We start from the raw sequence: 72,089 nt of genomic DNA on the forward strand, positions 1-72,089 counted from the left end.
GGAAATCTGCGGTCAGATTCATTTTCAGCGTCAAAAAATTTATCAGATCCTCTAATTTTTGTAACTGATCCTCGCAAACCGTTATTAGACATGTTACCAAGCGAAAAGGACTTTATTTAAACAATGATATTGCTTACAGCGCGCTTATTGGTTATTGCCTCAACCTGGAAGGAAGAGAAGGAGACAGTCGTCGACCAATCACGATTGAGTAGTATTCCGATTGAGTAGGTTGATTTCTTTATTACTTTCGTAGTTCTGTAGGACAAGGTCAATCTCGTTTGAGCATTTGGGGACGACGGTCAGCTAGCTTCACTTGACAGTTCAAATCGGTCAGCTAGCTTCACTCGACACTTAAAATCGGTTTTGTGAGTTAACAGTGACACGCAAGTCGGACAGCCATCGGAAAAGCAACCTCGCAGAAGGGAAGACTTGTGGAATCGGTATGTACATTTTTTCATAAAATTATACCTTTTAATTAAATATTTTTTACTGAAAATGGGAAAGAGAATATTCACACTCTTGCAAATTTTTATCGCGAATCCTAAGCAGTTGCGGTGAAATTTTTCTAACGCGAGTTTTGTCCAGTGTCTCATCTGTTCTGATATTCTCCCAACATTGTTGGATGATCATATTTTCAAGAAAATATAAGATTCCAATTTCGATTCTTCAGGATTGCCTGAAACCGATTTGCTTCGTTTTGCTCTCGTTGGTCTTGGGATATTCGATTTATATTGCGAATCTAGCTTTACTTTCTGCTGGCATGCCCCGTAGCTTGGAAAATATTACGCAAGGGGTACTGTAAACTTTCATAGAGAAATACAGAAACGCATAAAACGCACAGTCCCTGTCCGACCATCAAAATATTATCATATACGTCGCCTAAAAATATACTTCTTCGTGTGTACGGTTTTGATCCAAACATAGAGATATAATATAATAAATTTTTAGTTCCGAAAAATAAATATACAAAAAAAATTAGAATCATTGCTACTTTTAAAAGTCATCACTTATTACCGATATTTAAAATCGTATGTATTAGTGATAGTGATGATTCGTAATAATATTAGGTGAACGAGTGAATTAAGAGGAAACTTTTATGATTTTATCCTTTACCATTATTATCGTATATTCATTAATGCATAATTAATATCGTATTTCCATGAAGCCATAAAAAGTTTCTCGTATTAAGACATATTTTAAAATTAGAAAAATCGTTTAAAAATTATCTTTAATCGCGACGGAAGCATTCAACGGGAAATTTAATTTACCCAATTATAATCGCACAAAGGATATGTCATATATCTCATTGAATGGAAAATACGACGATATTCGCAGATGAAACCACAAAGGCTGGTCAATGTTGCGCCGCAACATCGATATAGTAAAGGGTGATATTCCATGGAACGGAAACGATACATCACAGTTTTGCCTTATGCTATGAAAATCACACCAATTTCCAATATTGAATTTATTAGACCTTAATCTCCCTACGTTACATCTCTGAAATTTTTAAATAATATAAATATCTCACGATAAATTTAGAATAGAATCAAAATATTTATTTCAATAAAGTTTTAGATATGCGAATAGAGAAAATAGAATCTTGTTTTCCTTATTTAATTACGATTATTTTTATAGGATCTTATTTGAAAAAAAAAAAAGAAATTTCAAACTTAGGTATAAAAATTAAATTTTACCAAAAATTAGAGATTAAAAGATATTTATTTTGTTAACGAAAATAATAAATATTAGAAAATATTTTCTGTCAGTAAATACCCGTTCCGTTTCACGAGAATTCATCCTTTTCAAATGCACATGCGTATAAATGCGTCTGTCCTGTGCATCTTGCACCATCCTTTCTGCGATCGTGAAATCTAATATAGTCGCGACTTATAAATCAGAAACGACCATAATCTCTCGTTCAGCTTTATTTCCTTCCCACGTAAGACGTAGACTACGAGCCAATTTCTTATGCGACAATAGAGTAGCCGACATTTTGAAGAAAAGAAATATAAAAGCGGCGATGCGTAGCGAAAATATCAGCGAGCCAGAAATGCGAACCGAATCAGCGGCATGAATTATGAATTTCACTTTGGATTATTAAAAACCATTATTCAAAATATATTCACAGACAAAATGTGGCATCAGCCAGGTTTTCTTAAATTATGAACAATGTGCAATAGTAATATAGTTTATCTGACAACCAATAAATCTCTTGAAACTTTCTAAATGCAGAACATTTTTTACATATTGTAAAGGTATTTATGTGTATATACATATGCAGGGTCTGCCAAAAGTCTCGGAATGAGTAAATATTTAAAAAACGAAGCTTAAATCTTTTGAAAAAATATCTCAAACAAAAACCTTACGGTTTCGAAAGTTCTATTGAATGGTCACGTCTGTTTGACATTGAATGGAAGGATTAAGATATATGGAATTTCACTTCGTTTCTTTAAGTGGAATTTCTTATTTTTCATTGCATATTCTTGTAGCTTATCTCGAGAGTTTTTCAAAACACTATAATAAAATATATTTTTTTATTAAGCACTTTTCGAATTACGATGATGCTTGAAATAATTTCTTAATTTTATATAAATCATAAAATATTTCGTAAAATATTCATTTTGCAATGATATTATTTTAATATTTTTATACAAAATGATGTGAATCAATTGTTAAGAAAACACAGAGTTATTTTAAAGAAAAAAATATATAATTTGAAGTTAATTAACAGTTACAAATTTAAAAAAAAATCGACTTTATACTTTCTTTATATCAATTGATCCTCTCATTATTTTGTGTATAAAAGTATTAAAGTAACATCATCGAAAAATAAATATTTTACGAGATATTTTATAGTTCATGAAAAATTAAGAAATTATTTCAAGCCTCATAACCCGAAAAGTACTTAATAAAAAAATATTTTATTACGATTTGGAAAGTTTTCGAGATAAGCTACAAAAATGTATGACTAATGGTAGACAGTCCCATTGAAAAATACAAAAGTCAACTCCGTATAGACTTAAGGAGATTTGGTATGTACAATCCCAGCAAAAAGTAGCTAAAAATCAATATTGACGAATAGTCAATAGTCAATAGTCAATAGTCAATAGTGCACAGATGTATTTTTTAATATTTATTGTATTTTTACTGAAATATTCCAAATTTTGTTAATCGAAATGACTAACTTTTGGCAGAGAATTTTGCCTTGTGACAGATACATGGCTAACTTTATTGAATTATATTTAATATCTTTTTAACCAATTAGTACTTGTATAATATTATTTGACCAAATATTTCCTCTGTATTTAAACTTTTGCAAATTTTAAACAAATTATAAATATTATTTCCATGTGTTTTTGTCATTTGAATCGACGTGGTTATACGTTTCCCATGAGAATGCATGTTAATTCGGTGCAAATTAAAATCTTTATAACTTACGAACGCTTTAATGAATCGATTTAAAAATTGTATTGAAGATTCTAAACTATGTAAGGATATTCTGTACAATTTTCATTAAATTCTCAATATTTTGAAAATAGGTACAAAACATAACCATAAATTATTCAAAAACCTAACCTGACGTGCTGGAGAAATTCTACGGCCAGTTGTTTTCAACATCAAAAGATCTATTAGATTTACCTACTCTGCTTTTTGCAAACTAACCAAACCTAAAATTTCGCAGATCTGTGTAATCAGTCAATATTCGTTGTCCGATACCTAAGTAATAAAAAAGACAATAAGAAAACAATATTGAGTTCTAATACATACTGACAAGGGAAAGTCACAATGTGATACCAATCGATTTCGCCGAAACTCGGTGTATCGTTTGAGTAGCATATAAAATGAATATAATACCTATAAACGGATAAGACGCGCTTTTCAACCGTTTGCAAAATAATAAACATTAAAAAATTTCAGTTCGGTATAAGCAAAGTAGGACCTTAAATTGAAGAGCGCGTAGCAGAGTGCTAGTTTCAGTCCCAACGTTGCGGGTTCGAGTGTCGAAACAAAATTTTTTTTAAACTTTTTTTTTAATTATAACAACTTTCACAATATAAAAATGTATATTATATATATTTATGCGTTTTGTATATTTTTTTACATTTATTATTCAAGTGCACATTTATTTATCCATGCATTTTTTGTTTGCGTTCTCTGATTGTAATCCATTTGTTCACAATTAGATAAAATATTTTACTAAGCAGTTTAAAATAATATTTAAAATAATATTTAAACTACTCTACGTTATTTTAAACTACTCTATACCCTTCGAAGCAGGTAGAAAAAGATCGTTAAAAGGATCCACAAAAAAAAATAAAAGAAGGAGAAGATTGTATAACGGACAAACAAGATTTCGTCATTCGGTTGCTAGCAACCGGTAGAATGCAGAGTGTACAATTTGTGAATTAACAGTGAACAAAATGGAAAATTTACCTGATCCTTCGCAAACAGCGGAAGATGAATATGATGTAAATTCACTTTATAGTGATAAATTAAAATTGCGATTAAAAGATGCAATTATTCATCATCATATGGAACAATTGCTTCTCCAGAGCAATCTTGTGGATCAGAAGTCATCTGGAGTACTTTTGCTTAACAATTGATATTTACATTTATTTTTATCCCGTACTTTTATTCCATAAAAAAGTTTCTATCAGTGGACGCAAACAAAAAAATGCATGGATAAATAAATGTGCAATTGAATAATAAATGTAAAAAAAATATACAAAATGCATAAATATATATAATATACATTTTTATATTGTAAAAGTTGTTATAATTAAAAAAAAAATTTTTTTTAAATTTTGTTCCGAAACTCGAACCCGCAACGTTGGGACTATGAATATAGCACTCTGCGCTCTTCGATTTAAGATCTTACTTACTTTGCTTATACCGAACTACAATTTTTTAATGTTTATTATTTTACAAACGATTGAGAAGCGTCTTATTCGTTTACAGGTATTTATTTTATATGCTATCCAAACGATACACCGAGTTTCAGCGAAATCAATTGGTATCACACTGTGATTTCCCCTTGTGAGACAAATCATCAAAGAATGCGGGCGGCACAACTTAAAGAAAGAGACAAACATATTGTATCTATTCTTGCGATCTTCTGATTAACACAGAAAAGGTTGGTTCGCTTCGGTAAAACTCTTCTCAAAGACATTCTTCAAAAAATATTGTCGTCCGTTATCATGTCTAAACAAAGGGATGATTCACTCTAATATAGACTAGAGACCAGTATAGACTAGAGTCCAGCATAATACTAGAGTTTAATGTAACGATTTTTGTAATAAATAATTAATGTTTCAAAACTTTTCACAAGGGAAATAAGAAATCATTAACAAAACTAATCAATAACTTAATCAAAAAACATCTAAAATATAAGTCTTATTTAGAAATAGATCTTATTAAGATATATCCACTTTTGGTGTATTTTGAGTATGAGAAATTGTGTGGAATATTACAATTTGATCTTAGCTACAGTGTAGAGATGTATTTTTTAATATTTATTACGTTTTTACTGAAATATTTCGAATTTTGTTAATCGAAATGATTAACTTTTGGCAGAGAATTTTGCCTTGTGACAGATACATGGCTAACTTCATTGAATTATATTTAACATCTTTTTAACTAGTACTTGTATAATATTATTTGACCAAATATTTCCTCTGTATCTAAACTTTCGCAAATTTTAAACAAATTTTGAATATTATTTCCATGTGTTTTTGTCATTTGAATCGACGTGGTTATACGTTTCCCATAAGAGCACATGTTAATTCGGTGCAAATTAAAATCCTTATAACTTGTGGACGCTTTAGTGAATCAATTTAAAAATTATACTGAAGATTCTAAATATATGTAAGAACATTCTGTCGAATTTTCATTAAATTCTTAATATTTTGAAAATAGGTACAAAATATCCTTCCAAAAATCCATCCACTTCAAGTCAAATGGATATGACTAATCAATAAAACATTAAACCTTGAAATCTTGAAACTTTTGTCTAAAATATATTTATCAAAAATGCTTTGTTTTTTACCATTACGAGACTTTTGGACGACTGTATATACACATATTTTTTATTACATATTTTTTCATTCATAATCATAATTATTATCTAAAAATTGTTATCTTTTATAACAAATAAAATAATAAAATATTTCTACATATAATATTTCTATTAATAAAATAGTATAATATTTCTACATCCAACTTATTTAAGTATACTACAATATATTATAAATATATGCAATAAACGCATATTAATGAAATTATTACCTTATTAATTCGATTCTTAAAGAAAGATCAATATATATGTCGGTCTTTTTTTTAAAAGTGTATATAAAATATAAAAAAGAAAGAAATGAGGGGAGAAAGAAACTTTATTAAAAAGGTATACGGTTATCGGTTACAATCTTTTAATAACATTTTCAAGAACATCCGGAACTTACGAAACAAGGGATTCGACTCACAGAAGAGTGTTTCGGGAGCTCTCGACAATCACACAGTGCATCAACGCAAATAAATGAATATATCACGCTCGTAAACGGGCAGACCAATATACTGTAGGCGCTCTTACGGCATCGTATTTAATGCATACCAAGAACATACTGGCGGTTAACGCGAACAAAATTCTACCATTTATAATCATGACGCATGAACGAGCGCGCCACGTTTGTAACAGAGCTTCCATCGCGCGTGCTTTAATTAATTCGGGGTTTCGGCGAATCCCGCGAATACTCTATAATTTACATCGTCCAACGATCGTGTCCGTTTTTACGTCGAAACGTCCGTTGCTCGCGAAACTTTGTAACATGTTTATTATTATTATTATTACTTTGCATATATCAGTGGTCGCAATTATTCAGCATGCTATTATGATCAATAAAATGGCGAAAACTGACATAAATGTTTAAACTTGTAGTTAGAAGTATCAACCTTTACAAATTCGAGATTTAAGGATGTATTAGACGGACCGTGTCTGTCTCAGAAGTTAATCCAAAGTACCAAAAAATTAAAGTTGGGCAGAATACGAATTCTAATTGATGAAAAATTTTTTAAAAATCACGAAATCATACTTCAAAGTATTCTTTAATATAAATAGGTCTTAATTTTCAAGAAAATGTTGCCACGTTTTATCATCAATATTGCGTCAAACCGATAATCACAGTTATTTTTTAATAATAATTTCAAAACAAACAAGTAAATCGTTTTAAAACTTTGTGGGAACATTTTTACATGTATGAAGAATATAATATTACAAAATGAAATTTTTATCATTGTTTTTTTATAGCTTGTGAATAATTGATTACTTGTTTCTTGAACGTTTACATAAGATCCTATGTTAAAATCGCAAAATTCAAAAATAAATAACTTTTAAAGGAGCAAGTAAAAAAATTGGAAATAATTCATGACGATTTAAAATGTTATTAAGAATGTTAAATTAAAAATTCACGGCGATTGATTGTAATATATCTCCAATACATCCTTAATGCATCGATCCTCCTCTATCATCAGAGAATTTCAATCAAATAATAAAGCTAATAGTTATATATATTTATAAAAAATCTCTCTTGACATTTGCTAAGTGACCTTTTGTGTATCATCTGTATAATCCCTTTGATACACTTTTCCGCCGAAAAGAATTGCGAATGTTGGTCAATATCGTTTGCGGCGGTCATCTGCTCGGATAGACGTTTATCAATCTATAAAATCGATCGATGGACTCGTCAATGGTGAACGATAAATTCGGAAAGCTTAGGATGTACGTTTGACAATGACAAACCGTCCGAGGGAGATTAGAAAGCCTTTGTGCGTGCCAGGAAGCTGATCATTGTGTCGAAAGGGAGACCAGAGAAAGCTGTTCTTTTGTCGCGAATGACAGGGCCGATCTTCTTCTATCAGTGCAGATATTTGTAGCGGCGAAAGGCTGACCCGCGGCCTCGCCGCCGCCAATTTTACACCGATGTATTTTATTGCGCTTCTCTCTTCGAAAATGCCGACGTGTCGCCGACTTTCTTGCACGTGACGGAAAATCTGAAGTGTAAATCTCTTTTGTTAGAAGATAAGGTTGACGAGAAGACAGGGATCTTGAAAATGTTGCAATGTGTAATTTAAAAAAAAAAATGTTTAACATTATATACACACATACTTTTATATTGCATATTATACAAAGATTTTTTTATATTACATATACATATATACAGGGTGTACTAAGTGTCTGGAAACGGTCGAATATTTCAAACTATGCATTTTAGAACAAATATTTGAGACGAAAGTTGTAAAATGGGGCTCTAAAATAACTATTTACCTGTTTTGTCAACATGACCGCAGGTACCGTTGCCAAGGTAACGTGAAAGCCATCTTGAATTTTTTGAATAGAATGTCCCTTTCGTGTAGCTTATCTCAAGAACTTTTCAAAACACTATAATAAATATTTTTAGAGTTATGAGACTTGAAATAATTTCTTAATATCTTCACATAAACTATAAAATATCTTATAATATTCATTTTTCGATTATATTTCCTTAATATTTTTATGTACAAAATAATGAGAGGAATTAATTGGTGTAAAGAAAACACATAATTGTTTCGAAGAAAATATATGTAATTTGCAATTAACAATTACATATTTTTTCTTAAAAACAACTGTGCGTTTTTTTACTCCAATCTTCTCATTATTTTAAGCATAAAAGTATTGAAGTATTAACAGCATCGAAAAATGAATATTTTACAAGATATTTTATAGTTTATATAAAATTAAGAAATTATTTCAAGTCTCATAATTCGAAAAGTACTTAGTAAAAAAGTACTTTATTGTAGTGTTTTGAAAAATTCCCGAGATAAGCTACAAGAATATATAATAAAAAATGGGGCATTCTATTTAAAAAATCTAAAATGGCTTAGACATTTTAGAGTCCTACAATTTTTGTCTGAAACTTTTTTCCTAAAATGCATAGTTTGAAATATTCGACCATGTTCTTTTGATACAAACTTTTAGTACACCTTGTATATATATATATATATATATATATATATAAAATATTATAATATGTAATTATTTTATTCGAATATCTTAAAGCAAATACTAATAGAACAAATAAAAGTTTAGAGAAATTCAAAAAACAAATTTAACGAATAATATAAACACGATATATAATAAAAAAATAAATATCTAATTTTCTGATGAGTTAATAAAATTTCTTATCATTTCCCAGATATTTTAATTTGTTACTCTGCGGCTTTAAATTTCGAGATAGAATTGCGCACTCAAGAATTAGTAGAGAAACATATTGTACTTAGGATTCATTATAAATGACACATGGCAAACTACGTACAATATTTCCACTCAAAGAAGACTTACCTAGCCGAGTAAACTCGCTTTGAAACGTTGACAGAACCCCATGTCACGTTACGAATAATATATGAGTGGAATAAAACAAAAGCTGCGCGCTTTGTCGATACGGAAAGCTGATGAACACCTCTGTAATAATGATATCATTTAAAATTAATCAACACAGCAGTGGTTGCCAAAGTTACTTGCCGCTTGTGTAACATTTGGTAGCCTCGCGAAAAGGAAATGTCACGCGGAAATCGATCGGAATAAGAGAAATGAGACACGAATTACCTCTATAAACAGATTTACGCCGTTGAATGGGCAGAATGATGCCTCTATCGATTTTCAATCGGCCGCAGAAGATTTTTTATTTTACAAAAATCGCACCTTTTTTTACGATCCAACACTACTAAGTTTCCCCTCCATAAAACGACGCTGGCCGAATTTATGAGGATAGTAAAAAAACGGTCGATTTACTATAAAGGCGACAGTTCTCCGTCTCATACTGCATTTTATCACGCAAATAACCGGGATACGCATAAAATGAAAATTATATAATAAAGCAACAGAGTATTAAGAGATGCGAAGAGACGGCGGTTTGCTTTAGATTGTTGTTGATAACGATGATAAAGAGAGCTTTTATAAAGCTCGTTCAATCACTGTCGGAATTTTTTACATTTATTCCAATTATTCGCTCGCGCAGAGAAATCGGAAATCTGGGTATCGCAAATAGCAAATAATTTTTTTTCCATAATTGCAGAGATTTTTTTAAATTACAGATTCCAGTTTCCATATGTTGTAAATGTGAATCCGTTGTAACGACTGATTGCGTGCAAACATATCCGCGTGCTTTTTTTCCGCTGATTAACTTTCTGCCATGTCTCGTTAATACACGTTATAAACAGAAAGCAAGAACTGCAACATCCACGCATTTCGCTTCGATTTACGCAATTGTACAGTGACGTTCAACGAAATAAGCTTAGATAAGTTGCAAAAGAACGAAAGAGAGAATAAACGCAATTTTAAATTAAAGCGGTTAAAATTTCCCATCAAAGAAGCAATAGAGGCTAAATCTGCCCTGCACAAATACAAGTGCGTTTGATAATCGCGATATTCATAAATATTAGGTTTTGTGAGCACTTTACGTTTGTTTAAAGAATAAAAAGATGAAAATAACGCTGTAAACAAGATTATCAGATTTCGCAAACCTCTGTATGCGTATCCCGAAGAGTTGACAAGCCGAAATTTTGAGCCCGCTAACACAAATGCCATGAAAAAGCGTAATGAAATTTCACGGTTCGACGAGAAGCCGCGTTGCGTAATAGGATCAATATGTTATATTTATTTGGGGCGCGTATCTCTCTCTCTCTCTCTCTCTCTCTCCCTCCCTCTCTCTCTCTCTCTCTCTTTCTCTCTCTCTCTCTCGCGCGTGCCACGCTATAAAGCTGCCAATGTTGAGCTAGGGAATAGCTGAAAGTACCTACGAGTGACCTGTATACACTCGCCTGGCGTAATACGAAATGCTAATAATTAGCATGACACGTCGGTCGTGTAAATTACAACTCTGTTACAACGAGACATAATGGATGTTTACTGCCATCGCGGTTCTATTGCCCGTAAACTTTCCGCTAGATCATTGGATTTATCCCGCGCCGCGTTTAACTGGTCTGCCCGAAACGTGTCTAGTGTGCTGATACACACTGGCGGAGTAGCACGTTTCATCGTTGAAACTTGGGAATAATGAGCTTGGCTAAGGTTCTACGACCCACATTCTCGGAATTTTAGCGATAAATACAAGTGGTTCGATGTAGATGTTAAACGCAGTGAGAAAAAATGGTTTGATTGTATCAACAAGACGTATATGATTAAAGGTATTTTGATTAAATCTCAAACAAGAATTTCTAGTTTTCATGATAAGACTCGATTTTTTATAACTAGAAAAGTTTAATAGATTTTACTATAAGGATTTGATTAGTATTTTCTGGTTGGATCTATAAAATTTCTTGTTACAAAAAGAGTTCTTAAATATAAAATTTCTTGTTATCAAAAAGAGTTCTTAAAGCACTCAGATTCGAGTTAGACATCCGACAACTCTATCTAGATGATAACATTATGATATCAATAAGTCCTCTGATGCGTCGATTTTAGAGGAAAAAAAGACATCACATACAGGACATCTAAAAGAATACTTCAATCTGACTTATTATAGATGTTAAGGAAATGTTACCATTAAGACTTTCTTTATAAAATTATTTATTTTAAATTCAGTTTGTTAGAAATTAAACTGATAAACAGTAATGCAAGAAGAGGATGCAGCTCAAACACACACAATCGGAGAGCTAGCGTCCTCTTTCTGGCATTACTACTCGTAAAAGAAAAAAAATATACTTTGGATTTAATGTTAATACTAGTTCTTTATATACATTTCATGGCAAATATTGAATACGAGTTAAGTTAAGAAGCAAGCAAAGAAATTAATGTAACAAGAAATTTTATAGATCCAACCAGAAAATACTAACCAAATCCTTATAGTAAAATCTATTAAACGTTCTAGTTATAAAAAATCGAGTCTTATCATGAAAACTAGAAATTCTTGTTTGATTTAACCAAAATGCCTTCAATCATATACGTCTTGTTGATACAATCAAACGATTTTTCTCAGTGTATTTATTTTTATTTATCTATTTAATGTCTTAATAAAATATTCAATGAGCAATCCGTATTCTTTATTGTAATTTTTAGTGATAAAAAAAATTAAAATTTTACATAAGCAATAAATGCTTATTATATGAAAACTATTCAGTTTTTTTTTCAGTATATTTATAAATCTAGCATTTAAAGCTTTAAAGATTCTATTTTTTTCTTCATGTGAGTGAAAAGAATTAAGAAATGCAATGAAAAATTTTATTTAAAAAAATTGCATCAAAAATCTTTAAAATATTCTCTTGGAAGAATCGAAGAAATCTCATGGAATTTTATTGGGACTCAAAGAATATTTTTAAAAAAATTTTTACCTTGATAATTTTGCTCTCATATTATAATAAGATCTAATCAGAAAATACTAACCAAATCCTTATAGTAAAATCTATTAAACGTTTTAGTTATAAAAAATCGAGTCTTATCACGATAACTAGAAATTGTTTGATTTAACCAAAATGCCTTCAATTATATACGTCTTGTTGGTACAATCAAACGATTTTTCTCAGTGTAGATGTCTTTAAAGTTTTTAGTAAGCGAACTCTAAAGACATTTATAAGTAGACATCATAAAGAGCTTTTTTGAAAGACATCTTACAAAAAGATAACTTATTGATGTCATTTTAAAAAGAAATGAATGAAGTCTTCAAAAAGTCCTCTTAAAGATTACAAATTTGGAAAAAGGCAAGTCCTCTTAAAGACTTCTTCTTGCATCCTCTTCTTGCACTGTTTATCAGTTTAATTTCTAACAAACTGAATTTAAAATTATTTATTTAATAATCTGAATTGAATTTCCAATAATCTTGTTGGAATTCAAAATATTAAACAGACCTTTAAGATTAGATGGAAAAAATTTTAAACGACTTGGTACTGAGAAGTTTAATATTAATAAGAGGAAAATTAAACAATAATAACACTAATGCTCGTGTGTTGCAAAGCAATAATAAAAATTCTAGGGCCAATAATACGAGCTAATTACTAAGATCTAAAGAAAATGAAAACAAATATTAATAAGTTTGTTTAATTAAATCACAAACGTTTCGACTTTACTTAGTCTTTCTCAGTATAAAAAATAACAAAATCAACATATTAAAATCATCCGTATTCCTTTACCAATATTATTCGTATGTCGCAGAAAAATAAGTATAAATTTAATCAAAATGTAAAATGAGAAAAATCGTCAGAGCGCTATAGAATAAAATAAACAATAAGAAGCCCATAAACACTCATACAGAACCAAATGTTTCGACAGCCAAAAAATGAGAAGAGTTTAGTATTATTAACTAGAAAATCTGATAAATTTAACAAAACGAAATTAATCAGATTTATCGGTAATTCCTACAAGAATTCTGATTTCGTCCATTTTCCAACAGGACATACTGGTTGAATCTACCAGAATTCTAATTAATGCAACCAGATTTTTTTCTCAGTGCGCGATCTTTATTTGATTACGTGCAAACAAGTCGCTCGCGAATCGAACCTCGATCGATTTAGCGACAGATTTATCCGATTTATCGAAAAATAATTTTTCCCTGAAAATTGGACGGTTTCTTTCGTGGAGAGGACGATCGATCAACAGCGAGAGCATCGCAAATAGGTGCTTAGAAACGTAATTACAGCGTCGGCATGACTACGCTGCATTGTTGTACAATGCCATGATTAAATTCGCCCGCCTCTCGCACCGACAAGGATTTAGATCCTTGACCTAATCGCTGTTACGTCCACAGAGGCCCGATGGCCTACCGTTTCATAGGATTAGAGGAGGCGTACTCTATCTGTATATCAATATCGCTGTTATTATTATTATATACACGATTATATACGATCATAATTATATATTATTGTACGGTACAATAATATCCATATTATTATTATTATTTTATTTCAAGATAACGGTCTACGACGCAATCGTTATCGCGAAACGTGTCGAGAGCGCAACTTGCCGTCGAACACGAGCATCATCGATTTAATGCAAATTTACGGGGCATCTCTCGAACCGTATCTTAGACCAAAAAATCTTCAACGTCGTGTAATTCCTTGATTTTCTTTCGGTAAAGATGCGACGCGCAAAATTGCATTCGATAATCTCTAATAAAATTTCATCTCAAAAGTGTAGCCGCGTATTTTCTAAATTATAGGGATACATTAATCCTAATTGGATTAGAGAGAGGTAACTCGGCGAGCGGATGTCGAAACGATTACTCGCACCGTGATTGCTTACGCTATGTAATATTTGGGGAAGTAAAACGTGTAAGATTTCATCTTTGAGCACAATATATTCCATTCGGCGAGATCGCCGGCAACGATCGATTATGCCAGCCGTCGACCCCAAGTAATATCATAGATGCGATCGATTCTGGGAAAGGGTTGGTTGTACCACGCCTCAACAGCTCCTATGCGCACCAAAACTAAGCTCGTTATCTCGTAATACGCGCATTACCCCTCAAAATAGCAATTATATACTGACAGAATCGCTTCCTTTGAAACAGCTTTACGATACCTAATCGCAGCGTTCCTCCCCCTTGAGCAGAACATGCCGCAAATCCAGCAAAGGCATTTATTAACGTTATTATTAAACACACGCTTATTAAAACTGTATTTGCGTACGGTCAATATTTAGCCTGACTTTGGATAATTTTAACTGCCTCCCTTTCAAACTACGCACTCTCTTTGAATTGAAATTACTTTTTTTATCTAAAATCGAATAAATTGAGTTCTCAATAAAACAAGTTAAAAATAAATTTGAAATAATGAATATCCAATTAATAAGCGACAGTAATTGACAGCGCGAAAGTACATGTAATTTATTGGTCATTTTTATTTCAAGCTTTTTAATAATTAGTTTATACTCTTCGGCTATTTGTGCTATTTTTCATTACTTTAAAATAAACATTTCTATAGATTAAACAATTATATATAGATTTAAGAGATAAACTTATATATAATATGTACAATCTCCTCTCTCAATTAATTATTTTTATCTTTACGTGTTAAAACAGAAAATTATTGATATTCTTTTTTTGTTTCTCTGAAAATAACCACAATATTTTCCATTTGTAGATTAAATTTCAAGCGAGTTATTTTTTTTTCAATCATAAACAAATTGACACACACAAAATCCTGCTCTACAACATATTTTATTAATAATTAGGCAATCTGAAATCACATTGGCGGCATCTGTCACGTAACTTTCTCAAAATCTGTAGATATTTTGGGGTTGGATGAAAAATTATGTCATACGTGTGCGCCAACTTTGAAGCGAGATTGCGTCGAACGTCTTCCAGCTGGAAGCATAAAATAGCCGACAGACTCGGAACGAATTTGCGCCCAAAATTGAATTGCACCGGAATGCAACAAACAACCGCTGAATTGGCGCCGCGAGAAAAATCCCGTATCGAGCGGGCGAAATTTATTTCGAATTCGATAAATTAGATTTCCCGCAAAATCGATACGCGAGAACGCGAGGCAAAGCTTAATAATATTCGATTGTGAAACTCACTTCACATTTCACATGGAATTTCTCATTAACACGATTATTAATTTAATTATTTCGGTCGAGGAAATTTGTCACGCAAAAGAGCGTTAAGAATTATAAATATTTTTCGTATTTCTCTCTCTAAAAGTTGTTTCCCCGTCATTTAAAATATATGTAGCCTGCTTCAAAAGCAATATTTTAGAGCAGTGTTTTGTATAAAATTTTTTAAAGTTAATACAATATTCTCTCTAAAAGTAGCAGGGAAATGACTGCGGAATAAGTCGTATAATGATATTAAAAATACAGCTTGGTTTGAAATTTCAACGTGATTCGCATCAATTATATAGCAAAGAGGATCTTCTTTCGCGGAAGATATCTTGAGAGAGCTGAGAAAAAGAGGATTCTTCCGTTAGTTCTCGACATCTGCGACAGTGTAATCTTACACGGGAATTCTAAGAAAGATGAAATTAAAATGTTAGATAATGTAGAGTAGTTTTAATGCATTATAATCCGGCATTTATGGTAGCATGCGATGAATAATATCGACGTGGGTGTATTCGGTTATAATATCCAGTCTACTAAGTGTAATCGATAAAATAAATGTATATAAAATTCTGTAGTATATTATATTTTTTATTGTATTTGTTATTATATTTTTTGCAAAAATGCAAAAATATGCGCGTTTTTTGCATCATTACTTTAAAAAATTTATTAAAAACTCTCAGTACATGTCAAGTGTTTTATAAAAAATGAGAGTATTCTAGGACATAATTCTACATTTTATAAACATCACATTCATATAAAAAATTTATATAAACATGTGTTCTATTCTGGACAGTTATAAAAATACAGAGTATTCACTCTTAAAAATGAAAACATTTATTATTTTATGATTAATAGAATTACATTCTACGAAACAATTACATTAAATTTTAAATAAATTTTTAAATAAATATAATAACAAAATAAGAAAATGAATAAGATTTAATTTTTAATTTTCATCATAAATTTTTTTATATTTAAATTTTTTAAATTTATTATAGGCTTAAAATTTCAAGTACAATTGTTTCATAGAATTTGATTCTAAGATAATAAATGATTTTCGATTGAACATTTTCGTTGTATCTTTATAATCGCCCAGAATAGAATACATGTTTATATAATCTTTTTTGTTTAAAATGATATACTCTAAAAATATTGATCGTTCTTCCTGAAAGCCCTGTATATAAAGAAGAATTTGCGTATTCCCTCAATTATATTTCACAATATTTCCCTGTAAGGATATATTAAAGTGGTACATTTTATATTGACACGTATGTACGTCGCTATTGATCATTTCCGGTTAACCGAGAAAAAAGCAAAATAGAATAAATCATCTAAAGCACAACAGCTGATCGCGCGAAAACGGAAAAGGGAGACGAAGGGAGAAATGAACGCAGGGAAAAAATAGCGAGAAAAGTTGGATGGTAGTTCGAAATAATTTCTCTATCCTCCCTCCCCCTCTCCAAGTCTGTTTTCCGCTTCCGGGTAATAATACGAATCTATAGTTTCACGAGCGACATATAAGAACAAGGGAAACCGAATTGGCAACATATAAGTGACATACAAATAATATTTCGCCAGACAAGAGATAATGGAAGAAAAGATACTGGAATCGCAATAAAAGATAGTATTGGCTTTTTATTTTCAGACACGCATATATTTGTCTCTATTCTAGTAACGGTGATTGCGATAGTAATTTCAATCGAGCATGAAATGACAACAATTTTTGACAATAAAAATTAGAAGTGATATATATTATTAGAAACACAAAAATATAATTTATGTTTGCGTAAATGTAATGAACTAATATTTTCGTAAAAATTCCTCGCTATTAAAAAAACCAGCGAATCTAAGAACAAGTCCAGCACGATATATTGCTTTTCACGTTGCATCCAACTGATCAAACATAATAATTAACTAAGACGTATCAACAGCATGCTATAGTAACATAGTTGTTGCACAATAACACAGAACTGTAAAGATAGACAAAACTTTCCCAAAGATGAAATGTAAATTTAAACAATTTCTCTCTCCCAAGAGAGTAATCAACGTCATGGAAAATGCCCGTTTATTCAAATGCCCGATAGTTTGCATTTACCAGGTACTTGTAAGCAAATTTTCAGTTTGCGAACTTCGCTCGACAAGTAAAAGTAATCGATCGACATCCATTCGAGTCGACGTCCCTTCGAGGAGAAACAGAAATGTATTGCTGGGTGTGCAAGTCGTTGGCGGCGAATAAAAAAAAAAAAATTTGATCAATCGGGAATTCGCGTCCTCGTTTTTAAATATGCATCCAGAGACGCCTGCGTCGGTTTACTGGTAGCTATCCGTAGGAGAAAGGGGGAGGCGAGGGTGGATGAAGCACCACTTCCTCGGTGAAGAATCATGCATGTTTCGAAGATTCATGCATGTTGAGCGTATGTGTATGTATGTGGGAGAGGCTCTTCAGTCTGGAAATCTCCGTTTTTCCGCTGGATGTACGTCTATTTGCTTGTCGCTCTGCCGCAAGTACTTTCCGCGCGACATTTTGCATATATTCCCGATCCACTCGACGATAAGCTTTGAGCATTTTATCCACCGACTTTGCTACCAGACTACCTTCCCATTATTTATCGGTCCTAAGTTTTGTATTCTTTTAAATGTCATGCATCTCGCGAGATGAAATGAACGTCTAGACATCTAATCTGAAGCGTACTATGTCTTATTGTTATCATTAGACAGGAAAATTATATAGCAAGAAGCGAAAATTGTTAGTCACGAAGTTAATTAATTGCTACTTGAGTATTCGTTCACAGATAAAATAGAAAAATATGAAGTAAAGTGGACATTTAAATTTATTTTAATAAAACACATAAATGCAATTTTAGAATTAATCAGAATTGGAAACTATATAATTATTAGTAAAATATTAATTTTTAATATTCGTTCACAGATAAAATATAAAATTATAAATTTAAATGGATATTTAAATTTCAGAAATACATTCATACAAAAGTGCAATTTTATATTTGATCAGATTGATCAGTTTAAAAAGTAATACATAGTTATTAGTAAAATATTAATTTAATATTCATAGATAAAATATAAAAATATAAATTAAAGTAGATATTTAAATTTATTTTAAAAATATATATAAAAATGCAATTTTATGATAAATCAGAATTAAAAATTATATAGTTATTGATAAAAAAATATTAATTTAATATCCATTCACATATAAAATATAAGAATATAAATTAAAATGGACATTTTTAAATCTATATCTATATTTTAGAAAGACATTTAAAAATTCATATTTATAATGGGCCAAAATTAAGAATTATATATGATTATTAATAAAATAAAATATATTAAATAAAATAAAATAATTATTAATAAAATAAAATATTAATTTATTAAATTTTACTTTAATGCTCGGAAAATTGCAGTTGCTTTTTAATTAATTTTCTCAAAGTCCTGGAAGTAATATGATCTATTTTAGTACAAAGTTAGCTCTCTTCTAATACAATATGATCCGGTTTCACGGTTAATCGATACAGTGTAATCGTTAAAGTAAAACACTTATATTAATCTAATCTCTTATATGTCACTCGTCATTCGTCGTTTTTTAGTCACCGTCGTAAAAACCACCCCGATACTGAAAGATCTAGGAGCAACCATAATTGGTACTGCGGACTGGAGATCGAGCATCCGTCTTCGCTCTCAACTGAAACTAGATTAACGAGCTCGAGTCATATCTTGTCAGAAAAAAAGTGAGTTTGAGTAACGCTGCATCTGTTGCTCCCTTCAACGGTTATTATTTGCGGTCGCTGAAGGAATTATCGGTAGGTCTCGACGATGCAACTGCAACGTCATGGGAGTTAGACTATAAATTTATTTCGTTACTAACAACAATGCTGCATGCGAAATCCCGGCTTTATGTATTCACGACGGTACTTTACACAACAAGCAGTTGCATTAAAACTTACTTGCGGGATGTTATTCTGCCTTACGCCGCTCGCGCGGAATCGCAAGAACGCTTTTTCTTGGTCGAGAAGCACCTCGGCAAGTGCTCGATTCGCGTCAAATACTTGTCACGTAGCTTTAATGGCAAGAGCTAATCTCCGTTAAATCCCTTCCACCAGAAAATTCGCAGAGAATTTGAGAGACGTGTGTCCCTCACGCGTGTTTAATTAAATCCCATCGTTTTATTGACTTATCGCATGCTAAATGTTTAGCATAATTGGTCCGAAAAACGCTCGCATGTTTTTAATGAAGTAAAATTGTCTGACAATGGACGTTTCTTTTTTTAGAGGCGTTCAATTTCAAGTGCTATGGATTTTCCCATACGCATTATTATACGGCTTTATATAAGTATAAATCGTTTATAGCGCGATTCGACCACAGGCGCTGAATTTAGCTTTTGTAGAATTCTGCGCCCAACCGCTGAATTGATTTAAATGAACCAGATTTCGAATGTCGTTAATGAGGGCTGCGACAGAACGCAATTCGCAATAGGAAAGAAAGAGTAATGATTTCATTCATCGAATTCTGTTCGATATTAACAATAAGTTGTCTCGTTTTAATATACCTATGATATATAATTATTGAGGTCACCCAGCAAACACCAAATAACAGTTATATAACTGTTAGTTATAATTTCCCACTCAACAATATAACTGTTACATGTTATGCAACAGTTACATAACAACTAACAATTATATAAATGTTATTTGGTGTTTGCTAGGCATATTTATATAATATTTATATAATATTTATATAATATAATATTTAATATTTAATATAATATTTATATAATATTTATCTTATATAATATTTATATAATTATATAGGGGAGACCGGGGACAAAAGTAACAGCGTCATGAAAGTAACAAGCCTCCTACTAAACTACACAATATATTGAATAATTTGTACTATATAGTCAAATGCGTACGCCCCGATTCTCTTCCTTTTCAGCTAATTGTTGTAGAACGATCGCGCCGGTTGCACATGCAGGAGTAAAATTAGTGTGTTTGCATTATTCACCCAAGTATTTCTTGGTTTAGTTTTTTTGTATCTATGCTAATTAAAGTGTATATATTGACGTAATTATTTGCCGGTGTATTCTTCTAAAATGTATTCATAAATTTTTATAGTTGATTTGCCTAAGTCTTGTATCATATTTAGATTAAAATGCTTTTATTCTAAAAAAATGTGTTTGGGGACGAAAGTAACACGACACTCTGTGGACGAAAGTAACATGTTTCAATGCTTAAAGTATAAGGGCTGGTCCAATAATAACTGTATCAAAGGCGATTCTTATTACGTATGCCATAATTGTGATTCGGAATAGATACCAATCTCTTTTGTATAAGTAGTTATCATGTAATTTTTACGCTATTATTTAGAATTAAACTATTATTTAGATTTAAAAAAGTACAAGACTGGTGTGATATTAAGTATAATTATTTTATGATATTACTTATAATTATTTTGCTTAACAAAGATTATTTCCTTTAAGTGTTTTAAAGATGATAAAAATAAATATTTATTTTATCTTTTATTTTAATATAATATAATACAAATTTATATAAAAAAGTTATCTTGCTTAGTAAAAGATTATAATAAAAGTTGTCTTAAATTGAAAAAAGTCATATTTATTTTATTTTCCCGAAAATAAGAACTGTTACTTTCATTCCCAGACTGTTACTTTCGTCCCCGGCCCCCAGGACAAAAGTAACAATCAACGTACTTGCGAAAAGTTAATAATTCTTTAAATATTTATCATTTGAGATTGAAAATAGGTATAATAATAGAGCAATAAATGGAGTTTTTTAACGTATAATCTTTTTTTATATCTTTTTAAATCTTTTTTAATCTTTTTTTAAATCTCTAACGATAATTAATTAGACTTAAATTTAAAATTAATTAAGACTAAATAACTTAATTAGACTAAACTTAATTAGACTAAAATATAAAAAATGTTACTTTTGTCGCCGGTCTCCCCTACTAATGATACTGAAAGCATGATAAAAATTGCGTTATATCAGAATGATAGGATTCTTTCACGCACGCATACCTGACAAGTTTCCAATATACTATAATAATACTAACATTTTTATAGACAATGTAATCCAAAAATGATTGGATGTAAAGACCATCAAGATTGATCCATATTTTAATTTTTGCAAAGATGTTACATGGGATTTCCCTGTATTATATTACCACGGTTAGGCAAAGGATTTATCCTTACCTATAGCATCAAAAATTGAAGCCGCACATATACCTATTCGTATTAACTACGAATTGTTACGTCACGGAGGCTTTATATTCCTGATTTATTTAATAGATTCAACCAACTGCCTATCTACGGAGATAACGCGCACGTTGTCGACGAGATAAGGGAAAAGTTTAGAAACGCTATTAGAACCGCGTCGAGAGACATGGTCCCCCATGAAAAATTGGCGTCCACAGAAAATTAATTTCTCCTTATCTGCCCGCATGAAGGAACCGATAAATCTGGTCAACGCGAGGCCAGACTACGATTTACGGTGGCACGGCAACTTGGCATGGCCTGTATCATCGCGACTTTCTTTGAGCGCTGTCATCGATACGGATTTATTGCCCCTGTTCGAGATTTCGTTGTCCAACGGACGTTAATTCGAGTAAATTAATTATCGAAGATGCCAAGTAAAATCGTAATCTTGTTTAAGTCGAGGCACATGGTTAGTATTATTAATGTTAACAAGACCTCAAGTAATTTCATTTATAAATTTTCATGTAAGAAATTGTTATAAAAGTGATGCAATTTTTTCTTAAGTGTTTTATTACAAGACAAAATATAAACAATTTTCTAGTTTCTAAAAATAAGGATAAATTAATATATTAGAGTTTAAATTTTTAATAAAGCTGCAACTTATCAATTTATATTATGTTCCTCTGAAAGTGAATTATATTAACATCAAATTTAATTATTTTATACTTGTAAAGCTGCATCTCGAGAAGAAATTAACTTTTCTTAATTCATGAGATAAAAATAAGCTTCTAAAAGCAGCTGAGAAGACAGGGACTTCCGCGAAAATAATGTATAAATTTCAACCTCAAAGAAAACTCTTACATATTTATCATTTATATTATATATATATGAAATGTATATAGTTAACAAAATAATTTTTCTTAACTTCTGATATTTTTAAAGATATCTCGTGCACTTGTGTGACGGGGAAAATTTATGAAATTAAAGCACAATTGTGTACCGTAGAAAAATCGGATGTAAACAGGGAGAAAAAAATGGCGTGTCTATAAAAATGAAGTATTCGCACTCGCGACAAGACAGCGGCAATAAATATGATCGATGCTCTCAAGCCTGTGTATACAAGCGTATTCGCGATCGATCGATCAAACGCGACACTACGTGAAGCGCTAACGCGAGAATTTTCGCGTTTTCGCACCCTTTGACCCCGCAAAAGGGAGCGTTTCGCGGGATCCTGCAAGCCTCGGTACGCAATTGAGGAATGATCGGGGTGGGCGGTGAGGGATAAGAGGCGTTGAAAGGGAAAAACTGCCCCGCCACGGCAGATCGAGTATTGTAAGACTCAATTTCATGCTTGAATAAGAGCGACGCGGCGTCGACGACGCCCGGAGATTGCGCGCGACAGCTCGAGAAGGGGATAATGTGCCAATTCCCGATTTCTCCGCGGGATGTCAGTTCGATAAATTTTTCTTTTTTTTTTACCTCGCTGATTTATTAGGAACACCGACGAAAGCGGAAAATAACGGGCAGCTAGATTTTCTCCCACACACTTTGTAATATATATTCCCTCATCTTTTAAGCTTTTTACATTATAACTGGATGTAAAATATTATTTGTAACCTCTAAGTGTGTGTTTTGTAGAATTGTTATGTTTTTATTTTATTTAATATCAAATCATCAATTTCTTTTTCTTCTAATAAAAATATAAAAATACAAACTATATCACTAATTTTTACCTGGATTATTGAAATCAAATTTTAAACTTTGAAATCGTAAAAAATCGTACAAAATATTCTTAAACATAAATTTTTGCTCCTTATAAAGCAGCAAATATAATATAATTTACATTTTTTATCTTCTCGATAATTAATTATGCATTATTTAATTAGTACCGTTAATTAATTTATTTTGTCATTCAAACGAAAAACCGAGGGATAATGCGGGGGCATAACAATATCCTTCTGCGCTAATATCCGCCGTGCACTTTATTACAAATGCAGGATTTAGCGTGTGGCCGGATTATATGATATATGAAGGTAGAAAATGTATTTCAAACACGTGAGATGTAATGAAGAGCAGCAAAAAGATACATTCGCGATGCTACGATCTCATTACGAGCCGTCCATCCTCCGAAACGGTTCAGAGCTGAACACGAACTCCACTTTTTCACGCTGGAAAAGATCTATTAAATGGTAAAATTTCTCATGTTATGTTATTGATTATGTTAAATCTATTCAGACTTTCAGACAATAAAGTATCATATTAAAAGTGATGTATCAAAAAAAACAATATCGCATTCTTCAAAAAACAAACATGTGAATAAACAACAACAAACTCGTGAATAAAATATAATTGATTTAATATTTATATGTATTTACGTTTAAAATTAATTTGACATTAATTAATATATTATACATTATATTTTTTTTATAAATTATATGTATTTGTTTCCTTTCAAATTAATTTTACACTAATTAATTAATTAAATTAATTATAAATTTTATAAAGTGATTTTAAAATAATTTTCTTTCGAAATTAATTTTCTCTTTCGCTCTTTTTCTTTATTTAATTACTTTATTCTATAAATTATATGAGGAAAAATGATGAGATTTTATGTTTTTTCAAAAATTTTAGTAATCTCTTTCTTTGAATCTAAAAATAGATCCAATTACATTAATTAATATATAATTTGTTGATGTATAAATTAATTTCATTAGCTTGAATGGTTGATCACTCTACAAACATTATTTTGTCACTACAAACATTATTTTCTACGTATGCATGCATATAATTATCAATATGTGTAAGGAAATCAAAATGTTTCGAAAATTGCAGCTTAAATTTTCTGTTGCCACTTATGGCACAATAAGACGCACGATTTCCGCCGTCTTCTTTCTAGTAGTTCATTTCTCTCTTCTTTGTAAGTTGACGAAGTAATAAGTCATTATTAGGGGGGAAATAATATCACAGTCCGGTAAGTTGGAGATGAGAAAAGTTTCCTCTTCCAGGCGAGATATCATGTAATCGTACGAGGCAAACTCATAAAAATTGAAATAACATGTACATTATAAACAGCTAAATTTCTCGGAAAGAACAATTTTTAGAAACCATATCTCATCAACTAGCGAGATTGTGTTAAAAAATATCACCCAAATATATACTTAAAGTATCTGATTATGCACTTTCACTTACCGCAGTCTCGTTGCTGTAGAAATTGTCCGTAAAAAAAAAGAAGATAATAATATAATTTGGAAGAAATGAGGAAGAGACTGTTAAATTAAAGAAAAAGAAACGATAGCACGACTATTGTTATCCTCATTGTTTCATGATATTGTACAAATTATTACTCCCATGCAGTTCTTCTAGCAGGAAGATGCTGTTCAATGTGATAGTACACCGACAAGGAAACAATTACTGGAGTACTCCGAAATATCCATTTATCACGCGGCCGCCTCGTAGAACTTTATCCAGAGCAATCAATCAATGTTCCATTTAATGGAAAATCTTCGCGTCTAATTCTTAATGTCCTCCGAGGGATCCTTCTTTCTTCCGGATCTCGTTGGAAAAATGAAAACTTGAAAAGTGTCTGACGAGTCCCTTGAAAGCGCGATGAGACCCAGAGAGAAAGGGTTACGCCGAATTTTTTTTTTTTAATAAAAAAGCCGAGTTCGCGTATATTATATTAATCATATTATTTATCTGCATTTGACAATGCATGATAAATTCTATTATTCATCCTTTTTTTTTCTCTTCGTAAAAATATATATGTCTTTTGACCTCTTATCCCATAATTAATCTTAAAATGAAAAATCTTTAAATCTTGCAATAATGCGGTTGCGTAATCTGCGGGATATCTTTTCCATCTAAAGGCTAGTATTTAAAAGAAGATCCTGGAATTATTCACGAACGTCCGCTTTTCTTTATGCGCTCTTACTTCCTTTTGTAATCGTTGTATTACGATTTTACATTTCTAACTAGAGCGGAAATGGGAGAGTCTCTCGAAGCAGATATATGCGCCGCTTTAAAGAAAATGTCAGTGAAAAAGAACATCAAATGCAGACATTTGAAATTTTGCGTGTCCTTCTTATGTCACGGAGATGAAAAATATTGAAATGAAATTAATGTATGGAATATTAAAGTCAAAGCTATCGATCGTTCATTTTATTCCGTACAAAGGAATTATTTAAAGAGTTTGAACTTTGTTGAAAATTATATCGCAAATTTTAGATTAAAAAACGAGATGAGAAAAATTATCGTTCAATTTCCACGTGTTTGCATTAATGTATAAATAATTCGATAAATTTACATTAAAAAATTATTATAAACTAGAGAATTTTTTTTCAAGAAATTTTGTTCATTTCTATTTTTACGAGATAATTATGACAGAGGATACAAATTGTGGGAAAGGTTTTTTATTCGTCTCTTTTTACATGTAGAGAATTTTAAACTGCCCTCAGAGAGAGTTTATTTCCCCCAACAACACTTCACTCAACACACTGCGATCACATATCAATGCAACACGATATTTTTGGAGTTTACGAGCAAGAGTAATGCGTTGATCATCCCATTGGCGGCTGAGAGAATCTAAAATTTTCGGACTTTCTGTTTATTCTTAGAACATTGCAATAAGATAATTTCATTTGAATGCGTTTCAATCACGAGTGTATATTATACACGATTTAATTAGCAGAAAATTAATTTGGTTTAGAAAATTTAATCAAAGATTGGCAAAATTAATTATTTTAAAATATATAAATTTAAAAAGAAAAAAATATATATATATATGTATATAATATTAACAAATTACTAAAAAAATAAATATCGAAAAATGGCTACATTTTACACGCAATTTCTGAACAGTTTTTTTTATTAATTTACACATGAAAAATGTAAAAAATAATGCGAAATAAAAATAATGCGAAATAATAATGTGGAACAAGAATATATCGATAATGTGAAAAAATGGTTTATTGAGAATTATTTTTAAATATTTTCATTATTTATTATAAATAATGAAAATATTTTATGAAATAATAAAAATAATGAAAACTGCATGGTATCTTAACTAGTACACTGTGGAAATATATTCTAGAATACAGTAAAAGAACTAAGGGAAGCGTAAATGCGAAAGATTTCTCATAAAGAAGACCGGATCCATATTTGAGAGCAGTAATAATAATAAGCTTTTATGAAATTTAGGGAACGCTTTGGAGCGACGTAAATTCGTCCGAAAATTCATCTCAATGATATACCGCCCATCGTTGATTATTAAGTAGATTGCGACATCAAAGTGATCTTTCGATCATATATAAAATGAGACTTAATCTCCCAGATTTTCTTCTCTGAAATCTCTCTCTCTCTTTCTCTCTCCTCTCTCTTATGTTATATTCATATTCTATCGATCAATCTATCAGTAATGAAAGTAATATTAAATAATCGCTGCCATTTATTGGCTGCTTTGTTTGCAACAAATTAATGAACGATTGTGCCTTATAAAATAACGATGCAAATAAAGACAAGGAAATATGACGGGGAGAAAAAGAAAGCAAGATTGAGTGGGTGAAATCGATTTGAACACTCGACGGTGACCCAATAGAAAATGATATTAAAGCACATATATAATTTATATACACATCTGAATCATTTATGCAGTTTCGTGAAAAATTCAACTATTGAATTTTTCGCTCAGATTCCAACGGAATTTCAATGCAACGAGTTAATTTGCCCATCCACGGGCTTTTTCAATTAGTACAACAGGTATCTCAATTCGTTATCTCCGACCAGAGGCGTATAACTTAAATATTTATAAAAGTCCCGTAACAATTTGTAATCCACTTGTCCGGCGTTCGCGGTGGAAAAACTTTCGCCGAGCTTAGGAGGAATGAAACGCGTGCGCGCACGCAAAGAGCGAGGGAGTCAGGCACGATGGAAAGAGACGGGGCGGAGAAGATGAAGAGACCGCCTGGGCTGATGCATAATTTATCGCAATTGAAACAAGAAGATGTTTCGCAGCGCCAAGTGATCGCGATGAAGATGGTAATTGCGCGGCGAAATTTTATTCGTCGCATATATTTCCGCGGTTGAACCGGACATTGCTGGCATTCTGAAACTTCATTCTCTCTCTCTCTCTCTCTCTCTTGGCGACTTTAAATAAATTATCTCGATAACTTCCATCTTTTTGTTTAACTTTCGAATATAACTCTGGAAACGAGATTTTGAAATAATACATATCGCGCAAAATGAAATAGGAATAATAATGAAAGGATACGCGAAAAAGGACTGAGACCAAACTTTCGCGTGTCTCTGGTTTTCGCAAACTCTTTCTAACTCCGACAGACACTTGTAAACAGGATTCCTTCGGAAACGCGTGATGCGCGCAAGATGCTTGGGGGCGCGTATAATTTCGTTTGAAATGTTGGGTTGTTATCTTGTAATTGCAGTATTTCGAAACAACATCTAACTGCTCGGAAACAGGTGTTTTCCACATGACAGTGGCGTTCAGTCAAAATTATTCGTCTAGTTTGAACGAATGTACGCCAAATTACAAGTGTAGACTTTACCCGATTCTAATGATTTCATTAAGCAAGCTGATTCCGGATTAAAGAGAAGTTTAATCTAAGTTTTAATCTAAGAAATGTCTGTAATATTCTTGCGCATTGGACTTTAAATACGTCAATATGTTAGATAAATCAAGTAATTATATTATCGTCTTCCATTAATATTTTTTGTATCCATCTGCAACCCTGCAAATCTTTTTCATCGCGTGGAATCACATGATTAAGATTAATTGATTCGCTATAATGTAATATTTGCAGTAATCTCTACTGTAAGATCACATCCGATGAACAGCATCCAAAGGCCGCTTATGAATAGCGTTATATACTGAAAAAGGCCATGACGGAAACGGTGCCATAGAGAATTGAATCTCGAGGGAAATTGGAGCTAGTTCCTGGCGAATCGACTAATATGCATTATTCAGCCAATAACTTCGTACCGCACAGTACAAATGCCATATATCGCGTTAAGCATGCTCGCGTAGGCTTAAACTGCAATGCACAGCTTCGATTAAATCGTGAGAAGAATATACAGTTTGTGTTCTGCCGACTCTGTAATCATGACGTGATTCGTGATAATAATGAGATGGACAACATAGTATAAGAAATAGAAACTTCAAGACACTTGAAATAGTATCTAAAATAATACAAGAAATAATATATTTTAGATGGTCGATGCACAAACTCGAAAATTTCGAATATTGTTTCTCAAGCAAACACTTTAATTTTATCAAAGTTGTTATTTTCGTTTTTTAAATTATTTTTATTATTATTTAATTAAGTTAAAATTAAATTAAGAATTATATATATGTTTTAGATAAATTAGATAATGGATAAATATTTCTATATAGAAATATTTACCTAAATTTCTATAAATATAAATTTCTTATATCTTAATTTCTATAAATATTTAGCTAACAAAAGTATTTCTTATGCATTTGCATTTCTATTGCATATATATATTCTAACGTTGTATATATTCTCTTTAAAAGTAAAAATATTTTCAATTAATATTTGAGCAAAAAACAAAATTATGTAAAAACGATTATTTTCAATAGTCTCTCTGTACTTGAAATATGCTCACTATTGCTAGTAACGACGCTTTTACGTATTTTGCAGTAAATTTCTTTTCACATACAGATATATTTATGTATATGTGAGAGAGAAAAACATATTTTGACAGATTTTTCAAATATTTTTCTGTTTTGTAAATAATCTCGACTACGTATTAATTTTTAAAAAATGTGTCTTGTCTTGTTTATTTACAAAATCTGATATATCCTTTGAATTTGCCCCGTGAATCCTTTAACGATGAAATTATGTTTTGAAAGTGCGTATCTGCTTGCGTAATTAAAATCAACACAAAATAAATACTTAATGTAAATTTGAATTAATTATAACAAAATGCAAATACTACGAGTTAAATCATTTTTTGTTATTTAAAGTTTATTATTTAAAGATCAGTAATTTTATTATTTAAAAATTCATTAATATATAATAAATGTTATTAATGCAATTTTAAAAACAGGAAAAATCCAGATACATGGAAAACAAAAAAAATAGAAAAAAAATAAGAAATTTAATCTGTCCTTAGAATATGATATTTTTGAAAACAGGGTGCGACACATATAATGATACCTCACATGTAGGGCATCGATATTTTATCTCCTATCGAATTCCATATTTGAAAAAATTGTGCAATGTTAATTGTTTGCATCGAATATAACAATATTTTCTTAAACAATGCAAAAAGTTAATGATAAAAATTATTGTTATTTGACTCTTTTATTCCAATAAAAGAAATATATTTTTCATTTTTTGCAAAAATTTCAATTTTTACAGCAAATGGCATTTTATTTTTTCACATAACGAATATACTCGTCAAACACCATTAAAGGATTAATCGTAAATCTTGATCATCCGGAAAAATTGAAAAGTTGAAAACATAAAAAATGTATATATTTATATACGTGTGAAAATCTGCGTTTATTTCAATGATTATCCTGTATTGTTGTAGCGATGCAATATTAATCAGAAGTTCGGCTCGTCGTCATTACGGAACGACAAAGCCATTAACATGGTTGCAACCGCGAGTAGATCGGTATTAACGGTAGCGCGAGGATAAATGTATTTTGGGGAAAGTTAGAATCGGCCAATAATTTTGCATAAGCTATACATTTCGCCGGCTTTATTATAGTTGATACGCCCGTAATGCAGATATTCCGAAAGTTACCAGCCGGGGAATAACTAGAAAGTTATACTTCAATGAATTTACAGCGGCGGTATATGCGGAACTGACCTAGTCGCTGTTGGCGGAATCGATCGATGGGGGAAATAACCATCGCGACGATCTGCAAAATGCCTTTTTCACCCGAATTGCAGCGGACGTTTATCCGAGTGCATCTCTGCAGAGATAATTTCGCTCTGAGAATAGCAATATAATCTTTGAATTTTCATCGAGAAGGATGAAAGCGCGTAAAGTTCTCCGCCATTTTTCCTCGGAGAATTTCTTTCGCGATATAATTTCTCGTAGAGGGAAAAAAATTGAAATTTTTTTTTCTACCGAAGATAATTGAAAGCTGAAATTAATATAGTGCGCGAAACATTGTTCTATAAACAAACAAAAAATAAACGAAGATAAATCTTTATAACGCGATACGTTGAATCCCGATGAAAGAGAGTCGCCTTCAAATTCACGATGACATTTTACGCGATTTGTTAAATTGGAACAGCTCCCTCGATGCCTTCGCTCTTAATAGTTCCAATTTTTTCACGCTCGTCAACACATCTGCCTTTATCTACCTATCCGGTGCGGTGTTTGCTGCCGCTTCGGCTTGAAAGCCTCCTATCAACCGGGATTACCGAACTAAGTACTCACGGTGTATTTCGTTCTTTCACATTTGTGGCCGACGTGCCGCTTCGCCGCCGGGAAAAACTTTACGATCGACTCTTCGTCGAAATCCCTCGTTACGTTACGTTGCTCCTTAAACAGTAACAAATCCTAAAAGATGATGCGCATGGCAGACATTCTGATAAAACGCGCGAGGGATGGAGCTAAGGAGGGTAAACTGAAGATACGATTTACGTGAGAATCCAAGAAGCAATCGGTTGTCTATATCTTTGTTCCTTTGTTCGAAAAACACGCGTTATTCGCGGATTATTCGATTATTATTATTGGATTTTATATTGGAGCTATTAAATCATGCGTTAAATTCACATTAAACAGTTCGTGAAATCTTGAGATGTAAGCGTTCGTCCGTTTAAGGCTCTTCCAACGGCGCAGTCTTAGATTTTTAATGTATAAATGAAAGATAAAAAATGTGTAAGAAAAGTTATTTAACCGCAAACCAGGAATAACTAAAAAAGTTCAAGTTTGCAAAATATATAAATACATATTGAATTATCTTTTATTCAAGATTAATTAATTTTCTCGATTCTGTCGTAAAAAATTTACTCTTTTCCCTCGATATCTTACAATTTCGAGAATCTCGAGGAATTTATGATTTATCTGATCATAAATTAATAATTACATGAAAATAGGTCATGAAATGAGAGATGCGAATTTTCGTAATTATGCGTTGTGCATATCGTTAATTAGTTGCGAGCATATGTCTCTTCGCGTTTCATTATTCTGAATAATTTTTAGGCGTGAAACGGATTTATTTATTGCCGTTTCCCCTCCCTCCCTCCAGGGGAAAGCGCGATATAAATGATCGCTCACATATATAATCCTGGTGCGTGCAAATGATGCTCGATACAGTTTATGTGAATATCCTTTATAGCATAAATGTCACACCCGTTTTGACACTTTCTCGCGTGAAAATATAACATATGTTATATGTTCTAAATCTTTTTATTACTATTTATATTTCTATATAATTATTCCTGTACCATTGTTGATATAATGATAGCAACTTCTCACTTTTGAAAGAATTAAATTTAGAAAACGAAATAATTTAATTTGATCATCAAGTATAAGATATATTAAATCTAATATAATATATATACTATATTTTTCATATAACTTTCTCAAAATAGACTAAACACATATTATTATTAAAATTAAATAAAAAATAAAATAAAAAATTAACAAATTAAATAAAAAATTATTTTAATAATTAATTAAAGAATTAATATTATTAATTCTTTAATAATTACTTTATCAAGTTTTCTTAATCACAACAATATATTTATTTTTAGCAAAAAATTGTTGTCGAATGTATTTTCAAATATAATTCAATTTCAGTATAATAAGAGCTTTTTCCACATAAATTTACTTATATTAACATACTTTAATTAACATACTAATATTATGTGAAGTCAAATTGGCTACATTGAAAAGTCGTCTGAGTACAAATCTTAATTAGAATTTTTTTAAATTGTCGATGTTTTAATCAAATGTCCGATAGCGTCGAATAATATGCTTATTATGGTATAACACTGCGGACAAAGCACACGATTAGATTTGCGGGCGGATGATAGAGCTTGGCTTGTATGCACCACCACAGCGAACGTGTCTACATTAATTACTATCCAGACGATTGGATAGTAATTAATGCAGAAATTTGACAGAAATCTTCAGCATTCTCGATGTAACGCGCTTAGTTTTTGCAGCAACCACAAGTGAGATAGCTTTAAGCACGCATAATACATTTATATAAAATAACACGCGGCTATTTGTTAAAGAAATATAACTATAAAGAGAGAAAGTTGATGAAATTTTGTGAGCACAGACATTTTATGAAAAAAAAAACTTGTTTATTCCATATTTTTAAAAAGAATTTTCAGCATTTTCTTCCTCTTTAGCCATAATTTTCTCTTTAGCTTCCATAAACCCATATATCGAGGCTTAATTACGTCACGAAATTCTCTTTGCAACAGAGAAAATAATAATCGGACTCTGATTAACTGACGATTAGTATGATGTCAAGTGCACTGCCGCTCATCGAAATCGTTAATTCATCAAAGAGATCGAAGGAGAGAACAACGGGGAAAGTTTATACTTGGAACGACATCAATGTGACATCGACAGGGCTTCATCGCGCCGGAATTCATTACGAGACGTAATTAATTTGCAAGAATTAAACAATTTGCATCGTGCATTTACTATCGAGAAGTGTGAAATACGGCGAGACTCGACGCAGAAAGTGTTACAAGCTATTTTCTTGAAAGCTATTAAAGATAATGACAAAATTCTTTTTGCAATTTTAAGACTCATTAGGATCCTTTGTAAGAAAAAATAGGATAATTTAACAAAAAGAGAAATAAAAAATATCTTTTACTGAGAAAAAAGGGTGAGAGAATATTTAAGCAACGGTTTCGTACATTATTTTAACGAGCCTTGAGAGATATCGCGAAAAAAAAATTTCCTCGTTAGCCCTAACATTTTTCGAGAAGTTGTAATACTTTAAACGGGCCATTCTATACCATGAAATGACAAGCTTGCGTTTCACCAAAATCCGCTAGAGAAAAGCTCAAAATGTAATCTCGAGAAATCTCCACGAAATACCTTCGTAATCTCGTTTACTTAAATAATATGTAAAACAATGTTTCGTACTGACATCGTAACTACATGAATCGCGATGATGATGAATGATGGCTTTAAACATATCCACTTAGATCATAGTTTTAAACAAATTCTCCAAAGCTCTAGCAAAGCTTTCTATTAAAATATATACTTTTCATTTTTTCATTTACATGTATATATCAGTATAAAATTTTTTAAAAATATATACAAATTAAATTAAAATATATATAATTAAATTAAAATATATATAAATAAAAATATATATAAATATATATATTGTGTCTCAAACCACCCGTACACCCCTTTTAAAATGAAAATAAATGGCTTTTCTCAAAAATCGCGAACAATTTTTAAGTAAATCGGGTACGCTCTATTAAATGGTGATATTTTCAACTATTGATTCTGACCGGAAATACGTCATCCGGATCGGAAGTTGAATTTTTTTAGAGGAACATGGTACTTTTTATTATGATTAGGAGGTACTTTTTATTATTTATTTTATTTTATTCAGATTCGAATTATACGGGAAAAAATAAGAAACTTTTGTATCAAACATTTTTTCTGGAAGTACCTCTATCAATCTTAACATTTGAAGTTCATTATTTCATCACAGTTACTTTCAAGATTAATTTTAAGATCCGTATTTCCGGTCTGAATTAAAAGTTGAAAATATCACCATTCGATAGAGCGTACCCGATTTACATAAAAATTATTCGCGATTTGTGATAAAAGCCATTTATTTTCATTTTAAAAGGGGTGGTCTGTCTTGGGGGGGGCCATCTTGTATAAATTATATATACGAATAATTAAAATTTCGTCTCAACACACACACGTAATTGTTTAATTGTGAATTTCTTTTAAGGATGTTTTGTATGTACAATCCCAGCAAAAAGTAGCTGAAAATCAATATTGACGAATATATCCACTTTTGGTGTATTTTGAGTATGAGAAATTGTGTGGAATATTACAATTTGATCTTGAGCTACAGTGCAGAGATGTATTTTTTAATATTTATTGCGTTTTTACTGAAACATTCCGAATTTTGTTAATCGAAATGATTAACTTTTGGCAGAGAATTTCGCCTTGTGACAGATACATGGCTAACTTCATTGAATTATATTTAATATCTTTTTAACCAGTTAGTACTTATATAATATTATTTGATTAAATATTTCCTCTGTATCTAAACTTTTGCAAATTTTAAACAAATTCTGAATATTATTTCCATGTGTTTTTGTCATTTGAATCGACGTGGTTATACGTTTCCCATAAGAACACATGTCAATTCGGTGCAAATTAAAATCCTTATAATTTGCGAACGCTTTAGTGAATCGATTTAAAAATTGTATTGAAGATTCTAAACATATGTAAGGACATTCTGTACAATTTTCATTAAATTCTCAATATTTTGAAAATAGGTACAAAACATCCTTAACTTTTGACAGAGAACTTCGCCTTGTGACAGATACATGGCTAACTTCATTGAATTATACTTAATATCTTTTTAACCAGTTAGTACTTGTATAATATTATTTGATCAAATATTTCCTCTGTATCTAAACTTTTGCAAATTTTAAACAAATTCTGAATATTATTTCCATGTGTTTTTGTCATTTGAATCGACGTGATTATACGTTTCCCATAAGAACACATGTTAATTCGGTGCAAATTAAAATCCTTATAACTTGCGAACGCTTTGGTGAATCGATTTAAAAATTGTACTGAAAATTCTAAACATATGTAAGGACATTCTGTACAATTTTCTTAAAATTTCAATATTTTGAAAATAGGTACAAAACATCCTTAAACGACATTTTCAAATACTACGACGAAATTCATTTTGGGAGGATTTTAACAGATTTCTCGCCAAGAGAATTTATCCCATGACGGGATATATCACTCTATTAACATCCGAGTCATAACGGCGCGAGAGGCAGGTCGCCATTACGTCGGAAGACTGAAGAAATTCGATTCATTGCGCCGGGAAAACGGGTCGGGGAGCATCGCGCGTGATCCGAGAGCTGCGACGAAAGCAATCTCGTTTCGGGTCCACGAGCTCGTAATCGGATTTCTCGCGTTCCCCCGCTGGAACAGCCGTGGTTGAAGTTAACACGCATCTCCGCGAAGCCGAAGCCCCCGAACGAGAGACGACCGACCGGGAGAGAGAATGATGGATTTCCTAAATAGTGGGAGCTCGAAGCGCGCTGGCCATGCTCCAGAAACCACCGTCGTGGTTGACATTTATGCGTTATTAATGCATCGGAAACATTTCACTCCGATTACCGCGACAATGGATTTAATCCTATGTCGCGGGAGGGGCAATAGGGCGAAGGGGAAGGGGGCAGGGATGGACGTAACGTGCACACGTCGTGCGTTTCGGTGCGCTGGATCGAGCTCATCCGGCGTCCCGTAGAGAGGATGGTGGACACCTTTGTCAGCGCTTTTTCTTCGCGTATCCGTCGCTTCGCACCAAATTCCCCTCGAACGTCGTGTCGCTCGCAACAAATCGGTTTGGCGGTTTGGCTAAGGCCCAGAATGTTTATATTAACTGTCCATTTAATTCCAAAAATAGACGCTCCATTCGCGAATAACACTGCAAAATCTATCTGCCAATCTATCAGTTTATATTGATAATTTTGATTCTGCTGAAAGAATAGAAGGGAGGATTTTCTCTTGAGTTTTTCACATATATAAATAAAATATTAATGTAAAGAGAGAGAAGAAGATGTAAAAGTTATTAAATCTACATTTTTATCTAACTATAAGTAAATAAACTATGAGATATTATCTCCTTCTCTAGTAATATTGTAGGATTAATAAATGATGATTTTCTGATCATTGAGAGATATTAAGCTTAAAGAAATAAAATTATGTATCAAGTTTTATATAATTGTCTTTTTTTTAACTCAGAGTTAAAAATTTTAAAATCGTTCTTCATTTTTTAATTCTCCTATTTTTATCATATTTACATTGTTATTTAAATAAATAAAATATCTTCCTCCGATAATGTTATATTACAGAATTAATAAATGATGACTTTTTGATCATTGGAAAATATTAAGTCTGAAGAAGATAAATTAATTAAGTATCGAGTTTTATATAGTTTTCTCTCAACTCGGAATTAAGGATTTTGAAATCGTTTTTCATTCTTTAATTTTTCCATTTCATACATTTTTATCTACATTTTTGATCTAAGTAAATAAAATAAAAGTTCTTCCTCTCTGATAATATTATATTACAGAATTAATAAATGATTTTCTGATCAAAGATAAATTAATATATCAAAGTTTATACAGTTTTTTCAACTCAGAGTTAAGAATTTTGAAATCGTCCTTTGTTAATTTTTTCTTACCATATCTGCATTTTTATTTAAGGAAATAAAATAAGAAGTATTACCTTTCTCTGGTAAACTTATATTACAAGATTAATAAATGTCTTTCTGATCATTGGGAAATGTTAAGCTCTTAAAAAAATAAATTAATACATCGAGTTTTATGTAATTTTCCTTCAACTCGGAGCCAAGAATTCTGAATTCGTTCTTTGTTCTTCAATTTTTCCATTTCTAGAATTCGCGGAGAAAAAAAAAGCTAAGCCTCGAAGATATTGCGCTCGTGTACTTGAAATTAATCATCCTGTATTATTGCAATTTGCAAGGAGACACCGGCTCTTTAGCACAATTTATCGAATATATATTTTGAATTCCTATAACCCGAGGGAAATTTTTGATCCTTGGCACACGACTGGCCAGCTCGCTCGCATATTCCGACCGATTTATGCGGGATTTGCATAGCTGAGATTGCATTTTACTTTTAAATCCTACGCCACGGAACTGGCCGGCTCGTCGTCATTTCCTAAGTTATGGCGCCCGGCGATATTCAATTTTTCCGAATGGCACCTTCATCGTGGCCGTCCGCCGCTCGTATTCGCCGCCTTTTATCCCCCCAAAAGCGCTCGCGAGCCCCGCAATAATGATCCTTTGAGGGTAAACTCAGCCTTTCTGAATATCGATAGTGACACTCGATCGAGGGCGTCGGGGAAATTCAGATTGCGATATTCATTGACGGGCTCCGCCCGTCGAGGGATAATTAAACGCCGGAGCATGAATTTTGCAGAGTTGTCGGTGCGAATGATTGTGAATATAGTATTCGCGAGAATATCGCCGAGGGAATTTTAATGTATGCGGGACATCCCCCTCTCTCCTTCACACACACACACACACACACACACACACACACACACACACACACACACACACACACACACACACACACACACACACAGAAAAGTACGATTGCCGTGCGATCTATCATATAATAACATCCTTTACTTATTTCTTTCGCTGGATGAACAAGGCGCAATTTTCTAATAACGCACACTGAGAAAAATCGTTTGATTGTACCAACAAGACGTATATGATTGAAGGCATTTTGATTAAATCAAACAAGATTTTCTAGTTATCTTTAGATAAGACTCGATTTTTTATAACTAGAACGTTAGATTATAGATAATAGATTTTACTATAAGGATTTGGTTAGTATTTTGTGGTTGGATCTATAAAATTTCTTGTTACATTAATTTCTTTGCTTGCTTCTTAAATTAACTCGTATTCAATATTTGTCATAATATTTGTCATAATATGTATATAAAGAACTAGTATTAACGTTAAATCCAAAGTATATTTCTTTTCTCTTACGAGCAGTAGTGCCAGAAAGAGGACGCTCCCTGATTGTGTGAGCTGCATCCTCTTCTTGCATCACTGTTTATCAGTTTAATTTCTAACAAACTGAATTTAAAATAATTTATTCAATAATCTGGATTGAATTTATCCAATAATCTTGTTGGAATTCAAAATATTAAACAGACCTTTGAGATTAGATGGAAAAAATTTTAGACGACTTAGCGCTGGGAAGTTTAGTATTAATAAGACGAAAATTAAACAATAATAACACTAATGCTGCTCGTGTGTTGCAAAGCAATAATAAAAATTCTAGGGCCAATAATACGAGCTAATTACTAAGGTCTAAAGAAAATAAAAACAAATATTAACAAATTCGTTTAATTAAATCACAAACGTTTCGACTTTACTTAGTCTTCCTTAGTATGAAAAATAACAAAATCAACATATTAAAATTATCCGTATTCCTTTACCAATATTATTCGTATGTCGCAGAAAAATAAGTATAAATTTAATCAAAATGTAAAATAAGAAAAATCGTTAGAGCGCTTATAGAATAAAATAAACAATAAGAAAGCCATAAACACTCATACAGACCCAAATGTTTCGACAGCCAAAAAATGAGAAGAGTTTAGTATCATTAACCAGAAAATTTGATAAATTTGACAGGAAGAAATTAATCAGATTCACCTGATAATTTCTACGAGACTTCTGATTCGTCCAACATACATACTGATTGAATCTACCAGAATTCTAATTAATGCAACCAGATTTTTTTCTCAGTGCAATCTCGACGAGGCGAAATTATTATTATTATCGGCATGAAAATTTCTCGCGAATTCGTAATCGAAGGGACGTTCGATAATTTCGCGAATTCTCCGTAGGAACGCGGACAGCTGCTGTCCGAGTCGAGAAACTGGGGAAACGGACATCCGCTCGGAACGGATGCAAGGCATCTTGTGATTAACGCCTCGCAGATATTGCGCAATAACACCGCGACATCTGTTGCGCCCTCGGTATTAAGTTAGATCTCTCGCAGATCCGTAATATCGCACCTTGCAAATAACGCGACACGTGCCACAAATCTAAGTGCAAATCCGAGTCTTGAGTACTCTCGCATATATTCACTGGGAAACGTATGCGTTCGTTCATACACTTATGAATAAGTCAGTGTCGAGTAGTTATTGTAAGAAAGACGGAGGGCAAAATGTACAAGTATTCCTTAAGGAAGATGCGAGAGGTAAAAATATATTTGCTTTTATTCATGATTTACTCTGGCAAATACGAACAAAAATGTTGCACGCAAATTGAAAAAAAAAAAAGGAAAAACACGCTGTTTTTCTCATGTCGCGAATTCAACGGAAGAATATAAAAATTCTTTCGGCGAATTCCCCGCTTTTGTTTGATTGCCAAAATATTTGTTTCTCTATGCTCTTATAAACAATATGTATATTTAAAAAATATCTATACTTTTTATCCGAATGACGAGTTCGAGCATTCAAGCTTCTCTATCAAAATGGACAAAAGTTTTAAATTGACAAGTCAAACACACAATTCGTCATCATTATAATTCTTTCGGAGCAAACTGCATAATCATATGTATGTAAATTATAATAAAAAATTAAGTTATATAATTATATAATTATAAATTATAATTATAATATAAATTATAATATAAAAAAAATTAAAAATAAATTATAATATAAAAATGAAATTAAATTATAGTAAATTATATAAAAAATATGTAAAAAAAAATGCATAAAAATATGTAGAAATGTCGTGTACAGTAATTTTATCATATTTACGCAACATTTTTCAATCTTCTTGATATTGAGATAATTTAGCTCACAATAAATCCAATTTGCTTTTAACCAGTAACGAGAGCTGTAGTGCATTGAGGGTTCAGCTGCATCCCTAATTACGATTCATTTTCTCGGATGCCGCGCGACCAGTAACATAGCTTTCTCCACGGATAGAAAACAATTCCAATTACGCGGAAACTTGCGGAATCAAGTCGCACTTGATTTCTTTCCTCCATCGCTGGCTGTCACATTTCTCGTTCGCCCGAGGAAGAACGGGTGAGGGACGATTCAATGAAAAATGCCTTTCGTAAATTGTCCTTTAACGTTCGTCCTATATGTCCTGTGGCGAGAGAAAATAGACAAACACAGGAATCGCGAAATAGCTAACGAATGAAGACGGATGGACACAGAGTGGCGGTGTAGAAAACGATACGATGCGTCGAGGTCGCGCATACACAGCGTGTCCGGGGAAAATGGAAGAACTCATTTCGCCGCCGGCTAAAGCGCGCGAAAAAAATTTTCCAAGTGCAAAATATGATTAACGGATGAGCGCGTACTCGCGTACTTATCCGATGGAGTGTACAACGTGATTTTAGCGGATGCAGCATCGCGATGCTACAGTGTTCCGCGGAGAAAAACCTCGAGAAGTACATGTAAACCGCGTCGCAAAATTATGTGTTTCCAATATTTTGCCGGAAACGCGAGCGTCAGTTTGCGCTGAAATATTTTGTAACATAATTATGAGAATGTGCTCTCTTAAATGAAAACCGGAATATTATCAGAATATTATTAGAATATTATGATAAGAAGTGGTTTCAGTTATAATGCTGAAAACAGTGAGATCTCACTGACCAGAGAAACTTTCGATTTTGATGAAGCTTTATACATAAGGAGAGGAAGGGTAATGAATTTAGAAATTGTCAGTTGCAGCCCAAAAACGATTCTAAGGGGTTAAAACCACCCTCGTATGTAGAGCATTTTACTTTTTTCGATTTTTGATATCTCCGAAATTATTCGAAAAAAATGTTTTATACAAAAGTTTCATAGTAAAAATATCTTTATTTAATCACATTATTAAAATAATTTCTTACGTGGAAAATTTTTAATTTAAAAATTATTATTTTTTTAAATAAATTATTAATATGATTAAATTTTATATAAAAATATTTTTTCTGATATTTTGAATTTTCCAGATATATCGAGAAAAATAAAAAGTCTACATAAAAACTGGTTTTACTTTTTAGAATTGTTTTTTGTTATCGCAACTGAAAATTGTTAAATTCATCTGTTTATCTCTCTGTGACATGTGTGTAAAGTTTCATTAAAATCAGAATTTTTCAGTTCGTGAGATTCTCTTGTGACGAAAATCTGTTGGTAGCACAGTTGTTGGTTTTTCAGTAAAACCTTATTGCCATAACTAGTGAAATATAAGATGGAGGAGTAAATTGTAAGTTGTTGTTTCTGAAAAATTCATCGATCTTTGATGAAATCTGTTCATTATTTTAAATTTTTTACTGATTCAGTTTAAGAGAAAATATTTTATATGACATAATTCTGTAGACAAATTTTATTTCAACCCTTAAATATACAGCCAGTAGTGTAGTGATCTGTCAGATTGTACCAGCTTCACATTCTGTTTTTGTTTTGTTAGCGGTGAATCTTGATCCCTTTATCTCCGTTCTACTTTTATCTCCATGTTTGCTGACTTTGATAAACAACTTTCATTAACTATCGTGGAAGTAGGACGCATTGTATTTCTACTAAAATTCATGCTTGTGTTTGAAGGTTAAATAACTATGCGTATAACTCAGGAAGCGAGAGAAAGCATTTATAGTAAAATATAAAACATTTTAATAAAAATGTCGCGATTGAAATAATCTCTCATATTCGAAATTATGTCCGCAACATGCGTGGAACATTTTAATCTCGCATCAGAAAAGGAAGTTGTAATTTGCTACATTATATTTAAAACAGTTCGCACGCACACAAAGTCGCACAGAGATTTATATGAGGAATATTTTACTAGAAGACTGACCGAGAAAGGGATAATCCTCGTGTTCGCAGTAAGAAGCTTATGGCGATTGGTACTCTGACAAATCTTCCACAAAAGTTTGAAAAATCGTACGTAGTACGATACGAATGTGGGAAAGCATTTATAAAAGACGGCAGTTTATATACTATCGTTCAACAATCCCGGTAATCGAACGAGAATTCATCCCGGTGACGGAAACAGTAATAGAAGAGCAGCTGAAGGAGAAATTGAAAAATGGAGTCTTACCTGAATCCAGCTATATATCTGTTACCCACCTCAATATATTGCGTTAAAAAAAAGTTGACTATGTCATCTCTGTGAAGCGATGGGTAGAGTAGAGCAGTAAGAGAAAAGGACGAAGGTACGAATCGGTTGGAAGCTCCAATCCGATTTCGCCTTCACGTTCCATCTTTTTTCGCGCTAGTTTGCTACACCGAGCAGAAATGCTATATGATTACGTCGAAAAACGACAGGGTTTAAATTTTTTTTTTAAGCAGAAAATTGATTCCTATAGAAGAGCTTCAATATGCATTACTCGCGAAATGCTCATTTTTATGTCAATTATTTAATCAATAAATAAGCTGAGACTGAAAAGAATTGTCTGAAGGAGATAAATTTAAGGATGTTTTGTATGCAATCCCAGCAAAAAGTAGCTGAAAATCAATATTGACGAATATATCCACTTTTGGTGTATTTTGAGTATGAGAAATTGTGTGGAATAATACAATTTGATCTTAGCTACAGTGCAGAGATGTATTTTTTAATTTATTGCGTTTTTACTGAAACATTCCGAATTTTGTTAATCGAAATGATTAACTTTTGGCAGAGAATTTCGCCTTGTGACAGATACAAGTACATGGCTAACTTCATGAATTGTATATCTTTTTAACCAGTTAGTACTTGTATAATATTATTTGACCAAACATTTCCTCTGTATCTAAACTTTTGCAAATTTTAAACAAATTCTGAATATTATTTTCATGTGTTTTTTGTCATTTAAATCGACGTGGTTATACGTTTCCCATAAGAACACATGTTAATTCGGTGCAAATTAAAATCCTTATAACTTGCGAACGCTTTGGTGAATCCATTTAAAAATTGTACTGAAAATTCTAAACATATGTAAGGACATTCTGTACAATTTTCTTAAAATTTCAATATTTTGAAAATAGGTATAAAATATCCTTAAACTTACTTTCATGAGTTTTAAATATCGATATGCGCAGTTGGAGATATTCTTCTAATTAAAGGCTGAATCTATTGTAGATGGAAAAACTAATGATTTTTCAGAACTTTTTTGAATATATTAAATTTTTTAGCGTTCTTTATATGTTTTTGATGTTTAAACGTTAATATTTTTACATACATTAATATTTTTAAAAATCTTGAAGATTTCGTTTTTTTGTTCAATAAAGCCCCTTTGTGTGTTCAAAAAAAACATGGTTCGATAATATGACATGCTGCTCCTGATATAATTATCTGAAAAAAGAAAATTTGATCCAATTTTATTCTGTAGGATATTTTTGGGATACTGAATCTACTTTCATTAGAAAAAATTGAAGAATAACAAAATAGTGTCATTTTAAAATTAGATGTTTTAAGGATGTTTTGTATGTACAATCCCAGCAAAAAGTAGCTGAAAATCAATATTGAATATATCCACTTTTGCTGTATTTTAAGTAAGAGAAATTGCGTGGAATATTACAATTTGATTCTTAGCTACAGTACAGAAATGTAGTTTTTAATATTTATTGCGTTTTTACTGAAATATTCCGAATTTTGTTAATCGAAATGATTAACTTTTGGCAGAGAATTTCGCCTTGTGACAGATACGGCTAACTTCATTGAATTATATTTAATATCTTTTTAACCAGTTAGTACTTGTATAATATTATTTGACCAAATATTTCCTCTGTATCTAAACTTTCGCAACTTTTAAACAAATTCTGAATATTATTTCCATGTGTTTTTGTCATTTGAATTGACGTGGTTATACGTTTCCCATGAGAATGCATGTTAATTCGGTGCAAATTAAAATCTTTATAACTTGTGAACGCTTTAATGAATCGATTTAAAAATTGTACTGAAGATTCTAAACATATGTAAGGACATTCTGTACAATTTTCATTAAATTCTCAATATTTTGAAAATAGGTACAAAACATCCTTAAGAGAGAGAGAGAGAGAGAGAGAGAGAGAGAGAGAGAGAGAGAGAGAGAGAGAGAGAGTAAAAATTTTATCTTCTAGTTATTTCCGTTTAATATTTTTTCCTTTCATTCTTGAAGCTTTTTCTTACGTCAATTTATATAGTTGAAATTTAATTCGAGTTAACGGAACAAGGTAAAGAATAAGCAATAAATAAAAAACGGATTATCTCGAACATAAATTAATTAATTGGACGATTAAGAAAAAGTACCAACAAAAGTATTCTGTGCACGGGAAACGTGTCTATTTAGTATCGAAGCTAATTCTGACTTTGAAATTGAGCCTTTCATCTGAATAAAATACGATATTTTTTTCCGGATGAGATGTAACAAAACGAAGTGCAAGATGCAATATACAATATTCCATTGGAAATTATTGGATCTTGTCACATTTCATCCGTGCTTTTTGCAATCGTATCGAAGAGCGTATTTATTCACAGTTCGCGATACGCTATTGAATCACGCAGTAGCGCACAATTAAATCTGGTTATTTACGGAGCACGCAAAGTACATAGTACACACATACGCAGGCATGGAAAGAGATTGAAAAAAGCCCAATAATTCCTTGTTGACGCAAGAAGCAATCATCCGCGTCATGCCGCAGATATTAAATCCGCGATTTTAAGCTCCAAGCAATTCTATTTTATAACATGCGTAATAAATTAAAACGAAAATAGAGAGACAAGTATCGATATACTTTTTTTTAAGAGAATAACATCTAAGATTTACAATATTTTATATAGCTGATAGTTCGAATATCCTTGAAATAAATCTTCAACAATGCCTTTACATTCTGTGTTTTCATTTAAACTAGCATCTAATTAAATTTGTGCAGATATTATATCTGCGAAAGTAGATTTGCTTAAAGTAAATCTACTTTATAATATACATAATAAATTAAAATGAAAAAGGGAGAAGTATTAATATATATATATATATATATATATATTTTTTTTTTTTTTTAAGTGAAAAATATATAAATTAATAAATATTACTATTTAATTGAAAAATATATCTTATAATTTATATTTTATAATTGATAGTTGATATATCCTTAAAATATAAATTTTCAACAATGACTTTAAGATCTAAACTTTATATTCTTATTTAAAATAGCATATATTATATTAACATTTTTTGCATTAAAAAATTGTCACATAATTTAATATAATTTTTACTATCCCTAGTAATATTTAGATAATAACTATAAATGGAGTAACATAAATACACAATGATCGTGATCCAACTATAAAAAAATGGATTGAATCGTGACATAATCGTAAATAATAATCCAATTTCGAATAATCGAATTTCTAAAAAACGTTTTCGAAAAATTGCGTTATATCTTTGCCCTCAAGTTACATTTATTTTTCAACACGTCGACACATGGCATCTCGATTTGGTTTTGATCTAGAGGATGGCCTACGGAGAACCGTTAAGCCGTTTAGGATGAACAGTTACGACGGACTCCAATCACATTTCACGATCCCAAAGCGTACGGCTCAAGGACGTTTAATTTCGCAAGCCCCGTTATACCCGTGATTTCCCGGGTGATGTAGACAAAGGAAAAATCGTACAGAAAGTTGGTGCCGGTTAAAGAAAAATATGGGAAAACATAAACAAGAAAGAAGTATAAATATGTCTGCCTCATAAATTTTAGATTCGAAGTACAAATAATGTTTCAACGATCGCAATGTCTCAAGAGTAATTGTTGGATTTAATCTTTTGTTGATTCTTGAAAAAAATTTTTAAAAAGCCGATTTTAACATCCGAAACACAAATTCGACAAAATCATCAAATTATTGATCAAATTGTCAATAATCATCCAACTTATTTAGGAAATTTTCAAATTTGATAGAAAATTAACATAAAATTCATCATAATAGATAAAAATGATTGTTTGTCGTTTGCAAAATATCATTAAAAATTACGAAAGGGAATTTTCGATCACTCAAAAATTATTTTTCTAATTATTTAACTAAACTGTCCTCCATTCTCAGGTAGCAGAATGGCATCTTAATAACGCTTTAATGACGTTATAATACGTCATCTTGCTACCTAACTTACTATATTACCAGAGTATACTATCTGCTGTAGCAATATTATTATTAAATAATGTATTCATATGTCGATTACACACATTATTATGTTGCATTGTAACATACATGTATGACATGTATACCTGCATTGTGGCATACCTGCATTGTGGTATACCTGTATACGGCATGTACACCTGTACGGCATGCATATCTGTATGGCACATACTTGTATACGATGTTCGTCGAAGTCGCGCGTTTTGCCGGAGGCCACGCGGAATTAACAAGAGTGGATGGAGATTAATTCCGGCGCTAATTTAGTGGCAGGTAGCAAATGCCCCGGCCAAAGTGTTCCCCTGGGTAAGTTGCACCTAGACTTTCCAGCCGCAAATGAAACTCGAGCTTCACGTAGTTATCTCGTTTTCTTCATCCCCTTTCGGGCAGCAGTAGCCTTCTTGCCTCGAAGGCGCGAAAAAGTGTCGCGACCGAGCTCACCTAAGAAAATTTCCGACAAGATTATATCGCACCTTCATGGCGTTTGGCTGATGCATAGCATCTTGGCAAAGATTAAATCGATAAATAATATAAAATTAAATTAAATTCGACTTAAATTAAATTAAATTAAATTAAATTAAATTAAATTCGACTACAAAGCAAAGGCCGCGAAGACATTTGGATTTATGGAAATAAAAGTGTTTCATAAATATCTTAATTTTATTATTATTATAAACAGAGATAACTTCAAGACAATTTTAATATAATTCTAAATTCATTCTAGTCGACGATTCAATTTAGCATAATCAATAACAATCCCTCGTTCACTCTTGGAACATTTTCGAATAGAATCGATATATCTGCAAATTTATTTGACATTTTTAGATGTTCGAATTGAAGTAATAAATTATTAAAAATAAAAAAAGAGAATTAAATTAATTCAATCAATAAATAATATAGAATTAAATTAAATTCGATTTAAATTAAATTAAATTAAATTAAATTAAATTCGACTACAAAGCAAAGGCCGCGAAGACATTTGGATTTATGGAAATAAAAGTGTTTCATAAATATCTTAATTTTATTATAAACAGAGATAACATTAAGACAATTTTAATATAATTTTAAATTCATTTTAGTCGACGTTTCAATTTAGAATAATCAATAACAATCCCTCGTTCACTCTTGGAACATTTTCGAAGAAAGAATCGATATGTGTGCATTATCTGCAAATTTATTTGATGTTCAACATGATGTTTGACATTTTTAGATGTTCGAATTGAAGAATAAGTAATAAATTATTAAAAATGAAAAAGAGAATGTTAAAAGTATATTATTATATGAGAAAGATGAGAGAGAGAGAGAAAATTCACATATATTTTTTTATTTTTATATTAGATACATTCAACTGAAATATAGACCACAGATTGTTTCATAAAAGTCAATCTATGTTTCAGTTGAATGTATATCATATATACATTTCCTAGCAACGGATTATTTTATGATTTTATTTTTTGATGTGAAAGACTTTGCAATTCTGTGATATAAAAATGCGAAGCATAAAAGGACATATAAAACACTCTTCATATATGAAAATAAAAATGTGTAAAGTGACATCTTGTTTTTACAGTGAATATAAATAAAAAGTCACATCACTTTTATCGACGTCAAATGTCATTCTAATTTCTAATTTTTGACAGAAATTGATAAATGTGAAAGATAGGAGAATAAGTGACAAATTGTTAAGAATAAAAAAAATGTTAAATATATACCTACATGTGTTATTATATCAGAAAGAGAAAGAGAGAAGCTTGAACGCGTTTAAGGGCTTCCGCACAAGATGTTCCGTATCGCATTACGTTACGTTAAGCATCAATGATAAATTTAATTCGTAAGACATGTCTTTCCGTTACGATTTTTTCTGTGCGTTGACTGAAGTTTAAGTTTACGTACGGAATTAAATTTATCATTGATATTTAACGTAACGTAATGCGATACGGAACACCTTGTGCGGAGGCTCTAACTCGCTATTTTCTTCGCGAAGCATGCTTACCAACATTTTTTTTTAATTCATCGAGCAAGCCTGCCAATGGCGGTTTTTATAAACGTTTAAATTTTATTAAAAAACGTTTTATAAACGTTTTAATTTTATTATTATAAAAGAAGACAACGAGATTTTATATCATTTATTTTTAATCAATTTCAAAATCATTTATTTGAAGTCAATTTCAAATTAAGATTTTAATCAAAATTTTAATTTACCCTAATCATTCTAGATACACATGCATAATCTGCTTTCAAAACTGACATTTCTAAATGTTCAATAAACTGAAAAGAATAGGATTAAAAGGATAAACGATTAAAAATGAAAAAATTCAAATGACGTCATAGTGCGTCATTAAAACGTTATTAAGATATCATTTGACGTCATTCTACTGTCTGGATTCTTTCAATTTTAATCATTCACTCCTCTAATCTTCTACGTTATCAAAACGTACACAACATATGTCAAACAGTTTTGACAACAGATTATGCATATGTATTTAAAATATGTGAAAGCTAACCCAAGTAGAACATGAAACTCATAATGACATCATTACGTTATCATGATGTCATTATGAGTTTCATGTTCTACCTGGGCGATTTTTTCTCAGTGAAAATGTCGATGAAGGCTATCATTCTTTGTATGTTCCCGATTTTTGTCATCATATATCTTTGCAATTAAGTCTTAAATTAACTCAACTAAAGTAAACTCTATTTAAAATTAATCGAAGAATGTGGTTTTGTTAATATTTTATTTCTACAAAATTTTATTTCTACTTAGTTTACGAAAAACCCTTTATTTCCAATCACTTATAATTCGAAAATTATTAATTTCTCGACATTTTCGTTGAGAAAAAATCGTCTTCAGATGATCCCAGGAATCTGTCTTTGAAAGATTCATTATAAATTTTGAGACACCCTGTATATATTATTATTATTAATACATACATATTTTTTAATAATATAAAATATATATAATAATAATAATAATAATAATAATAATAATAATAATATATAATATTATTTATAACAATATTTGTATTATAATATTATATTAATTTCATTGTTATACTAATTTAACTTATATTATTTATATTATTTATTATATATTAGCATTATATAACATTTATATTATATAAAATAAAATACATATAATATTTTATATTACTATAAAAAGAAAAAAAGAAATGGAGGATTCACACTACGTTCAATTTCGATATCCAATAGGAGAATCTGTCTCATATAAAATAAATCGTACGTTGAAAATCGGACCCAACGAGAATCCTCCAAAAAAAAAGGGACGATTCGCCAAGTTTGAAAAATTCACCAAACAAGTCCACCAATCGCAAACGCTTTTCGAGCGTTTTAGTACGCGCGCCGGCCGCTCAGATGTCGCCTCTCCCGAGACGCGAGCCACTCTTGACGTTTCGCGTGCTTCCCGGCCGTACTCACAAAGCCAAACGAGCGGTCAGCCTCGGCCAGCCATGTTTGTATAGTGAATAGAGTTGTGGGTGGTACGCGTGGTGCCGTACGTACGTGTTGTCCATTATTTTTCGCGTGTGTGATAATGCTCGCTTATTTATTTACGTAGCGTAACACGAGAGCGAAGGGAATAGGATCCTCGCGATTGATGCGACGACGAGGAGCGAAAATCCTGCACGAGGCTCTCGCCCGAGGATCGCGCATCGTCTCCCCCCGAGACATCGGCTCTAAATGTTCCCCCTTGTTTCCGCGAAAATTCTTGTTTACGTTTACGCGATCCGTAGAGGCGCGTCGACTGGTCCCGCGCGTGATTTAGCTACCTCGTCGTGAAGGAAGGCGCGTGCTCCCCCGGTTGCAGCGAGTCGCGATTTAACGTCGTGCGATTTTTTCCGCGTTTTATAACCTGACAACACGAGCGAAGTACACTTGCCTTCGTCCTCCGTGTAGCTTATTTATCATGCCGTTGCATCTTTGACGAAACATTATCAAACGGTAAGGTACCCTTTCCACGTCACCTGGGTCACTTAGTGTCATATTTATTATTTGTCAACGCGTGATACAAGAATTGAGAGATTATTATATTTAGATTATATTATTATTATTAATATTTATTATTAATATTATTAATATTATTATTATTAATATTATTAATATAATTATTAATATTTATTAATATTAATATTATTATTAATATTATTAATATTATTATTAATATTATTAATATTATATACTATTAATTATTTTGTATTTATTATTAGATATTTATTAATATCATAAAAATCGAGATTACTAATCATATAATTGTAATAACTATATAAGTCAGATTATTGACTCGGTTCCATTTGTCACGTGTAGAAATCATTAGTTTAATCGGAGAGTTGTTGTGACGACTAATTAGACTGAAAGTTTATGATTCAAGTCTACTTGAATTTATTCCAAATTATGTTTACACTGTATCGATTCAATTACGTAATATATAAAGATTTTCCTTTTTTTCCCTTTTTTTAATTTTTTTTTTTATTAAATATATATTGTAAATAAGTATATATAATAAAAAGGTTGTTTGTTATTTATTACAACAAAATATCTGTTTCTATTTCCATAGGTGTATACTTAAATAAAGGATATTACAATGTGGCAAACGCAAAGTAATAATTCCAATAATTCCAATCCAAACTCTACATCGAATGAGAAGAACAATTTACGTACTCTGGGCATGACATCTGCTATTAGCGTGGCAGAGCCTAAGCCCATTGACATTGCCAGAACTAACGAATTGAAGGAGGCCCTTAAACCCTACAATGTTTTCGAATCTGAAGAAGAGTTGAATCATAGGATGGAGATCTTAAGGTACTTTTGATAAACAACTGTGTAATACGATTCTATTATTAGAATATATTTAGTTGATAATGAGAAAAAGTATACATGTATATATAAATTACTAAAACTTGCTTATATTTTTATCAGCAAACTGAATGCATTGGTCAAACAGTGGATAAGGGATACGAGCATAGCTAGAAATATGCCACCTAATGTCGCTGAACAAGTTGGTGGTAAAATATATACATTTGGTTCATATAGATTAGGCGTACATCACAAAGGCGCCGATATCGATGCGTTATGTGTTGTACCACGTCATATATATAGATCGGATTATTTTGCGACCTTTTTTGAATTACTGAAGATGCAGGAAGAAGTTACAGATTTAAGGGTATGTGTCTTAAAAATATAATTGTTTCTTTATTAAATATTTATTTTTTCATCAGATGCTCTTTTACATGACTTCACATGGTAAATGTATTTTTCATTAGTATAATATATATTTATTCCAATTAAATTACATACATATATTTAGTAAAAAATTTATTATTCTTGATGTCTAGCACTAAAATTAAAGCAGAAAAGTGTACATATGTATATTTATATATAATTATCTTTGATATATATTAAATTCCTCTATTACAATTTGATCAATGATATTTGCAATATTTATGATATTTTAGGCAGTGGAAGAAGCCTTTGTACCCGTCATAAAAATGAATTTTGATGGTATAGAAATCGACATGCTATTTGCAAAGTTAACTCTTAAAGAAATTCCAGACTCGATGGTTAGTAATATTTAATACTTATGTACAAAGATACTTTTTTCCAACAAGTTTTAGATTTTCTAAATAAATGTCTAATAACTTTATAGGATCTCAAGGATGACATGCTACTCAAAAATCTCGATCAAAAGTGTGTCAGAAGTCTCAATGGTTGCAGAGTGACAGATGAAATATTGCGCTTAGTACCTAATATAGAAAATTTCAGATTGGCTCTTAGGGCTATAAAGTTATGGGCGAAACGTAAGATTATACAATATTTTTAATAATTATTAATAATAACATACTAATGTATATTTTTTTGTTTTTTCATACTTAGGACATGGCATATATAGTAATGTCTTAGGCTATCTTGGTGGTGTATCCTGGGCGATGTTAGTCGCTCGAACGTGTCAGCTTTATCCTAATGCCGTGGCAGCAACTCTAATAGAAAAATTTTTCCTCGTATTCTCTCAATGGAAATGGCCACAGCCGGTACTCTTGAAACAACCTGATAATGTCAATCTAGGTTATCCAGTTTGGGATCCGAGAGTAAGAAATTCTGTCCTTTTATATTTTACAAATAAATTGCATTTAACAATCAAAAATATCCAAAAAACATATATAATAAAATTTTTTATGCACATAAAGTATATAGAAAATTGTTATCTCAAATTGTTTTGTCCATCTTTAAATCTTTTATTCGTTTTTTTTTTTTTACAGGTAAATGTGTCAGACAGATATCATTTAATGCCAATAATTACGCCAGCATATCCTCAACAAAATTCTACTTTTAATGTATCTGTGTCTACAAGAACTATTATGCAAGAAGCATTTGAAAATGGACTAGCCATAACTGAAGAGATCATCATTGGTAAAGCAACGTGGGACAAGTTGTTCGAGCCGCCAAACTTTTTTGGAAAATATAAACATTACATTGTATTGTTGGCCAGAAGTTCAAGCGCAGAAGACCAACTTGAATGGTGCGGTCTTGTCGAGTCAAAAATACGACATTTAATAGGTAACAGAGTGAATAACAGGTCTATACATGTATTTTTATTGTATTTTCATTACAAATTTTTTCTTCATATCTTATCATATAATTTTAATTAACTTTTAACATTTGCAGATGCAAATTGAAATTGAAATAATAGATTAATATAATATATTATGGCAATGCATGCAACTTTTAATTCAGATTAATTCACTAAAAACTAAATAGGTTGTAACTATTTAATATTTTATATTTATAACTTCTTTTTGTCATTTTTATCTTATCACATAATAAATGTAAATTTTAAACGAAATAATTGCAAAAACACTATGTGTGCAAAGGTAAAAATATACAGAAAAATGATTATTTATTAAGAAATAATTATTTTTCAGGAAGAAAACCGAGTAATTAGTGGGTTAATCTCTATTTTAATTTTTAATGTCTTGTAATGATAAGATATTTTAAAATTGTGAAGATATATATACATACATGTGCTTTTGTAGCATTTATGTAATATTTCGATACTAACAATTCGTGGATGCCAAATTGGCAAAATCATAACCCTTCATACAGGTACATTGGAGAGAAATCCTCATATTACTTTGGCACATGTAAATCCGGAAGCATTTCCACCATTGGATCCTGAACCAGGCAAGCATTGTTCCATGTGGTTCATCGGTCTGTCATTTGCTAAGAGTGAGAGTCTCAATATTGACCTCACATATGATATCAAATCTTTTGTTGAAACAAGTAAGTTTGATTATATAAATTATATGTAAATGTAGAAAAAAATATATATTAATCACACATATTTATTGCAGTTGAGAGGCAAGCAGAACAAATAAGTATGTTAAAGGAAGGAATGTGGATTGAGGCCAAACATGTAAAACGGAAGGACTTGCATACTTATGTATCTTCAAGTTTGGTGAAGAGAGAAAGAAAGGTAAGAGAAAGTATATTATACTTGAATTTTGTCATCATTGAGTATTAACTAAACTCTTATAATGTGATCTATTCTCACTATATAATGTTAATCTGTGTAATCTGTTCTCATAATGACACTATAATTTAATCATGCTCGCTATAATTTTTACAGGTTTCTGGTGGGGTGCATCGGAACGGCAATATCGCTGGAAATGGAAACAGTGGAAGTATATCGCCACGAAGCCAAGGTGATCCAAGCAGAAAGAGATTATCAGATCAGCTTGATTCGTGTGGAAAGAAACGGAGAGTCAATGACACAGAAGAACAAGTACATACTGCACATGTACATACTGCACATCGCAGAAGCACTTTTCAGGAAAAATTCTTTGAATGTGCTAATTCCCTTTTTTGTAGATAGAGAATGCGTCGCTAGTGGTTCAGTCATGCGGAGAAGACAGTAATTCTGGCTTGAGCATGGATGAATACAAACAGAATGTATCAACTACTAAGGATGTAAGGAATTATACATATAATGAACAATAATCAATCTCTTCAAAAATACAGGAAACAATTAGATAATTATGTAGGAATATGAAGGAATATAGTAAGTGAAAAATTCAAATTTATCATCAAGTATTTCTATTTTCCCACATCTCACCAGGCAAAGGTAAAAATGAATAGACGCATGATAATATGTAACAATCTTAATTGTTTGCTTTTTTTTTATTTTTTTCGTCAATAAAATATATCTGCCAATATATTTTCTTCTTGTTTTTGTCGTATGCAAAATCTTAGAAATATTAAAAATATAAACGTCTTGTGTCACACTAACATTTTAAAATTATATATAAAAAAAATCGCGCAGAACGAACATTAATGTTAAGTAGCTTCTTATTTCTTGTTTCTAATAGAAACAATTACACTTGCGAATGGGAGTCCCGACGAACGGAAATGCGTTAAAGTTTCCAACATTTTATTAACAATTAATAATAGTATCCTTCTGATACATAATTGTTATAGGAAGGACCTACTGGAGCATCTACAGTAGCACAAGAGGGATTTGTATGCACTTGATGACCACTGCGGGATTATCTTACGCCAATCCACAGATGCTCCTCTGGGCCATCTAGACTGTAAACGTTTCTTACGCAACCATCCACTGCCCACTGTAAGTCCTTCATTTCGTAAAAGCAAAACAATGTCACGTAATGGAGGAAGCTATCCAGGTGGAGTCAATCGATAAACGACTGTTAACATGTTTGTGTAACAAACGCTATAATTAATAGTATTTATAAAAGAAAAAAAAACATCGACACAGTCAATGGGAACAATTACGCCGAATGTTTACGCGATTGTGCCAGTGTCTGTGATGTTACTTATATCACTGGAGATATTTCGGATAAGTCTGACACGTAATCGAAGGAACCTCACCGTGAGAGTTAAATCTATTATCGCGCTTGGAAACAAATTAGTAATCATACTTTTTATATTTCCTTTTTGTATATATTGATTACATTACTCTTTTTTATTGATAAATACTTGAACAAGAAACTTAAGATTTGATAATACCTGATGTAACATAATTTTACATAATTTACATGACGGACAGAAATGGTTTGAGAAAATTACATGTACGGGAATTTTCGTATTCACGGATGTTTCACGCATGTTGGAAAAAAAGAAAAAAAAAAAGAAAATACGAAAAATAGAATATATTCTTATAATAAAGTGCATTTTTGTAATGCACAGTGGAATATGCTTTAAAAATGCATATGTGTATCGTTTAGTTATATAAGTAGTTGATATATACTTTATTAACATTAACAAATCACACGCGTCGTGATCTGTCTCCTTTAGGGACTTACAAGCAGTACCGGTAGCGTTAGCGTTTCAATACGCTTTACTGTTTGTACTAAATATAAACTTTATCATTTACGCGATACTTAATACTATTACTATCATTAAGTAAGGATTAGATATTCCAATGCAAATCGGGAAATTAAGTATTTCACGAAGCTCGCCATTCATAAAGAAAGAAATGCTATAAAATGGTTTGCTTGAAATGCGTGCAAAAATTGTAATGCAAGCGCCCATTACAATTTTTACGACAAGAATCACCGACACTGGCATAAATCTGAAGATGTTTCATTTGTAGAGTACGTACCGTAGATATAATATTTGTTTGAAAAAAAAAAAAGTAAGAGAAGGACTCGCAAATGAAACATCGCGAAGCCATTGACTATCTTGTTGATGATTACGTTGCGTGAAATACACATTTTCGTGCAAAGCCGTCTTTTAGTTTATGTTTTTTTTTTTCGCTTAGAAAACAAAAGGAGCTTTAACGAATTAGAAACAGACTGGCAATTGGTCGATTGGGTGATTCACTTGTCGCCTACTGCTGAGTTTTTTCAGATTTATTTGACTCGCCTTTGCGCTCCCAATCTCAAACGGCTCTGATATTCTCAGTCCCGATCACCTTTCCTGATTACACAGTTTCGATTCATGTGTTAAAGGCATGTCCACTATCGTACGCTACAAGGTATTTGATGTTCATTCTTTGTGGTATTTACGAAACTCGTGAATACCGCACTGTGTTTTGCAGAAATCAGGTACTTGCAGAGTGACAACTTGGCCAAGTTGAAGATTTGAAGATACAATTTGAGAAATTAATACGAGAAAAAAAATGAGAATAAAATACTATCTCCATTTCGCACAGAATCAGCATCGTTAACAGTAGCAACTCGATTATTATAATCTTGGGATTTTTATAATAATACAATACAATGGAATTATGATTATTATAAATGTAATATTAAATATATAATTAATATATTTTACAGTTGATGTTTATGTACAATATGAAAAAAGTCTCGATTGTATCACACTTTGCAAGTGCTTACGATTTCATGTACAGTGATTAGGAGAACCATTCCGTTACTTGTATATACTCGTAAATGTGCTGAGATGATAAGTTCCACTCTTTCAGGGTCTATCTCGTCGAGTCACTTTATTTATTGATCGAAGATGTATACACGTTTTCCCACCAGTTAAAAGAACAGTAATAGTGCCGTTTTATTTCGTCGCTCTCCTCACGCAATCTTCACGTTCGAATCTCAAATTTAAGTATGTTACGGTACCGTGCACAGTACGCATGTTGATGATGATTAACGTGACGTATCACGAGTAACGTAACGCACGTCATCCTTTTAGATAACTATTTCTAGAATGAATTCATGATTGTACACTAATGCATCTCCAATCGAATTTATTGTTAGTATTATCGCACGATGTACCGTGGATTTATTTTGCAATACGATTGGTCCCAGACAGCATACGTGTCCAAAAGACATCTAAAAGATGACCTAAAGACGTCTTAAAGTCCTTTAGACATTTTTAAGACATCTTTTGGCCTTTTCGTGCTGTCTGGGGTATCACAATCGTCCTCCCATGTAGATTCCATGTAGGCAAGAATATTTCTCTGTATAGATATTTTTATTCTAAGTAGTCATTCGCACATATCCGATTGACGATTATTTTGATTCGCGCGCAGATAAAATCGGATCGATCGGTGCGAGAATGAGAGATTAATTTCGTTCCATTAACAGATGGTGTGTGTATTATTGCAGTCGCTTTCATTTGTTTCTTCATTGCTATATAAATATCGCGTAAAAATTTTCCAACTTCTTCAATTGCAGAATCTTCTTCCAAACTCAAATCTCAGGCGAAAGATTAAACTTTTTAATTTTCCTATCAAATACATAATATGCGATTGGTATATAATTATTTATGGGATTGAAAATGTCATTCGTTATATTTTTCCATATAAATATTCTGTCTATTGTCCATACAAATATTCTGTCTATTTTTCATATGATGATTCACATATGATCATTTCCTCTGAACATAATAATTTTCAACTTGTCAAGAATAGTATGAGGCTTGTTTTTTTCATCAAAAAATTTAGCACTTTTTGCAAATAAAAATATTTCTAATTTTACGTTCTTAAATTTCTCGCCTGTTCTTGGTAGAAGATCCAGAATGTGTTCTTCATATACGAACCTCAAATAAAAGATTTCGATATTATTGTCAATCTCGCGTGTGCAAATATACAGTTCTTCTAATTTATATGATTGATATATATTTGACTTGGAAAAAAACGAATCCTCCGTCATTGCCTTCTAGACATTTATCTATTAGACATTTATCCATTTTGACACGAAACTGAACTGTATATACGTACGTACATAACCGGAACTAACAAAAGTTTAATTTGTTTAAAGTTGCACATAACATGTACACTGAGAAAAAAAATTATTAACTTGACTAAATCGTTCAACCAAATTATTATCTTTTAATTCAAACATTACACGTATTTGATATAATTGAAATATTATAAGTGTAAATTGTGTAATAATAATTATATAATTATATATATATATATATATATATATATATATACATATATATATATATATATATATATATATATATATATATATATATTATATTAAAAAAATTATATAATAATAATTATATATATAATTACATAATATATATATAAACTTTATATATAATTATTTAAATTAAATATAACATATTAAATATAGCATGATGTCAATTTAACTTAAATATTTCAATTTAAAAAATAATTTTAGTTGAACGATTTAGTCAAATTAACGATTTTTTTCTCAGTGTACGCTTTTTTAATATATAACGATTAACTTCTGCGAAGCATATTAATCACGGTGCAATATGTTATTATTTTTTTTTTTTTTTTTTTTTTGTAAAAATGTAGTCATTTTAGTTAGTTAGAAAATTTTTTTATGCAAATTTACATTTTCAGTAACGTTATGCGATAAAATTGTGCGACATCTTATTAAATGTTGGCGAATTACATGAGTATCGAGAATTTCATGATGACTAAGCGTAGAAATCTATCGAATTTTCTACACAAACAGATTTGATAGTTTCTCAAGTTTTTCGAAATGACCGAGTTTTCTTAAATTATTTCGTCTGAACTCTTATGTTGCCGCATTCAGTCACTACGATCATTATTATTATTAGTGTATTATCTAATCGTTATTATTGTCACGTACTTCACAGTTAATCTTCACCAGCATAGAAAACACAGGACTCACTCTTTAATAATGTTCAATTTTGCACGATTCAGAGCAAGTGACACATTTGAAAATGATACAAATCTTGCGACATTTGGATCCGCCAACAGAGATTGCCATGTTCAATGGGAATGGATCCCAATTTCCTTTGCTATCGACCTCTATTGTACTAATTCCCCCCTATAAAGTATTATAGCTCTGAATATGTTGTCTGAAACTCACTAACTAGTCGTCCATATATTTCCAAAGTTAATGATCATTGTCTTAAATTCCAAGGTTCACGGAGATCGTACATTGCACAATTTAAGAATTGCGCTATAAGACACGCATCGTTGTTATTGCAGTCATTAGAAAAGAAAATGGAGTACCATGGCCAAGAGTCGCGAGTAGTGAACATCAATGTCATCCTTGTACGCCATCTTGTCGCTCTTTTATCGCTGTCACGCTGTCCAATTCGCACCTCTTCCTTTTTTTTTCTCTCTCTTTCTTTCTCTTGGGAATAGCTAGACATGTCTGTAGCACATTCTCCATTCCCATCTTAGCCTCTCCCTCTCCTGAAAACCACCATCGTTGATCAACGTGGGCATCTTGCAATTTCGATAATAGGGCAAGGGGATAACAGGGAAGGGAAACGCGATCTTTCTCTCACAACCCGCAATTTTATCTTTTATTATTATGTGGAAAAAAAGAAGGAGAGAGGAAACACACGTGAAGACGTGAGACAGAAATGCGGGAAATGCAGGCTGAAGGAAAAACAGGCGCGCAGATTTGTGCGCGAAGTCAGTGCAGGCTATCGAAATGTTGTAGAGGAAAAATGCGTTCTCGAAAATTATTCGAAATTTTTCTCACAGAAATTTTCGCGAGATTTTTACGCCGTGTCAGCATCCACGATTTTCTCGGAGCGAAAGAAAGAGGGTGCGAAACTTATTATTTGCGTGAGATCCGTGCGTATCGTGAATGCTGGACGCATTATGTGCACGCGTAAGATCTGCCGCCGCGCATCCGCAATTGGCAATAGCACGAAAGATTACAAGAATACACAATAATTTGTATCCTCGATCATTGTACACTCTCTGTATCCTTCCTGAATAAACGGAAATAAATTTTTCTTTCAACTCCTGCAGCCAAAAAATTGGAACGCGCTTGCCGGTCGCGTCAAGACGAAACGATGATTCAGGGATTACCTTCGGATGTGATATCGATGAATTGTCTTTGATTATATGTGCGATCGTCTCGTCTTGCCGCCATCGACAGATTGTTTTTTTCAGTATCCTGTCTATCATTCATTTACGATTCAATTATTATTATTAACCTTCTGATATTTCATTGATATTTTTTTCATTTGATTGACAATCTTAGTCATTTTAGCTGTCAATCATCAATTATTGTCAAGCGAGTTATGGTAAGTATAAATTTCTATATAATTTTCCATGACATTTATCACGCGATAAATACAATTATACATATATAAAATTAATTTTTGCAATATAATTTAAATAATTAATATAATTAAATTTAATTAACTGAATAAATCATAATTTAAGAAGATTTAAATAATAACATAAAGCTTATATGAATAAGCAAATATGGGAATAAAAATTGCTTTAAACTATACATATATAAAATTAGTTTTTGCAATATAATTTAAATAATTAATATAATTAAATTTAATTAATTGAGCAAATCAGATAATTTAAGAAGATTTAAATAATAACATAAAGCTTATATGAATAAGCAAATATGTAAATATAAACTGCTTTAAACGTGTATATAACGCTAAACAATATTTTTAAAAATAAAATACTTTTACTAGTATATATTTAAAAAAAATAATCATGTATTTCATGAATCTTCCAATATATGTCAGAATTCTTAATTTTTAATTCTTATATTTTAGTTTCAATCTGACCAGCTACACTATGATTGTTAAAATTAAGAGATATCTTAAAGACATTTTTAAAATACAATAAAAAGTTACAATAAAATTTTAATTATAACAGCTTATTTATAAATAAGTTAAATGAATCACGAATCGATCGTAAGATATTTATAATTATGCTATTGAAAACAAAAATATTATTTGCCGAATGTTTCTAATAAAAAGACAAAATTTTTCGTTCGTTAAATATAATCTTTTCAATCGAACAATACATGTAATTAAAAAACCTATTAAATTAGTAATTCATGAGTTTATAGAATAATATATCTAATTTAAAGTTGAGCTTTAAAATAAAATATATTGAATAATATTTTTTAGGGTGTATACTCCCTGGAGAAACAGAAAATTTCTGGATTCTTAGGAATTTCTTTTTTATATGAAGAAAAATTAGCAAATTCTCATAAAATTTTATTCAGTTCAGAGAATTGTATAAAACATTCTTTTTCTGATAATTTTACTTTTATATTATAAGCAATCAATTTAAATATATATTTCTATCTCTGTTCACATATATTTGATGTTTCAAAATATCGACGCAGTTGTATATTTGCATTCTTTATTGTAATTTTTAGTGATAAGAAAATGTGAAAATGTTATACAAGTGAAAAATATTTATTTTAAGAATGTTATTAATTTTTTTTTCTTAAAACATTTGCAAATCTAACATTTATAACTGTAGTAGCTTTGTATTCCTTATAAGTTGAAAATATAAGTTAGAAATATTTAAAAAATGCATCCAGTAAAAAAACTTATTTTAGAAAGTTATGCTAAAAAAATCTTCAAAATATTCTCTTTATCTGGAATTTTAGATAGAAATCAGGAAATTTTTTTACCAAATTTGAGTGTAGATATCCTTAATATAATTTGTATCATATTTTTTTAATTATATTAAAATCAAACTAAAATATATATATATATATATATATATATATATATATATATTTGTGTCATACATGAGATGTTTTAAACGTAAAGTTTCTTTAATGTTACGAAATTATAGTTATAAAAATGCCTCTTAAAAATTATTAATGATATGCATCGCACATTTTTTGTCGTAAAATAATTCCATTTGCAATCACATAATTTCTCATCAAATGAAATAAAATGTTAATCGATAAAAATTACTAATCTCGAAATTTACAAAGAAATTCCATCTCTTTTCAATCTCGTATAAAATCGACAAATGTTAGTAGAAAGTATACGTTTTCAAAAAATGACAGTTCTGATTGTTTAGACATTATCAGCATTTATGGATAAATATATAAGTGCGCAAAATGAAACGGAGAAATTGAAAGTATATGAAAGAGAAAAATTAAAGTACATATCAAAGTGCAAGGAGATTATTGTCTCGGAATAAAAAAGTAATCAAACTTTGCGCGAAGCGACTTTATCATATTTAATTGTTTTTCTCATTAATCCATAACTGCATATTTTCACGTTCTCGTGTATCGCGCGAAATTTCACCAGCAGTACAAAACGTGAATCAAGCATGGGAATAATTCTCAACAATGCAAATGCAGGTAAATCTGCATGTCTTATGTTGCATTACATCGTATTTTAGATACACAGCTTTAGTAAATATTTGCGATGTATCTTTCTCAATTAAACTTTGAGTGAGAAAGTATATTATTCCTCGAGTGTATAATGTAGCTCACATCTCTATCTCTAAAATCTCTATTTTTTCGCAGAGACTAGTATAATTTAATATTAAATATTATACATAATCGAAAAAAAATTGTAAAGTGTCAACTAGCCTTTAGAGTTTAATTATTCGAAAACAAAAGAATCTTGATCGCTTATTTAAATTTAAAATTATTTTTTTATTTCATGGCAATAATTTTACAGAATATAATAATTTTTTAATTATTATAATATTATATATATATATATATATATATATTATACACTTTGCAAAATTTTACAGTGTGACATACAAATAATACATCAAGATGTTGCGTAGATCATGTAGAAATAAAAAAGATAAAAAAATTTGTAGCATTTATAATAAATTTCACTTATACATGCATTTCTATTTAATGATGAGCAAGAGAGGCGATTGGTGGGAAGACCCACCTAACCAATTTTTTTATTCAAAAACAAAAGGATCTTGATCGCTTATTTAAATTTAAAATTATTTTTTATTTCATGGCAATAATTTTACAGTGAATATAATAATTTTTTAATTAATATTATATATATATTATACACTTTGCAAAATTTTACAGTGTGACATACAAATAATACATCAAGATGTTGCGTAGATCATGTAGAAGTAAAAAAGATAAAAAAATTTGTAGCATTTATAATAAATTTCACTTATACATGCATTTCTATTTAATGATGAGCAAGAGAGGCGATTGGTGGGAAGACCCACCTAACCAATTTTTTTATTCAAAAACAAAAGGATCTTGATCGCTTATTTAAATTTAAAATTATTTTTTATTTCATGGCAATAATTTTACAGTGAATATAATAATTTTTTAATTAATATTATATATATATTATACACTTTGCAAAATTTTACAGTGTGACATACAAATAATACATCAAGATGTTGCGTAGATCATGTAGAAGTAAAAAAGATAAAAAAATGTGTAGCATTTATAATAAATTTCACTTATACATGCATTCCTATTTAATGATGAGCAAGAGAGGCGATTGGTGGGAAGACCGAAAGAAATGCATACAAAGAAAAGCTCCTCCGGAATGGACGAAGAGCGCGTGTGCAATGTATTGGAGCTTACAGCACGAGCAGTTGGAGTGCAACTAGTGTCATGCAGTTAGTATCCCGAGTGTTAACTAAGTGTGAAAACATAGTAACTCGAGTAAAAAAATTCTCTCGATTTTCTCTCTCTCTCTCTTTCCTTTTAAATTTCAAGATTGTAATCATTTTTAAGATATTACGTGCAATCGAACTCTATAAGAAAACGCGAAAAAAAATTATTCAAACATTATGAGATATAAACACATCAGTCTCGTCGGTGCATCACTAATTACGGCGCTCTGCGTACTTTCTGGACTCATGTACTACTTCAATCAAGGTATGATTGATTAGCTGGATAATGCGTTGTCTTAAGCGGATTATTACTTTTGTTTCAATCAATTTTAATATCATCGAGAATAAGTGCATTCTCACCGTAACACTTATCCCGGCGAAATATTGCAAACCAGGTTTAATGAATTATAAACGACGAGCATGACATTTTTTTACTAAAAATTTAATTTATAAACACAGAATTTTTGAAAATTAAATAAATCATTGTCAGTAATCCCAATTAAAGCACTTGAAGGTGTGATAGAAATTTTGTACCTTTTTTTTATTTGAAAAAAATTCTCGTCAACTTTGAAGATATTGTATCGCATTCGAAAGAAGGCTTATTATGTTTGTTTAAAGTGTGGAAAATCAAAAGAAAGAACTACCTGTGTTTTCTTTATCAAAAATCCTTATTTATCAATTATTTATCATCATTAAACTTTTTTAATTTCATTTTTTTATGATCATTATTCACAATTATTTAGTTGTAGAGTTATTTATGATCATTAAACACAATTTTTTTCGGAATATATTCTTTACACGATAGTATATGAATGCAAATTACTCAGTGACTATTTTTTATGCCTTAGCACGTATGCATCGTTTTTACAAGATAAAAATGCGTCCTTCAAGCTATGATACAGTACTATTAGATTATTACGCAGCTTCCACAAGATGAAAATAGGAGACATGTTGCGGTGTGTTGTTGACAATCGCTACGTCTAAATCTTCGGAAATAATAATTCTCTCAACTTCACAGTTTAACACGAAATTGCGATAAAAAGTCTATACACAATAAAGAATTGTGCATTCATATGTTAAAATTTTCTCCTGTTACCTATGTTTTGATTAGTACTTTAATGTAAAATTAACATACAATCTGTATGTTATTATTTTTATAACGTTTTCATCTGTTACATTTATGTCAATATTCATAACTTGACACTTTGTATGTGTCTCTTAGAAGTAGAATATTATTTTGAGTATTTTTAACATAATCATTTTAAACAATCAACATGTCTCAAAGTAAGTTTAACATTCTAAGAAAAGTTCAAGTAAGTCTTCAAATAATCTTGAACTTTAACATACAAAAATAATCAAATTTACTAAAATCAAATATTTCTATTACAAATAATTCAAGTCAAAATAATTACTATTATATGTTAATGTCCTCAACATTTCTTACGAATTATTGTAACTATTTTTTTCCTGTAATTTTTGATTAATTTGTATGTTATTTTTACATTACACTTAAAGTCACAATAACAAAAATAAATGTAAAGCATCGTGTTAATTATTTAACATTTTTAGTTTATCAATAAGTAGCATACGACGAATGAGTTATTTTAACTTAAAATTTAGAGTGGACTTTCTGGGACATGTGAAAAATGTTATAATTAACATTTTATTTCTTACTGTGTATTCTGATATATTTCCTGTGCGTTTTAGACAAGTGTCCTGTCGGTACGTTCCTGTGTCATAAAAGCACCATATGTATGCCGCAACGTAGCTGGTGCAATGGTGTATCGGATTGTCCGTATGGCGACGATGAATCCACGGAAAATTGCTGTGTGTTTTTCAGATCTTAATATTAATACGATAATCACATCTTTCTCCAGACTCATATATTTCAATTGTTATTCGAACTTAAAATTATTTAATTAACGGCTATAAGTACGTAAATTTTTTTACGCTATAGCAAACAAAGTCGATTATTTTTATAAAAATTATATTAATCGTTACTTCAGAATCTGTTGTATAATTAATAAATTTCGAAGCGACAAGTTAAGCATCAAGAGAGCTCATTTTTTTAAATTTTTATCTTAATTATATTTGAAGAGGGAAAAAATTATCCTGATTTCTAGATTTCCAAAGATAGTTTCGCTCTTTTAATCGATAAATTTGCTGCGCAGTTGACATGCACGGAACTTGGGATTGGTTTATGAAAGACAGAGACTGGGGAAACTCGATGGATTGCGGTAACATCATAAAATAAGATACTTAACGCAATAGATGTTCAACGCTTGCACTTCTCAAAAAGTTACATATTCTTTACTACAGATGCATTTGAGGACGCGCTAGTTGATGACAGATGCATCTACGATGCATGTCGTGTGACTTGTATGAATTATACCGAGATGCCTCAGAACTTGTCATCGAATGTCACAGCGATGTACGCTTTGCAGAAAAAATATTCACGCTTCTTGCAAAATATATAATATTTTCACATAATGAAAGATATATTAATCCCAATCGCGCAAAATAATTGATTTATTTAATTTATAGAATTTATAGATTTATAGAATTTATAGATTTATAGAATTATAGAGTGGATTTATATTTATTAAATTAAATTAAATTGATATTTTTGTCAATAATTATTAATCAATTATTAGTTATTAATAATGTCGATTTTCTGTAGTTTCTTAACTGAAAATTCACTCACGCATTTGCCTCGCAACGCTTTATCGAGATATCCAGAGATACGCTTATTGTAAGTCATCAAAATTCAACAAAACCCTTATGAATTTCTCCTAAAATCTTATATAGTCTTCTACAATTACAGATATCTCGATAATAATGATATAGTCGAGTTGGAAACAGGAGCATTTCTCCATCAAACTGAATTGTTCTGGTTGTGAGTACAGTTAAGAAGTTAAAAATATTTCATAACGATTATTATATAAGACATTGATATATGCAACAAAATTCGTTTGTACAGAGTTCTTACGAATAATCGAATCAAGGAAATATTACCTGGACATTTAATGGGACTAAATAAATTGGAAACCCTGAGGCTGGATCAAAATAGAATTGTGACGGCAAATTTTTCTGATTTGGAAAACAGCACCACTGTGTACTTGATGTATAAACACTGTCACAATACAAGGCTGTCGTACTAAATTATTTGAAAAATATAATACAATTTATAATTATAAGTTTTTTAATCTATTTTCATGATTTATTGCGAAATAAAGATTTGCATGTTTTCTAAAGATCTGTAAAATATTTTTTTTTCATTTATAATAGCTTTATATTTATTTAACGTTATTATTTTTAAAAATTATCTCATATTCTACTTATTTGTATCGCTTTTCCCGAAGATATGATTCATAAAAAATGAAGAAGTAGAAAAAACAGATTATTATAATTTCCGAATAATTTAATTCACTTTACGATAACCAATGATAAAAGTACGTTTATTATTTATTATGGGTCAGTGTCATTTAAAAGTCGTTTAAAAAAATATAGAATCATTTGGATTTTATTATTCTTTGCGATGTAGACGGTAATTTATACGAGATAATTTAATTTATAACGATAATTTCATGATGTAGACGGTAATTTATACGAAAATGATTAATATGCAAATCCTTTATCGCAATCGGATCAAAATAAATTGATGTAAAATTATAGTTAATTATCAGGACTTTATCAGTATATTGCTTCATTTAAAAAGAATTATTTTTTCACACATATGTATCGCATATAATACTCTTTTTAATTCACAAAAATTAAACTGTCTATAGTAACTGACGTACTTTTTTAGAAACAGAATTATGTCATTTATATTCACTAATTTTTATTTATAATATTAATATATTAATCTATTTCTTTTATTTACAAATAGAAATTTGAGTAAGAACATGTTAATGGAATTTACCCTGAAACTATCACAATTGCCGACATTGACGGAAATGTAAGTTAATATATACAATTTATTAAAGAGTGCAGTCTATTCTAGTAATATGAACAATTAATGATTTTTATCAATTTTTTTATTAAAATTTTAGAAATTGATTTTTTGGAATTTTTATTAAGATATTTAAAACTTTTAAATCTTAAATATTTAGTTTTTCTTTATTCAGTATAAGCATTTACGTGTAATGTATTCAAAAAAGACGGTGCAACATGCTATTCCTATAATTGTTTGAAATAAAAAATCTTTAGTTTTATTCTATAAAATATCTTTGGGATACTAAATCTAATTAAAATTTTAAAAATTAATATTTAATATTTTTTTTCTGATTCTTATAAAATGAAAAGAAATTCCAACAAAGTTGATATATCTTTTAATTTTAATTTTAATTTTAATTTTAATTTTATTTTTAATTTTAAAATGCCACTTTGTTATTTTCCAATTTTTTAAAAATGAAATTAAATTAAATTCATTAGTACCCTAAAAATAGTAAAAATAGTATCCTAGAATAGAATACGCTTCATAGAGGTTTATATTGAAGAAAAAGAAATATTTAAGATTTAAAAATACTGAAGTGTTTAAGCACCAATAGAAACACATGTAAAAACATCAGAAGATTAATTTCTAATATTTAAAAAGATTTCTAAAAAAATCATGAATTTTTCAAACTAGAATGCTAGAATAGACTACTTCTTACACAGAAAAAAAGGACATTCTTGTTTTGAAAATATATTTAGTTTTAACATCGAAATTTTGAAATGAAATTTTATTACGTTAATTAAAGAAAAATATAATTGCTTGAATAATTATTTACTTAAATGAAGTTATTTTATATAGTCCAATCAAGAAAAATATATTCTTATGATTTAAGATTTAAGTTTCTTGAATGGAAAAGAAACAATGTTAGATAGAAAATAACATTTTTAAATCAAAGATTATAATTTTCTTAAAGTAGAATTAAATAATTATATATTCTTGAGGTGACAATTACAATATTAAAATAAAACTATAAAATTGTTGAAATTTAAAATTATTAAATTCTTCTAAGAAGATTATAAATTGTTGCGTATATACGAAACAATGAACGCGTTAATTTAAGTAAATAAGTTTTGATTTGACACTTATTTTTTTCTGTGTAAAGAGAAAGAAAGAGGAAATCCGAAGAAACATGCACACGTGCACAATCGATTTTTCAAAGTTGCGTTTTAGAATATTGGATGGAAATCGCTTCGAGTCGATAACGGAAGATTTATTCGCCGGATGCCCCGCTTTGAAATCACTGTACGTACGTAAGTAGATTACGGAGAAGCGATTACTGTCATTCTTAATAAGATCCATGCGAACTAACGGCGCAACGATGATTCAGGAGTATGGAGGACAATAGCATAAGGAACATTGATGTGAACGCGTTCCGAAATTTGCAGCAACTTGTCGAGCTGTAAGTGCATAAATGTTAATGCGACTCGATTTCTCAAGTTAACGGGATCCAGCGGTTAGGGATTATCGTAACCATGGGCTATCGCGATAAAATGCATCGCATCGCTTCGAATATTGATGCAATATTATTACGTCGCGCATGATCGATTTCCGTTTAAAAGTACCTACTCTTCCTGTCTCATTTTCCGACATTATTCATTATATCAAGCGCGATATAAGTATAATCAAGTGCAAATTTTTTCAATCGGTATGTCTACGTAAGATTCCGACACACAATCTCTATTCAAGACTTCACTGAGAAAAAAATCTGATTGCATTAATTAGAATTCTGGTAGATTCAACCAGTATGTTTGTTGGAAAATGGACGAACCAGAATTCTTGTAGAAATTACCAGATAAATCTGATTAATTTCTTCCTGTTAAATTTACCAAATTTTCTGGTTAATAATACTAAACTCCTCAGCACCAAGTCGTCTAAAATTTTTTTTATCTAATCTCAAAAGTCTGTTTAATGTTTTGAATTCCAATAAAATTATTGGATAAATTCAATTCAGATTATTGAATAAATTTAAAGTTCATTTTAAGTTAATTTTAAGTTCAGTTTGTTAGAAATAAAACTGATAAACAGTGCACTGAGAAAAAATCTGATTGCATTAATTAGAATTCTGTTAGATTCAACCAGTATGTTTGTTAGAAAATGGGCGAACCAGAATTCTTGTAGAAATTACCAGATGAATCTGAATAATTTCTTTCTGTTAAATTTACCAAATTTTCTGGTTAATAATACTAAACTCCCCAGCACCAAGTCGTCTAAAATTTTTTCTGTCTAATCTCAAAAGTCTGTTTAATATTTTGAATTCCAACAAAATTATTGGATAAATCAATTCAGATTATTGAATAAATTATTTTAAATTCAGTTTGTTAGAAATTATACTGATAAACAGTGATGCAAGAAGAGGATGCAACTCAAACACACACAATCAGAAAGCCAGCGTCCTTTTTCTGGCACTACTGCTCGTAAGAGAAAAAAAATATACTTTGGATTTAACGTTAATACTAGTTTTTTATATACATTTCATGGAAAATATTGAATACGAGTTAAATTAAGAGTGGCAAGCAAAGAAATTAATGTAACAAGAAATTTTATAGATCCAACCAGAAAATACTAACCAAATCCTTATAGTAAAATCTATTAAACGTTCTAGTTATAAAAAATCGAGTCTTATCATGATAACTAGAAATTCTTGTTTGATTTAATTAAAATGCCTTCAATCATATATGTCTTGTTGGTACAATCAAACGATTTTTCTCAGTGTTCGCTATTAAAATTGGCAGTTAAAAACTAAAAGTTTACACAGAGAAAAATGTATACTGTAATCAAGTAAATATTATTTATTTTAAGTGTATCATAAATTTGTATATGCGCAAATATATCATAAGTTTATCACAAGCATTAAATTTAATTGAATATATTCTGAATTTTAGTAAATGCAATATTTTAGTAAATAAGAATATTAAATTAAAACAAAAATTTGGTTTGCTTACTACAAGAATTGACGTAAAGTAAGTTTGATTTTTTTTTTTAAACAATTTTACAATATTCTTAAAGAGAAAATAAATTCTTCTTTTGAGTACATGATAATGATAATAAGATTTTCTAACACTTGTGATAAGTATATTTTAAGATTATTATCAAGAATATATTCTTTGTTGAAAAAAGCTATTACTTAAAAAAAGAAAAATAAATTGAGTAATCGCTCTTCTTGGCAGTAGAATGATATTTTTCTCTGTATACCTCACATGCAATTAATTGTGAGTTGCGCCGTATCTAATAAATTGGCTGCAAAGTAGAAATTGGAAACTGGAAGTTCACTTCAAACGCAATTAATTTCAAACTGCACACCGCGGCTAATGAATCGATCGCAAATAGTCTCCATCAGAGATCGAACGCGGTTAAAATGCTGCTTCTTGTTTCAGTAACCTGGCCTACAACAGGATAGTCGCGATACCGTCCGACGTATTCCAGCCTGTAAATAATCTGTCGAAGCTGTAAGTGCAAATGTCCGTGTAACGTGTACAATTCGCGCGATAATCAGCCTCACCGCTAAATTCCCGAGCTACACACATACGTGCTTGAGATCCATTCGCTAGTACTTACCTGTAAAAGTCTATTTGCGAGAGTAAACTACGGAAACATCACGTACGTGCTCGTGCAACCGGTTTTTGATTACAATTTAAGCTTGCACGCCTGTAAACCAGAATTCATTTGCAAAAAATAAAACACGTTGCTCTAGCAAACATAATTTCTGCTCTCTCTCTCTCATTCTGACATAATCTCTCGTCTTTTCAGATTAATCGGCTACAATCCCATCGTCGAGTTACCAATGACGCTCTTTAATCCGCTGAACAATCTTCGCTCTCTGTAAGTTGCATCTTTTTCGCAAAGATAATGTAGTTTTGTATAAAATGTTTGCCTTATGTATTATATTGATATGATAATATAAAATGAATCAAATAATTAATTCCTTTTACTTCGGGACTTTGAATTTCAGAGGAGTTGAGGATATAAACATGGACAATATGGAAAAGAACGCATTCGACATGTTTTCAAATCTCGATTTCGTGTACGTCCTTATTATGTTTATTTAATGCAATGATTATTTTAAATAACAAACATAAAACTAAAGTGAAAATTATTTAAAAAATAACAGAAAATTCGTGTTTT

General features: G+C 30.7%; 2 protein-coding genes across 9 annotated transcripts in view; both read left to right on the forward strand.

Moving 5' to 3' along the window:
• The first annotated feature begins 304 nt into the window (after nucleotides 1–304).
• LOC105249524 (poly(A) polymerase type 3) lies at nucleotides 305–56,347 on the forward strand. 6 transcript variants are annotated; one of them, XM_011255055.3, is made up of 12 exons: nucleotides 305–440; nucleotides 51,245–51,489; nucleotides 51,607–51,850; nucleotides 52,143–52,247; nucleotides 52,334–52,484; nucleotides 52,561–52,772; nucleotides 52,944–53,241; nucleotides 53,788–53,964; nucleotides 54,036–54,157; nucleotides 54,311–54,481; nucleotides 54,553–54,651; nucleotides 55,159–55,212. In XM_011255055.3, exons 2-12 carry the CDS (start codon nucleotides 51,272–51,274, stop codon nucleotides 55,210–55,212), a joined length of 1,851 nt encoding a protein of 616 aa, XP_011253357.1. In that variant the 5' UTR covers nucleotides 305–440; nucleotides 51,245–51,271. The 6 variants fall into 6 exon arrangements, 4 of the variants coding, with proteins under 4 accessions (XP_011253357.1, XP_011253356.1, XP_025269016.1 ...); XM_011255054.3 differs by lacking the exon at nucleotides 305–440 and adding an exon at nucleotides 50,129–50,631; XR_003123501.1 differs by lacking the exon at nucleotides 305–440 and having other exon boundaries at nucleotides 51,272–51,489; nucleotides 54,553–54,742; nucleotides 55,159–56,347.
• A 7,574-nt stretch (nucleotides 56,348–63,921) lies between these two features.
• The window catches only part of LOC105249525 (relaxin receptor 1), a 15,141-nt gene continuing 6,973 nt past the window's right edge, over nucleotides 63,922–72,089 (forward strand). The window contains exons 1-13 of one of the 3 annotated variants that reach the window (XM_025413236.1): nucleotides 63,922–64,235; nucleotides 65,678–65,797; nucleotides 66,142–66,207; nucleotides 66,290–66,401; nucleotides 66,651–66,722; nucleotides 66,795–66,866; nucleotides 66,951–67,124; nucleotides 67,860–67,928; nucleotides 69,138–69,209; nucleotides 69,295–69,366; nucleotides 71,342–71,413; nucleotides 71,715–71,786; nucleotides 71,917–71,988. In XM_025413236.1, the coding sequence (XP_025269021.1) occupies nucleotides 64,148–64,235; nucleotides 65,678–65,797; nucleotides 66,142–66,207; nucleotides 66,290–66,401; nucleotides 66,651–66,722; nucleotides 66,795–66,866; nucleotides 66,951–67,124; nucleotides 67,860–67,928; nucleotides 69,138–69,209; nucleotides 69,295–69,366; nucleotides 71,342–71,413; nucleotides 71,715–71,786; nucleotides 71,917–71,988 (1,133 nt within the window). In that variant the 5' untranslated portion in view covers nucleotides 63,922–64,147. The remainder of the gene's footprint in view (nucleotides 64,236–65,677; nucleotides 65,798–66,141; nucleotides 66,208–66,289; nucleotides 66,402–66,650; nucleotides 66,723–66,794; nucleotides 66,867–66,950; nucleotides 67,125–67,859; nucleotides 67,929–69,137; nucleotides 69,210–69,294; nucleotides 69,367–71,341; nucleotides 71,414–71,714; nucleotides 71,787–71,916; nucleotides 71,989–72,089) is intronic. The other 2 variants (XM_025413237.1, XM_025413238.1) reach the window with 2 other exon arrangements.

The sequence above is a fragment of the Camponotus floridanus genome, unplaced genomic scaffold, assembly GCF_003227725.1.
Source record: "Camponotus floridanus strain SB8 unplaced genomic scaffold, Cflo_v7.5 scaffold63, whole genome shotgun sequence".
Classification (NCBI taxonomy): Eukaryota; Metazoa; Arthropoda; class Insecta; order Hymenoptera; family Formicidae; genus Camponotus; species Camponotus floridanus.

Excerpts from the sequence above, each read along its gene's own strand:
- LOC105249524 (XM_011255055.3), top strand. The coding sequence starts at position 51,272 with ATGTGGCAAACGCAAAGTAATAATTCCAATAATTCCAATCCAAACTCT. Across the intron at positions 51,490-51,606 it reads CATAGGATGGAGATCTTAAG|CAAACTGAATGCATTGGTCA; the intron begins GTACTTTTGATA and ends TATTTTTATCAG. Across the intron at positions 52,773-52,943 it reads ATCCAGTTTGGGATCCGAGA|GTAAATGTGTCAGACAGATA; the intron begins GTAAGAAATTCT and ends TTTTTTTTACAG.